The sequence below is a fragment of the Lytechinus variegatus genome, chromosome 2 (assembly GCF_018143015.1).
Source record: "Lytechinus variegatus isolate NC3 chromosome 2, Lvar_3.0, whole genome shotgun sequence".
NCBI classification, from domain to species: Eukaryota; Metazoa; Echinodermata; class Echinoidea; order Temnopleuroida; family Toxopneustidae; genus Lytechinus; species Lytechinus variegatus.
This window is the reverse complement of record NC_054741.1, coordinates 46,362,126-46,426,510: the sequence shown is the minus strand read 5'-3', so window position 1 is coordinate 46,426,510 and position 64,385 is coordinate 46,362,126. Positions and strand designations below refer to the sequence as shown.

Below are 64,385 nucleotides of genomic sequence, written 5' to 3'. Positions count from 1 at the left end.
GGTGATCGCATGCAATATCGCCATAAAAACTTTGCTGGAGTTTTCCCAAACTTTCATTAATATGCTTCTTTCACCCAAACTGATTTATGTTCGGGTGAATTTCTTCTTTGATATCGATAGTAGTTTCTCTCGATGGCAATAACAGCATATGGAATATTGCGAAAATGCTGTGCAATATCAAAAAATAGAAGTAGAATGCTCTGGTATTTTTCTGCTTCTAATACTGGTCTATTATCAACCTTTCCTGCCCCCACATTTGTTTTAATATCCCCCGCTCCCTCTCTCTTTCCCCCTTTCTCTCTCCCTCCATTCTTTCTCTCTTGAAAAAAAAAATCAAAGGATATGCCCACTCCCGTAAACTTCATTTCATTTTATCAGAAACAATTGAATTGAAGAATGATGACAACCAAAATATCTAAATTATGTTATCTCTTTGTAAAATGTAAATGATATTAAAGAAGCTTTGACTACATTTCAATATTGAAATATTGTTTGACTTGTTCCAAGCTTTTCTTGCATTTTAATCACAATTAATTTTTTTCTTTCTTTTTGATGATTTCATTAACTGTTTTTAGTAAAATATTTTTAAATCATGACCAATCCAATCCCAAATCAATACCTCTACAGAAGAGAATTATCAACAAATATATTAATTTGAAAACAATATTCCTTTAGAATAACTACTTTTATTCAAGTTCTGTTATTGGATCATACACTTATAATACAGGTATAGAAAATCCAGTATATTACAGTTATCTACACAAAAAGTATCTTTCTGTGAATACATTAAGTGCTTTGTCATTAACATCAATATTATGTAACAACTTTTGAAAGGGATGTATTAACAAAATACAATGTCAAAACGGGTGTAGAAATCGGTTATGCCTATTTCAATGTGTTTTGTATTCCAAAATTTAATGAACGATAGATTGTAAAATACAATGAACACTTAGGAATGAGTAATATCAGAATGAGTCGATTAAGACAGTTCAAACTTCAGTTTACAAAATTCATTAACATGTAAGAATGTTCAATGTACAGTTTTGGAGGACTATTGTGCATAGTTGATAAATCTGTTTCCAGTGCAAATAAATTTAGGTGAAAAGTGTTTTTTTTTCACAAAGAGATTAGATACTTTGAAGTCGAAGTTCTGAAAAATGATAAACATGCAAAGCTGGCAACTTGAAAATTACCTGGTCTTTTTGTGCATTACTGTACATTTTAAAAAAGCTCTATATTATGGAAAATACAAAATGAACATCCGTATTGGAATGATCAAATTTATCCCAAGTTTTCACCATATTTATGGAATAATATAAATTGTGAAAACTGGCTTCACTATACGAATTTACACATCTTGAATTTTATTGTGTGGTTAAAAATGATACAGAATCAATTCCTGCTCTTCAGATAGATATAGGAAGTAGTTGTTTCATAAAGCCAAAATGAAGTTTTTTACAGGTTTAAGAAAATGTCGCATAACCAAAGTGATTCATTGTCCACATATTGAACACACATTATGTCTGGTGTATTTTTTTTAACCAAACATGAACCATTTCGTGCTCTCTCAAAAAGTGTGCATTTTGTTTCAATTAAAGATTATAAAGCAAAAAAAGTTAATATATTTATTAAAAAAACAACCACCTTCATGTGTGTAAAGCAAGATTGTTAGCAGAATCCTGCCTTCAGAAACAAATCTGCTCATTTCTAATTTATACTCCAGCTTTAAATCAATATCACAGTCTTCCTCATAAAAAAATTTAATTCTAAACTTTTCATTTCAACATTTGGACCTTGGAAATTGATAACTTGTAACCAGCCATGAAGTAAATGACCTAAAAGGTATACATATATTCCTGAAAAGTATTCCTAACAAAACATTTGTGTTGGTAAATATACCCATACACTTATCAACAAAGCAGCATTTGTGTATTGAAATAACCACACACCATCAAATTTTGGAGGTGACATGGGGTTCAAAATACCGGTAGGTCAATGATTCGAGATGTTTAGTAAATAATTGATCCTCACTACCAAGTTCCTCTGAGCAGATGTAAACTCAGTGGTTCTCTGTTTGGATACAGTGGAACCTGTAAAAAATACCACCTAATGCAGACAATAAAAGCAGTTTTAATGAACAGGTAGTCTTTGTGAATGTAATCAAGGGAAACAAATAAAATCCTATGTGGTTTGACTGTATTTACAAACCTTTGCTCCTTCCCTTAGCAGTATGGTCAAACCACAAGCCAACCATAATATCAAAATCATTTTGCAATTATTACAACACACAGCAAATTCATGTCATCGCGACAGCAACACACAACAAACATGAAATTTTACGCACCAAATCTGTGTGATACATCAAAGACATTTTTTGCCAGTACAAATGGTTGTTTTGTCCATTACTTTGCAGCTTTTAGATAGAAATCTGGATTAATACACTTCGCCACATGTTCATTTGAACACATACATTGCTTTTTGAACCTAGAAAACATCAATGATGGAAGATTTCAATGAATAATACAATCTCGGAATACAAACCAACAGACACATCAGTCTTTGATACACATACTCATATACACATGTATAATGTTCCTTATATGTAGTAAAAACTTTTTGTAAATGATAATTCATTCAAAATTCATTTTCATAAACAAACAGTTGAAGCAGCTTATTTTGTAACAGCATTTATCATCAATGGTATAACATCATTATGAAACCTACACACAAGACTGTGTTAAGTACCCATTCACTGCTTTGTAATGAACATACATGATTTCAAAGTTTGGTGTTGACCTTGGTGTTGGGCCCCTTTTCACATCAGCTTAGCATCAAACTTCAAATGAAATTGGTCCTGGGATGAATTTTATTAGGTGTTAGCTATCAATAATATGATTAGGATCATATTTTTGTGATCTCATCTTATATTAGGTGTAGGAGCTAGGAAAGTAATCTAAATTGTGCCTCCAACACCAACACCAGAACCAAACTTGAAATCACTCACTGTACTACATATTAACCATTGCAGAAGTACTTGTCCAGTTATAGGTTTGATGATGATGGACTACCTGTCACAAGTCAATCATTTTTCATAAAAAGCACCTTTTGAAAGCATCATCAGATCTGGGCTCTGTAACACAAAGCTTAGCATTGAATAGCAAATATGGAAGAACCGCTCTGATTGGTCCCCTGGTCAGTATTTTAAACCTATTGCGCATGTAACATTGATATTGACTGGTCAGTTCATATAGCGATTGATCGCTAATCTTTGTGTTACGGAGCCCTGATCAGCAGCATCTTAAAAACACTATTATTTACATATTTACATCATCGCTGTCTACAGCAAACATAATTTATACTAAACTCTCTGATGAGAATAGAGATAGCAAGTAAACCCTATTTATGGAATTTTCATTGGGTCCTCTATGTTTGGTCGGGACACAAAACTAGTAATTATTGTTCCCATTTTCTAAATAAAAAACCCACAAAAGCCAAATGAACAAAAACGGCCCATAACTATTAAACCATGTTGTAAAACAGTAATGTTCTCTGTTGAGGTTTCGGCATGATATTCATCCCTAAGAACTATACATATGATTTCACTTCAAGGAAACACTTGACAAGGGAAACAAGTCTTGTGACAAGATAACAGTGATGATAAAAATTCCTGTAATGCATTAAAAATTAAGAATATGGAGAAAGTATCATTTTGGCAAGAGGTGAATTTAGGATTTAAAAATATCAATATGAGAATGCGGATGAATTGGAAAATTTCTTTTATGAAGAGACCCTTTACATAACTATTTTACATAACAGCCAGCCATCTGACTTGAACTATAATGAATGATTTTACTTGTATTACCATGAAAGAGCAATCGCTTGTAAATCAATTTGGGTCAAAAGATCAGTCACAGCGTACTGCAATCGATTGCAAATTTATGATTGATTGCTGGTTTGCTTCTTGAATCAGTAAGAGTCAATTGAATAGCCATCAATTGTAAAGATTTGTGATTGATATTTGCAATCGATTGAAAATGGCACCAATCATTTGTCTGATGTAAACTTCCAGTCTCAGAACTATTCACACAATCTAACAAAAACTTTGAAACAAAACTATACGATTTTACAAAATTATTGCACTAAATCAATATTAATGTACAACTTCTACTAAGGCCCTTACATGAAGTTATTAACATATAGAATCAGGAAATATTAGTACTGGTTGTAATAAACTATCACTTTGTATTTTTTTTGTACTGAGAGAAAGGCTAAAAAAAAAAATCATCATCTAAAAAGGAGCACATCAGACCTGTTCTGAAAATTCACCTGACATGTGTATTTCACAATTTTATAACGATGCAGTCTTGTAATATAATTGGAATTGTACTGGGAGGATAGATATCTTGTGGAAAACAAACACCATAACAAACTTTTTTTAAAAGGACAAGTTCTTAATTGTTTTCAGATTCACTTAGAATGCACAAACAATCATACACAAATTATCAATGTAAATATTCTTTTCGCGACAGAAAATGATACAGTTTACATTGATAGTAGGCTGAGGTGAGGGAGGGCAAGTGGGAAATACATAATTTAGGCATATAAATTATAGAAAAGAAAATTTACTTTTAAAATTTTATCTCAATAAGTGATAGAGAAACATGGTGTATGGAATAAGGAATGTTATAGGAGCAAGGTTAATGACTAATCTCACATAAGGCACATAAATAGACACAAATAGATAGAGAGGAAAATAAATATGGAACTTGAATCATTAAACTGTTCAAAGGTAAAATAAATATGTTACTGTAAGCAATTAGGAACCTCAACAAGAGAGCATGTTCTCATGGGATTAAGCAGAAATTTAAAGTTTACTGGATTTACATTATGCAATTGGGTATAGAATACTCTAACTTGCAATGATATATACAATTTTTAAAATCACGGGCTTGCAATGGAATGAAAAAAAAGCCAGTATGTCAGTTTGAAGAGACCTTAACTAAACTGGAAGAGGTAATCTTGGAGTTTATTGCTTAGTTGTCATTGTGATTTATCTGGTCTTGAAGAATATAGGCCTGTTTTCTCAACTCTGGTCTTACTTAGTTCATGGTTCGGTACCGGTAAACAACAACAATTTAGTTGTTGAATTTGAGTTCAAAATGTAGAAAAAATATTACTTTTGCATTCAAAGAGAGGTCAGATTTAGAGTGGGAATCTGAGGTAGTTTGAATGGAGTTGTTTGATTCATTCCTGTAACCTTAACCACAAATTTTCTGGTCCATTGATTTAAACAAAAAAATTCGAAAGAGATATTATAAAAGTGAATACTTTCAGACTGAGCGTTATATACACTTTCACTAAGTAAAAAATTTGCACATGTAAAAATGGTTAACTTAATCAATCCACTGTATGTTTTGGTCACAAATTTTAAAAGACAAAGACAATAGGATGGGTACTCAAAAATATATTCAAGTTATAAAATTGAAGTGAAATACTTGAGGAGAAGCTTCGTGGGTCCATATTTTACTAAAAATTTACAACTAAAATTCATATGGCTAAATACAAGAAAATGATTCGTCATATATTTCACCATACAGTCTTTAAAGTGAAAAAGTTGTATTAAATTCATTTTTTTTCACTCATCATTGTAACCACAAGGCCTTGTATTAGCCGACAGTTGACCGACTATTCACAAATATTACACATATTTGACATCCTTTAAAAGTGAGGGTGACACATATTTGACATCCTTTATTTGACATCCTTTAAAAGTGAGGGTGATCTCTACTGACAATGTACCATTACATTAGCGAAGGCAGAGTAAAATCGATATTATTTTAACTTGATTAGAATATCCAAAGTATGGATGTATACTTCTATAAACAGAATTCATATGCCCTTGTACATGCAGTGCACAATTACTTTTGATGAAGAGTTAAGAAAAATAAAAAGTGCTTTAGTTTAGACAATGTAGCGATACATTATCAAGTCGAAAAAGCGTGTGTGAGGGTCATTTCATCAAAACAGTACAAACCAATTGTGTACACATATTCTGTAATGAATGATGGGGGTAGTGCCAGGGTATCTTGATTAAAAAAGGGTCATTCTTGCACCTAGAATGAACTTTAAAATGGCAGTTCTGAATCAGTGTCTTGATACAAAATCATTGGAGAAATGGAATATCTGGGCACATCCTCAGATTCATAAATCAGTATTATTCATTCAATCTAGTACTGGAGAGTAGCTATCAGTACTGCAGTCGCATTCAAACCTATAAATCTGAAGACTTTGGCTAGTGTTTGACCACTTCTACTAAAGACTGGAAGCAAAAAGGATTATTATTTGCATACAAGTTCACAGCAGAGGTGTGACCAATGCTACGATGATTGGGAGTCATTCTTGATTTTGATGGAGCTAGAGCAGTCTACACGCACCCTAAGAAACATGACATCATCCTTTACATAGTCCCTCGTCCTCAGGAAGTTGTGTGAGACGAAGGTCGGGTAGCCGTACCCTAGGACATGGACATCCTTGCTGGGTCTCTGGAAGTTCTTCCACGTTGGATCAGGCGTGAAGGATTCCTTGATGTGCATTCGTTTGTTTGGATCCTCGTTCTGGTCCAGCAGCGTAAAGGAGATCGGGAAGGTGAACGGCCACCGGAGCAACGAGTCAAAGTCCCCGTGGGTCACACGGATGTATACTGAAACATGCTCCCCCTCGCCAGAGCCGTTGCCATTTGGGAAGATGGACACTTGGAGTTTGTAGCCGTAGCGGCCAGTGAAGAATGGAGGACTGACCAACTCGACCTCATCCTCGCTCTTGGCTCTGGAGAACTTATCGGCGTAGTCGGTGATGCGCCACAGGAGTTGGCCATCCGTGTTGAGGGACATGGTATCTAGTTGTGCTTGGAGGTGTTCTATGGTCTTTTGCTGGCTGCTGACTACGCTACATACCAAGTTTAGGTGAGACTTCATGCTTTCATCCAGGTGCCTTTCTAAACTCATCCTGGGACCCTGGAATGAAGAAACAAATTCATAACATCTGTGACTACGACCAGAAAACTTTTCTCTATTACCTCATTGTGTGAAAGCCCTGGTATATGAATAAGATCATCTCTCAAACCTGTGGTTGTTATTTTCTTCTCCAAACAGACCTAATCTGACCTGTAATTTCCCCATATTAAGAAAACTTTGTGGAAAAGCTCCTCTAGACACTGTGATATTGCCCTGTCTGAATATGGTATCAGTATCATTATCGAAGCTTCCACCTGAGCCCTGTACCATAAAATAGACATGAAGTTATGTTTATGTTTAGACATGAAGTTATGTTTCAATTGCACCTCTCTCTCTTTGGAAGTTTCACATAAATAGAAAAATGAAACTTCTAAAAACATAGCTGCAACTATTGAGCAGTTGTTAATTCTGAGAGTATTGTATTTGTACTGTCTATTCTAAGATTTTTACATATTTCTGCTAATTTCAAGATGATCATGTTGTAAAATGTGAGAAATTATGCAGTTTTAAAATTCATTCTACTTTACTGCCTGGAACTGCTACTTCAGTGCTTATTTCTTCTTCTACATCCTAGCTCACCCTGTGTTTGCAGCCATGTTGTTTGAATGGACAGCAGGTTAGAGCCGATGGACAGGATTCTAAGAGATGTTTCTCCATCTCCTCTCTTGGTATCTTACTAGGCTCGCATCGGTTAGGACAGGTTACAGGGTAACGAGGACATTGGTGGAGGTGGTTCTAAATAGATGGAAATTAAGTAAGAAATGGAAGTTATTGATTTGCTTTGAGCCACTTTGGGCAAAAGTTGCATCATTATCATCACCATAAAAAACATCATCATCATCACCACCATCACCATCATCACCATCGCCATTATCATCATCACCATTATGATCATAATTATCATCATCACCATCATCATCACCATCATCATCATCACCATTATGATCATAATCATCAACATCACCATCATCGTCCTCATCATCATCATCCTCATCACCACCACCATTACCATCATCTTTATCATCATCATCATCAACATCACCAACTATGACCATTATCACTACCATCACCATCATCACCATAAACACAATTGTTATAGTAATCATTCTCATCCCAACTGCATTCTCCAATTATCAACTATGACCATTACACTACCACTGACATCATCATCCCTATTCTTGACACTATCAGCTCTAACCATCACTACCACCACCACCACCACTAACCTTACAAACTCACTACACTCTTCATCACCCATTCTCCATTTACCTGCAGTGTTTCATAGACGAATTCCTTGTGGCAGTATTTGCATGGAATAGATCGTTTTGCGCATTCGTTTAGCATGTGATGATTAATGAAGCGCCTCTGCAGCTGAGCCCCGCACTTGTTTTCACAGAACACCACCTCTAGCTGACATTTGCCTAGATGAGCCTGCATGCAACAAGATCACAGGGAGATTAAAGTACAAGAGTGAGACTGATGAATATCTATAAACTGATTTATTTTTTATCATGATTTTCAAAAAAATATATACATCTAGAATAGATTAATAAGAATAAAATCTTGTGGCATTGGGTTGCCTGAGGAAACACCCACATTTAACAGGCAGAAAAACACTTTTTCTCTTGGTTTGAACCATAAAATGGTCCCAGGTTTGCATTACGTTACATTGATGGTATATTTTTCTAGCTACATGTATGTACAACTATACCAGAGAAGAGTCTCTATGTGTTCACTGGGAACATGTGGTTTACCAAATATGTCATCCATGGGAAAAATAAAATATCAAAGAAAATAATTGCACAAAAGTGAAAGTCTTTTTCTCAATGTAATCATCAAATTTACAATGGCCCTTCATAATGGAAGGTTTCTGAGTAGAATTTTCAATACATTTGTATAATTTTAAAAAACAATTTTCTCTAATACCTCTACAGTCTAGATTCTGAATTATTTCATTTTCATTCTCTCCATCATAAAGTGATCTCCCCACCTGGTGCAGCCCATAGACAGCATTATCACCAAATCACTGCCCCCTCCCTCACTGAATGGATGCTGAAGTTTGATTCATATGATAATGTGATTGTAACAGGCTCCTAATACCATACGATTCTCAGGCTACTCCCATCAAGAGCTGAAGGCTATATCAACCATAGCTTAACTAAAAATGCTGCATTCCCAAATTACAAATCAAACTTCCATATCAAAAGTATTAAAGTCTTACATCTATCTTGCTTCCAGTGAACTCTGATCCACAGTATTCACATGTCTCCGTCCTGCGAGGGCAATCGTACTGTAAATGATCCTTGATATGATTCCGGGCTACCATAGCGCTACACTCCTTACAGGCGACCATGTTGTATTGACAAGACTCAAGATGGGCCTGAAAAACAAAGGGAGAGAGAGACAGAAAAGATAGGATATATTATTATTTTATGTCCATATCTTACAAAAATGTTTTGACAAATTATATAATTTTACATTGGTAAATTATTTGTGAAGAAATGAAATGGAGAGTCAAATCGGATTCAATGCCCTATCTCTGCAATGTTATTATTTTTAAGGCCCTTCTAACACTTATGTGGTTCAGTTATTGTACAATAGAAAGATACAAATGAAGACTGCATCCTATTAAAGCTCCTTTTATTCCAGGATCGAGAGTGATTTTAATTATAACCCCCTTAAAAAAAACAAGGGGATCCGACTTATTTCCATTAGACATCATAATTATTACTTTCTAACATTGCAATCTAATGAAGATATTGACATATTGACTTCATCAAACTCCATTAAACTTCTCATACAAATTTCACGTGAGCAGTATAACATAAAAGCTAGATTCATTGATCAGATATTGTATTCTTCTATATATGGAAGTAGAAAAAAGCAATATCAATTTTCAAAATTGATATAGTTTTTTGTTTAAAGAATCTAGATTGCGGGTGTCAAAGCATAACAAGCTCGTGGGTGTTTAGTACCCTCATAACTCTAGTGTCTCCTTCTACTCCTCAGTTGTCTTTGCCCTAACAGAGATTTCATTTGAGATATAAACCTTCAAACTCTTGCCCTTCTCTCCTCTCTTACATTGTTTTTCATTTTCTTTCTTCCTTCCTTACTTCATTCCTTTTCATCATTTTTTTCTCCTCTCCCTCCATTTCTCCCTCATTCATAATTTGTCCTCTAACTTCTTCATGCTATTCTATTTCCTGTAATTTCTTGCCTTTCTTTCCATTGTTCATTCGCTTACTCACTTCTCTCCCCTTGCTCTCTCTCTCACTCTCACACTCTCTCAATCTCACTCTCATTTGCCATTTTCATACTATCCATTACTTGTCACCCAAATGTCAACATGAGTCCCACCCTCTGCACCTTGTGGGGTTTTAGCGCCATATCAGCTGTAGTTCTATTGTGTCAGTGTTTGACAGCCATTGTAGACTAGGTGTGAAATCAAATCCTACTTTATTGATTGAACCCTTTAAAGAGGTGCAGAGTCATTTCCAATGCTAAAATGGAAAAAGGGTTATTTGGCATTTGCTTGAAAAAACCAAATAGCAGAGAATTGATTGGCATTTTTGCTCTTGAATGTAGATCACTATTGCGTGTGACACTGTTCTTTAAGATAGGGTGCAGGTGATGCTTTTAAAACCTGAAAGGCATGTCCACTCCACCATCAAGTTAAATAAAAATAAATAGAAAATTGTAGAGTCATTCTAACTGAACTGAACTGGAGAGCCAAAAATGTCCAAAATGTGTAATCAAGAATATGTAGATCTATGCAAATTGCTCTCAAGAAAATAATACAAGAATCATTAGATTGATCGATCAGCATGCAAGGGGAGTATGAAGTGAACATGACAAAATTATGAGAGAAATGGTTTTCCAGTGTGACAGTTTTAAATCAGGTAAATTTCTTATTATCACACAGGAGCAGGAAAATGTTTCATAAATCTGTTCATAAGTAACAAGCTACTTTACATACGACTGGTGATCCCTTTTTTTGGTAAATGATATACACCAAATTTTCATTAGTCTTGATTAAGCGCTTGTGAAAGGATCACCAGACGTTCATAAAATCGCTTGTAACTTAAAAACAGCTTTATGAAACATCTCCCTGATGAAATCATAAGCAGGTGGTCATTTCTAAGAGCAAGGCCACATGACAAATACTGTATACAGGCCTATGCATATTTTATCTCATCAATGAACTTTTAGAGGATTAAACCATCCTTGATTAGTGATAGATGTTGATGACCAGCTTTCCCCCCCCCCCATTACCAATCACTCATCGCCAGGAGTAGATCAGATGCTTGTGTTTATTGATTGGATACCAACATGCCGATTACAAAGTAAGGGCTGCTAATTATCTCTGTCCGTCATAAATGCTTTGGTATTCTCCTTAGCAACCAACGAACTTGGAGAAAATTTCTGGAAAGGAGTGGAGTTTTGGTAAAGTTAATTCATTCTGGGCAAAAAACAAAACAAGTTGAAATTAGATAATCTAAATGTTCAGTTAAAGTTGAATCTGACTTTTCTTTTTCTATAATCTCACCCGTTATAGAAATTTCTTAGTTATCTGTTTATTTTCATCTCTTCAAATATACATCTTTTCTTGCTCCTACTTGCGTTCTCTACATTCAATTCCTCAAGGGTTGCATTGCAAGCTAAATATAGGAATAAAATAAATCTTCAATATTTGTTTTCATTCATTAAAAATTTGCAATGGTTGCTTGTTTGTGCATCACAACGAAATGCATTAAATAATTATGTTAATGTTATATCACATCTGATTACAAAAGTGCAATCTATAGTTCTTTTGCAACATCTGCAAGAGTGGGGGTTTCATTCCGATTCCAGTGATCTGGGTTCGATTCCCACTTGGTGTGCTAGTGCCCTTTGGTAAGGCATTAATCCTAATTACCAGGTCCCTCGGAGAGGACCTTAAGCCATCGGTCCTTTGGTTGCTTGCTTACAAGCATTCATGCTTTCTTAGCAATCAGGTAAAAAAAATCATCACCATTTACCATTTACCAAGTGCCTGTTTTTCTTCACCTTCTATTTCTTCTTCTCTCTCATTTTCTTCTCTCTTCTTTTTGTTTCTGTCTTTCCTTCTTGCTTCCTCACTCCTCTCCTGCCTCTCTCCCCATTTTTTCCCTTCGCACAAAAATCCACGTCTCCTTTACAACAAAGAACACTGTATTTCTCTTGATGCATCATTTCAGCATCCTCTTCTAAATCTCTACCCCATCCTACATCACTTTCTTCCCTGTCTAAACCCTTCACAGAGAAGGCAAACAAGACGATGATGTCAGAGACTCCCATTGCTTCAGGAGAAGTGTGACAGGTATATTTGCATAGATGAAGGTTGGAGCCCCCTGAGTGTTTCATGTTCAAGCAGTCAATAGAATTCAAAGTCTGGTAAACATTTCTACACACCCTACTCCATTTAAGAAAATGTCAAGATGCAAACAAAAAAATATTTCAGGTATTCAAACTGTATTGCTCCCTGTGAATATCTTTTAAGGTTTTTTTTATTTAATTTTCAGTGTGATGTTTATAGTAGAAGTTTAGAGAGAATGATTTCATGATAGAACGAAAGAAACAGAAATGATAGAGAAAAAGGGGGAGGGGTGTGGGAGGGGAAAGCAGCTCTTGCCTCACAGGCTTTACAGGGACTTGTAAAGTCAAAGGGGAAATTGCATGGTAGATTACAGTATAAAATGCAATCGAAGGTAGTATTGGAAAGTCTTGACAAATATGAATAAAACTATGACTGTGCATGATAAAAGTCTTCCAATTATATTGGAAACCATACTAGATCATGGTCAACAGGAATATTGACCTTGAGTGTCATTCACTTAGTATTGAGCCCTTCTCTAATCCCACCATTAAACCTATACCCTTTTCATAAACCTATCCTCCAATTAGCCGCCTAAGAGTAATGCGGATAATTCAATAAAAATTGCGTTCATAAACTCCGAAAATAAGCCGCATTATTTTTACGAGCGCCCGTCCTGAAAAAGGGGGATAATCGCCATGACAACTGGACACGCCCCCTCCGATGCGGTTGTGTTGGAAAAGGGTGACCTTGTGACCGCACCATGGCAATTATCCGCATAATTTGGAAATGCGTTCATAAACTCAAAATCTTGTCCCGATGCTGCTATTATGCGGATAATAGCAGCATCAGAGTAATGCGGATAACTCTTGTCCTCCTCCAATTTTACGACCAAATTATGCTGCTATTAGCCGCCTAATTCATTTTAATTGGGTTTATGAAAGGGGTACTACTCAAAGACGGATGATACCAAAACATCCCACAGGTCAATGGCATTCATACAACTTCTTCCACAAAGTTCAAATTATAAATCTGCTTAAAATACCACAACAAACTCACTCATCACACAATGAGGAACAACAAATTTATATCAGAATGAAAACAAAAATATAACCTCAAAAGGCAGCTGCATTCTATGCACTAATGAATATTATCTGTTGTTAATTTCAGCTCTATTAAAAAGAAAAGCCAGATTTTAGCATTTCCATATGCTTCAATGTTAACCCCTGCCTTTGATTCAATTGCAATAACGAGCTGAAAACCACATAAACTGATTCTTTATTTTAGTATACATGGACATACATGGTCATATCTCCACCTGGAGCAGCGTGTGTCACTGCTATGCCAGTCTTTTCAAAGGATTTTTGGTCAAATGAACAAATGATGTTTGGTTGGATGAGCTTGTCCAGTTTGTACAGGAATGTAATTAGATTGATGAGAACACTTGACTGCACGCTTTATGATGTGTGGGACTGGAAGCTTTGTTAATAACACTTTAATAATATGCAGAGCTGTACTAAAATTTTTCAGTTAAAACTGCATCCTTTACAGTCAAGGATTGCCTTTCCATTGCTTTCTTTAAGTGGGCATATTTCTTACATGAAGAGTAGGCATCATTTCTCAAATGAAGTTCTCTATTATTTGTAACATTCAACACTCTTTATCAATGTTGAAATTATTTTATAGCAAATACTTATTTTCATTATGTTAACATTCATATTAATGTATAATTGGTAAAATGGAAAGATGCAGCAAAGAGAAAGTGAGTCTTTAATCAAAATTTGAAGGAAAAAAATCTTACCAGAGAGGAAATTTATAGATTTTATTGAAAAACAACTGGAATTGTCTTTTTCAAAATAGAATCCATTAATTTTTACTACGATATTTCGATAGAATCCATGAGATTCCCATCTGATATTGGAGATCGTGATTTGGATTTGATAAAAAAATGATAGATAAATAAAAATAAACTTGCATTTATAATCTAATCACTGCCATAATAAACAAATCCATCTCAACCAAATGTTAACTGCAGGGGGAAATCTGTAATTTACCCTTTCCCATGCATGCCAAATTATACTTTCTGTTGAACCAGAGTAGCATTTATGGGGGCTCTTATGCACAAGTTTTTTTACGTTTTAGGGGTGAATAATCTTCCCCTGCACTATACTTACAGTATGTTTTACCCTTGTTCACACAATTGTAAATACTGGCTCGTCAATCATGAAATTATGCTGAGATCTTAGAATCCATTTCCCATCATTCCTAAGTTTGAACTTGGAGTTGAACGATATTTCACCACAAAAGTATTTTGGTGATTTTCTTGCCTTTGAAGCCTGGATGGCGCAGACAGCAAAAAATCGATGAATACTAATTCTATTTTCTTTTCTCATAAAATTTCTGGTTCATCCTGCCGCATTTTACAGAGTATAACCACAACTGATAATGTCATTCATGGACAATCATTCAGGCAGAAATGGCCAGAGGTGAAGGGGATGGGATGAAAAGAAAGAACTTTTGATGATGAGCACCGATAAAGGGGATTACAAACTCTATTCAACTATTCAAATTGTTATCATTCTTGAGCAGCTGTCAGCATGCAGACACTATGAATTAAAAAACGGTGTGGAAATAGAACTTCTCCTGCCCAATTGTGTACAATGACAATGGCATTGAAGTTAGTTTAAATGGACAGTTTTGTGATTAAAAACGAACAAATACTAATAGTATTACAAAACTCAGATTTTACAACTACTTCTCTTTACAATGTATAGAACTGCATTCATTTATATCACTTATTCCATTTTGTAATATCTTCTTTCTTCTTTCCCCCCATCCCTTGTGAATATCATTGATCAATGTCATAGACACTTTTAAAGGCTTTAATCACTTGTACTAAATGTAAATAACACACAATATATTTTTTTAAATCTAATTAATGATTAATATCAGAAAGAATGGTAAACATATACTGTGAAACAATATTGTCTCCTTCACCTAAACATGATCCTACTAGTAGATCCAGGCAGGATTTAAATGCTTCCCTGTGATCTTCATTTCTTTCACTTTACAATATCTTCTTCATGATCCTTAGTACAATAAACAATGCTGATGAAATCTAAGATATCTGTGTTTCTTGCATGGCCTAATATATTGCGCTTTCATGATTAGACTTTGGCGATAGACGTCTGACTCAAATTCATAAAGAAAGCAAATCTCATAATCACTGCAGGGAGCTAAGAAAAAAGCAGAGATTGAAGAATTCAATTTGGAACCTTCTGATTTCGTATAAGTAACATCTGATGAACCAAATGGGCACTTGCTCATGTACTGCGTTAGCGGCAACATATCGAGGGGGGTTCAAATCCCCCTTGTACACATTTTTAAAATCTTCATCTTGCTGTCAAATTATTTGTATGGGAAAATGCTCCTCTGCGTGTCACTAACCTCCTGTGATACTTTGTGTCAAAAGTGTCAGGAAATTCACAGGATTTACTGAGCTAATGCTTCATATTCTTCATTCCTCAATACATACAAAAAGGCTGATTTTACAAATGGCTGCACATACAAATCGATATACAATAGCAATTTACAATCAATAAACTTTCATGAATGAGCTGTCAGTTTGCTTAAGTTTTGTCATTTGATTCTGATTGCTCATTTTAGCTTAGTAAATCCCTCTATTTCAAATCAATTGTGAAATACCATGAAGAGTTAAGTGCCTACCAGCAAAGAGAAATTCATGTGCTTATATTCTTTTCTTTTTTATTAAGAAAGCTAATTGCTTTATAGATTTAATACTCTAGCACTTATTGATGAAGACGTTTGTGAATTGAATCAGTCTGACTGCAACTCATCTATGAATTGAAAGCTAAATTCTTTTATTGAAACTGTTTCAGCAAGTAATCAATTGATATATCTTTCATTAGTTGGATAAGAACTCAATTGTGTACCTAATCTTCAAACATTTAAAGAATCATTTGTTACAATGTTGATGCAAGGGCACGCTATAGACCTCTTAAACACAACAATACAACCTATTAAGATTTGCCATGTACTCTGAAACCAGGGGTGGTATTCTGTAACTCTGTCATAACTTTTGTCATAAATTTTGTCATTTCTCTCCCAGATGTGACACCACTATGATTGTCACAAATCGGTATTCTGAACATTGTCTTTTCCCTGTCATATCTCTCAAAGTTCCCACCCATCTTTTCGGAAGCGAGCCAATCAAAATCATCGTTAGTTCCCAGTTGGAGCCCTTTTAGCCAATAGGAAAGCCCCGTGGCAGGTAGGGCGTATCCCCCAAACAGTTGCTGGCATCGCGCAACTCCCCGTATATGATGCGCTTAATTAAAAAGAGAGACAGGGAGCTGTGAAGAATTTTAGAGGAGAAGTATAAAAGTAAGGAAAACAGAGAAAAAAAGGGGAATAAATATGTAGGGCCTAACTAATTGTAGCATGAAAAAATAATTTTGAAAATTGTCATGGAAGATGAGTGAAACTAATACCACAATCTAATCTAAATAATATAATTGTTTGCTTGACATTCAGTCGGCAGGGTATTGGGATATTTGGTACTAAAAGATATGACAAAATTTATGACTGCTACCCCCTGTCATAACTTTTGTCATATCTTTTGCTTGTATAAAAGGATTACGCGCATTTAAAGCCGCGTATTTTTGCTGCGCGCTAAAGAGAAGAGACAAAATTTATGACAATTTTTGTGACAAAAGTTATGACATCCACCAGAATACCGATTTTGTCATATCTCTGAGATAAGATAAAATATGGAGAAAAGACAATGTTCAGAATACCGCCCCAGGCTTTTTGCTAGCTCAAGTAGTAGAGGCTTACACCAGAGAAACTTTCTGTTCTTATACTGCATTAGATTTATAAGAGTTTAAAACCATCAGGAACTGACAATGTTTAAAATGAAATATTAAGTGTCTTCCATAATTCAATGCATCCAACAACAAAAGAATGTTATATACTTCATTAAATCAGTGAATATCTACACAAGTTTTTTGTAGAAATAATTTCAGGTTTTTAATGACCTTTACAATATAAGCCTTATGTCTTTAATTTTGGGAAGCATTTTTCATTCAAGTACACTTTAATGGCTCATAAAAATGGCAACATTCATCAGATAAATATTAATCATCTAAAGATGAGTGCAGTGAACTGGAACTTCAACAGAGTAATGCCCTTTTGGCCAAAGAAGTTATTTCAGGGTAATGATACTCCAAATGGAAGGGTAAAACCTACACTAAAATATTATTGTTTACAGATGTACAAATAAATAGCTTTCATATGTACCCCTTTTTAAGTACTAGAGAGAAATGGGGATTGTGTACCTCAACTAACACCATGTTGGTTATAAAAACCAATTTAATTAATGAGGTGACAATTTGTGTCCATGTCTACAGACTTTTCAATCAACCACATAATTACCACATCTGCATTGCAAAACTGTGGTGTCAAAAATATACGCCAGTGTTCTGAGAATCACAGCATGGCTTTTACACCAGTTTCAAATTTATGGTGTTAGTTTATTACCCATTGGTACACATTCTCTTGGTCACATTAACACTATTTGGTGTGAAGTTCAAACTCAAACATGATATATGTTGTATGTTTGTATTCTGGGGTGTCATCCTCTAACCAACCAACTCTTTACACCATTTTCTTTTATTGAATGTGGTTTTTCATTCTAAAAAGAGGGCGGGGGGGGGGAGAATATCCCTTATCTCCTGAATTCTTATTTTACTAAGAAATAAAACCTTTGCAACATGGGAAAGAATTGGAGCCCAGATAGAGAAGGGGGGGGGGGGGAAGAATTGCAGGTAACTGGGGTAGTGAGCCTTTTTTCTGTGCCACTAATTGGTGAATAGGTACCAATGCGGTGATTGTTTTCATGGTGAAGTTCATGACCCCTTGTGGGCATCCCTTGTTGGCCATGAACCATGAAATGATAAAAACAGAGGTGGGGCATTTTCAGAAATGCTTGGATTTACTAGAAATGCTCTTGACCGAACTATGGCAGAATGGCGATGTCACTCTGGGTCTTTGAATTCAAGTCTTGCTTAGGATCCCTTGCCAGCCATGACCCATGAAATGATTTGTCTGATCTTTAATGTCTGGGCACGGACTGTAAAGTTGTTGCACAAAAAATTACAATTGTTACAACAATAATTAACTTTAATTCAGATTTCTTTTAAAAAAGAGAATCACAATTTGTTTCAATTACGAATGCATACATCAACACTGTGCTAATAGTTTATTTGGATTAATGGTTTCTATTTAAATTGATAATCCTCCATGGCTCAGTTTTGATTCAAAGTTCACAAAACAGTTTCTCACCTGAGAACAGAGGTTCACCTGTTCCAATGTACTTTGAGAAGAATATCCCAACAAACAGTGTAAAAAAGATTTATAATATACAGAAACAGTGACATTCATTGTCTACCAATAGTTTACAAGTATTACTGATTTTTCTTTAAGTTGTCAGTGTTTGGAAGACATCTATAAAGACAATCTAAAGCTAAACTGCAGTGTAATGTGTTATACTCTTCAAAACAAATCAGTCAAATTGACCAGTAGTCAGCTGGGTTCAACTGATATGACAATCACTGATAGTCACATTTCTGACATATATTCTAGTCAGAAATAACTCTGTTCTAGTAAAATACAACTAGAAAATAGTCAAATATGACTACAATAACCATTGCACCCAGCTGACCCAAGCCATTTTTGACTGATTTGTTTTCAGAGTGTAAGAAGTCAACCACAGAATGTTTTTTTTTTAAATAGATGTATACTGTCCTTCTTTTAACTACATGATTTATTAAATTCTATTATGTATATATGCCACTCTGTATAAGTTTGTTTCAAGCAGAATATTGGAGGACATTAAGTCCATTCACAGTATTCCAAATATACATTTATTAAGACTTCCCAGATTGAAATCAGCCCCAAACATTTCAATTACCATCTTATCTTTACAGAGAGACTTGAAACAAAAAATTCTACTCCACACAACCCTCATTTCAACTTTCAAGTTATTCCAAAGTATGTATATTCTTCACATTACCAATATTTAATTCCCATAACTCCATAAAACGAGTTTATATATAGAAAGGAAATGTATAGTGGAATGTTTGATTTGATTTGGATTGACAGATTGTGTTCCAATCATTTGTCCCCTCAGGTCAACTTATTTCAGATACTGTCATGTCTGATTTAGAAAATGGCCGATCATGTATTACTTCAATGGCTTCCCACCAAGAAAAGGGAGACAACTCATGCAATGAAGAGAGGATATAGGCATACACAAAATAAAATTCATATAAAAATGAAATTGTATCATTTCAGAGATGAATAAAATCCATAATTAATGGAAAATTAACACAAAATGTGTAAATTGGAATCTGGGGAAGTCACCACAGTGAATTAGGAGATTACTGTATATCATGTATATCAGAGAATAACCAGCAAATAATGCTCTCATTTTAATAAAATACCACAAATTATTTGCCAAATCAATAGTGGAATACCCAATGATCCCATCAGGTACCTAACCCATTAAAAATGATATCTATATATCTACCTTCAAACAAAATTCTCATTGGTTTTTTCTACTTAGTTATGTGTGAAATGTACACATCTTAAATTCACGTCCCCTGGCCCAGGGTATGGATCACATTGCATTCCTTCAAACTTTTTATCAAACAATGATCAATATTTGGCAGCCATAGGCAAAATGTTCAAAATTCAATGGTACCCAATGTACAAAGTGCCTTTGTGTATCAATATGTGCATTAACTTTGTACAAATGTGCCTAGAGCTTTTATACAAAAGGAAATATGAAACCTTGTTTCCATAATCATACATTAAATGATTTAAGAACTGAGCCTTCTTTATAAAAATATCAGACTACCACTGATAAAAGAATATAAATAGAATTAACCATAATTCAGGTTTCAATTTCTGGTTTACAATGAACTCCATTTGATATCAAACTGATAAAAACAGGATCCGCTTTATAATTATGTGGTTTCTATTTACCTTTATCCTCTAAAACTACACAAAGAAGAGTGACCATTAACAGACCTAAATTCACAAACCTTCTTCATCCACAGCATTTATTCCCTCTTTTATTTGAAAGAAACTAATTTTGTTCTTTTAAAAAGATTTAATCTGCCAATGTGAATAATCTCTTTATGTCCCTTTGATTCAATGATACTTTTGTCCAGAAAGGTACAAGTCTGTCAAAGCAAAATGGAATTTATCTCTTGTAAAAGCATTTGAGTTTACAACCTTCTTGCTCTAAATAGGATATGAAAACATGGACAAAAAGGGTACCACAGGTATGTGTGGTATCTGTCTTTCTCTTTTTCATCATGACATTTATATATTGATCAGAGAAGGTCATAAAGGGATCATGGATTCCTCATTGTCAGCAAAATATTCAAACAATTTTTGTTGGGAATGGATTTATGTCCCTTTTACAAAGTATTCATTGTTATCACAACTACTGTCTGTAATCAATATCAATTTGGAATGCAAACATCTTATGCCTTTTTATTTGATCAATGCACCATTCAAGTATTATGACAGAAGACTGATATGTTGTTATCTGCAACTATACCGTGGAAGAATTTATTGTAATGTTTGCAACAAGCATGCAATAAACAAACTCCTGTGGGAAAATATTTCAAGCTAGAACTGCGGTTTTGATGAAATTCTTTTGGATGACAAATATTGACAAACTTGTCATAGACATCTTTTGAAAGAGCCATGCATGAAGAATGGGTGAAAGTCTGAATAATTAGTGAAAATGTAAAGAGTGCAGTGGCTCATAAAAACAACAATGAATGTAAATTACTGAATGTCATAAATCCATACAAAAGAATAAACCAGTGATCCTGGAGTTTAATGGAATAAAAGTAATCACATTCCTTGTGAGTCTCACATTTTCACAAATTTTCCTGTTTGCCAAAATATAAAAACTATGGAGTTCCCACACTCCATATGATAAAATCTTTATTTTTGTATCAGATTTTACATGCATTTAAAAAAAGCTTTATTCAGCAGAAAATCACTTGATAATCTTTTAACATCATTTTCTGATCAAGCAAGTATAATGACAAAAGGCACGAAAAATTGTTACATACACCAATCTATGAATCATTTCCTATTCAAATATCTGAAAGAGGCATTGTTCTGAACATCAGAGATTTCACCTTTTCTGTAATTTTACAAGTATGTTTGAAATCAAATATCTATAAATTCTCTATACAACAGTCCATGCAAGTTCTCATAGCAATTTATTGAAAAGTCCGAAAATTAATAAGAACAGTTAGTATAAATTTATGAGGGGATTTTCAACCCATATAAATTATGTTTTTCCCCTCTTTAAATTCAATCAAGGTTTTGCTGTGTGTTGCAATAGTAAGTGATAAAATACCTAAAATAGGTCTTTGTTTAGCTGATAAACAAGAGTAAGATATTTTTCAGTTTCAAAAACACTTTGTAAGATGTATTCACAATGAAAATATGAGATCATAGCAAAAACATGATGATAAAAATCATGTGAATCATTTAGCAGAGATGAAAGAAAATGCACTGAAGCAGAGAACACGTGGAATTCCCACATATTTGCACAAATTGGTGTTTCCCATAATAACATAAATGAGGTAGAAAATCCCCACTCCAAAGTAGGCATGTTATCAATTCAGGCAATAATCAGACGATTATAGGGTAGGGAAATTAATGGACCTAGCAGCTTTTAAGGAAGAAGAAATGCAGTATTCTGTAGGGTAAAATGTCCGCTTTTCATTAGATTGTGGATAAAAATAGACTAAGGACCATTTCACAACGAATAATGACAAAATGCTGTCGCACCTCCCATTCAGTTTCAAAAAACATGTTTTGGGTTAAAATGCCCTATTCATGATTTTAGTCATTGACACAATCTGCTTACAAAATTTAATCTGGGAATCTGATGCATGGAACTTGGTTATCTTTGGTGCATCTATGAAGCTTTTTTAATCATTTCTGAAACATTTTCCCATTACATGGACTTGGTCCTGGCCTCCTGGGAAATTGTTTCATAAAACATGACAAAAGATACATGACTTTGTGAATTACCTTTGTAGATTATCTTAAGTTAGAAATATAGTAGAAATATCAGTTGAAATAAAAACGGTCTAAAGAAATATGATTTTTAGTAAAAGTACATTTTCTCATCATCTAAAGGAAATATTGCATAGAGTTTGTGATAGTCTCATGATAAACTTTGAGCTTGCATTTTCATGTTGCAGACTTTCTCATTGTAAGGTCTAAGATGACAAGACCCTGTATCTAAGATTTTCGGTGAAGTCCCTCTTTTTAATTTGAAAAAAAAGGAGAAAACTTCATAAGCATTTATGAAAATGCCCTGTTCCAACCCTGGTTCACTATCTAAAAAGAAAAAAATCACTGCTTCATGTGATGAGTGATATGGAACCATCTAATAATTTGTTCATCAGGGTGACTCCCTCAATTATATCAATCTTTCTCTCCCTCTCTCCCTCTCTCTATCTCATTTCCACTTTCATATCACACTTTGTTAATTTCATTATTTTTCAATATCAAGCAGGTGATTTTAACACCTACTTACATTTCCTGAAATCATAAACACTGATAAACAGGAAGGAACCTAACAATAGCAAACATTTCTCTGGCATTCCAACCAACATCATAACAAGTTAAGAGAACAATTAATTCTAAAATGTAAAGTGTTTTGACATGATGGCACAATGTATATCATAATTAGTTAAAGATTTATGAATACTTGATGTTATAAACAGTGTCAGACCAAGGCTACAGTTGGATGAACAAAGTCGGTGTTTGCAAATAACATAATTATTGATATGATGGAATGCATGAAATTTACAGGTAGAGAGGAAGCCTTTATTGCTGACAATCAAACCATTATTTCGATAAATCTGTACTGGTAGATATGTGTATTTTTGATTATGTTTGTGGAAAAGTGAATTTTAATACTACTCTAGTATTCACATTATTTAGACCCGAAGTAAATTAATTTGTAAAAAAAGTTTCAACAAGAAAATAGATTTAAGAGAAGAAGCGTGAACTGACAATATTTTCCATTCAATCTCCTAAAGCCTATCAGGCTTTAGTGAAGGTTCAATAATTTGGCTTGTAATTCTGTTCGCCTTGAGTCTTTGTGAAAAGAAAAATTAATTAACTTAGTTGTTTGAGAGGTCTAGTTACACAGTATATGTTTCTCTAGATAAACTGTAACCCATGTAATAGTACAATGACCCTAAAGCAAAACATCACTTCACCCACTGTCCTGGATTCACACCCCGGTGGTGGGAAGTGCTAAATTTCTTACCCTAGATACCACACTATCCCACCCCTTCTAATTGTATATCATCACTGCCGAAATCTCCTCAATCATTGAAAAGTATACGTTTGGTGTTTGGGAAATCTAGGTGACGTGAAATAGGGTGTGTGGGACTAATGAAGTAAGTCGGCAGTCAAGGAGAAAGATCTGGATATTGCATCTATGACAAATCTAATAATACAGCGGGTAGGTGATGAAAGGACGACTTGATAACCAATGAAAGCTGAAGAACTGGACAGTGCATTATTATAGTTTCATCTACTTTCTTTCCCCCTATAACTCTCATTGAAATAAAGGGAATTACAAGAAATAGAAATAAAAGATACACTAATAGACTATAATTTGTAATGATGAGTAGATCCAGGATTGCATGACTATACCTGATAGGCAAAACAGGAAAAAAAGGTCTTGTTTGGACTGTAAATTACTGCTAAAGTGGAAAAAGGTGTAATGAGATCAATACTTGACGGATGGATATTGGGGTTACATGTTATTTTCTCACACATGCTCAATCTGCATGTCTCAAAAAACAGCCGCAAAACAAGCATTGAACACTATTTCCTTACATGAATTAGGCTAAAATAAGAATAAAAACCAGATGGTATGATTAAGGTTGGGTGACCATTATGACGGTTAAGCTCGTTAAAGACGCAGGGAGCGGGACACTTTTGGCACGGTTGGGTTCCGAACACGGTGCCACTGGTTTTTGGTTAATCGATGAGTGCACCATCTGGGCATGAACATACATGGTATTTATGTGGGTGAAAATTGGTGCATTTTGTTTAGTTTGGAGCTAAAAGGGATTTAAATCCAAACATATCTATAGCTCTGTATCTCAAGTCACTTCTGGCTTCAATTCCAACTGTAAGGATATTAACCGAGGTATGGATACATCACATTATTGGACAAGTTACAAGCTAAATTCCTTTTAATCCAATTTGAATGAAATAATAGCAGCATTTGTAAGGATATTCATTGTTTGAGTAAACTGAATTTTCAGATGTTCAAGTAAAATCATACTTAACATGTATATGATGGAATACTTTTATCCTCTATTTCAATGAATGTGAAATTGTGAATCATTATAATACTTCCTGTATTGAACTTGGAGAGATAAACCTACTACATGTCATTCTAGGATGTTAACAATCAAGGGCAAACATAATGTGGGCCAATTTTAAATGAAAAATTTATACATTTTCAAATAATCAACTCTTCCATAGTGAATACAGATATACATGAATAATTTCAGCTATCACACTTTCTACACTGCCACCATTATTGAAATTGCTCCAGGATAAGCTAAATATTGGATAACACCTTCACCTTACACTTCCCTTTTCCACCCCTCCATCCATCCCCTTCTATAGTCCCTCCCCAAGACTCCAAATATGTATCGCCTTTTCCCTTTACCTGGAAGCCAAATGTTACTTAAAAAAAATAATCCAGCTGTCACACACGTGGAAATATGCGAGTGTGAACATCCTCAACAATGCAATCAACTCAAAGGAGTATTTCAACATTTTCCATTTGCTTCATGAACCGTAGGGCAGAACCATGGTGTGAACTTGATTAAGTACATGAGCATGTTCAGACCTACTTATTTTCAATGAAATGCAATACCACGTGATGAATTCATAACAGTCTTAGAAACTTGCCTTCCTAACGCCTTCGAAAGAGGTGGCCGAAGTTCCATTCATATGTGCACCTCATCAGCCTCCATACTCTCCAGCCTCCAAAGTGCATCGGCCTAAGGAATATAGCTCACTATTCAGCAAGCCAGGTACGCGGTCTTCGAATCTCATTGACACAAATTAATGAAGTATAAAGGGCTTAGTTTTATTGAAAATGAGTGTTACCAAAGGGATCGCTTCACATTTCTTTCAGTGATTGGCCTGTTTAAGAATGGGGGCCACATCCTGTGGTGCTAATGAGGTGCAAATATGTTACATTTTGTTTAACATCAAGAGGTTTTGCAAAACGTTTTAATTTGCTTGTTCAAGCTCTAAACATTAAAGAAAAGAGAGCCCCCTCCCCCCCCCCCCCAAAAAAAAAGATGGTTAAAGAATTTGCAGTCACTGATGAGTGTTAGTGTAATACCAAATATTAACATCTAGCCAAAAACTTTATCTAGGTGTTGCATATTTTACATCACTTTTTTGCCTGGAAAGCATACCTGTAAGGTCATGAGTTGGTCCGTCCACCTGCAGCCGTCTTTGTAGAAGTGACATCGAACCATCAGCATCTGAATATCACCTGACATCTTATCATCTGGGTAGATCTATAAAGAGAGTGGAGGTAATGGAATAATGAGTGGTTCCATGTGTTTTAAGGAGTGTTTTAGACATCAATTGTCACATACATTTATCTGAGTAAATATCTGACTATTCATTCAAAGCTTTGCACAAAGAGTGGGAATAGCAAAACAAAAATGTATGAGGGAGAAAAATAACACATAGTCACTTTCTGCATAAAAGAGATGCACATGCATATACACTTAAAGAACTGGAATGATACAAATAAAGGAGTCTTACTTTCTTCACACAAGATTTGAAGAGAGCCATGTGTCTTATCTTCACTGATAATATCCCGACCTTAAGATGATGCCTGGCTTAGGTCAATAAACACTAGGAGAATGTTCCTCCAGAATGTGGAACTATCCAGGTATAAAGCAGCTGAAAATCTTTGGTTATCTTCAGTAGATAGTGTATCAATGTCTATTGGAGAAGGACATATGCTTTCTCTTCCCTGATAGCGTCCTGACCTTATGATAATGTCTGACTGAGGTCAATAAACACCAGGAGATGTCCCTTAAATAGTGGGACTGTCCAGGTATGAAGCAGCTGAAGATCTTTTGTTATCTTCAGTAGATAGTGAATCAATAATGACTACATGAAGAGGGCCACATGCTTCGTCTTCTGACAATGTTCTGACCTGAAGATGATGTCTGGCTAAGGTCAATAAACACCAGGAGAGGGTCCCCCAGAATGTGGGACTATCCAGGTATGACGCAGCTGAAGATCTTTGGTTATCTTCAGTAGATAGTGAATCAATGTCTATTGGAGAAGGCCACACTTACTCTTCCCTGACAATGTTCTGATCTTAAGATGATGTCTGACTACGGTCAATAAACACAACAAGAGGGTCCCCTATAATGTGGGGCTATCCAGGTATGAAGCAGCTGAAGATCTTCAGTTATCTTCGGTAGATAGTGAATCAATAAATGACTATATGAAGAGGGCCATATGCTTTATCTTCCCTGACAATGTTCTGACCTTAAGATGATGTCTGTCTAAGGTCAATAAACACCAGGAGAGGGTCCCCCCGAAATTTGGGACTATCCAGGTACGAAGCAGCTGAAGATCTTTGGTTATCTGCAGTAGATAGTGAATCAACGTCTATATGAAGAGGGTCAAAGGCTTTCTCTTGCCCTGTCCTTAAGATAATGTCTTGCTAAGGTCAATAAACTCCAATATGTGGGACCATCAAGGTATGAAGCAGTTGAAGGCATCTGATTATCTTCGGTAGATAATAAACTACTAAGACCTTTCACAGAGATTAGAAAGACTATGATCTACTTATGATCCTGACCAGCTGTTTGAAGTGGCTTAAGATTATTGATTTTCTTCAGAAGACATTGAATCAAGCAGCGTGTATGATATACATGTACATGTAAACTACTGTTTGCTAGGGAAACAACTTCCATAGAGACATTGAAACAAGCCGTTGCCCTCAATTATGTAGCACATCTTGTCTAAGAGAAAAATAACAAACTCCCTTGTTTAAAATAGCATCATGAAGTGAAGAAGGCCAAGTGTCAGAGTTTAACCTGTGAAATGCAAACTGATTTCCCTATATTATACATTTTCATTGCCAGAGTTCTCTAGGGTATAGGTTTCAATAAACTGATTAAACCATTAACTGGCTATTGGTAGAAAATTTTCAAATATCTACATAATCAGCATTGATAATTACAGTATGTAAAATATCTTGGTGTGCTCTTTTGTCTTTCACATTGGAGTGCTGTATCATAGGATGCCGTACCTTGAAGGTAGCAAGTATTTCATGAGAAACCCATTATCAGACAAATTTTTTTCTGAGCCAATCAGATTGAAGTATCAATGAAAATCACTGAATATTTGTTTCATGAAATGCTCCCCATGGGTAAAGGAGTGCCAACGTGTCCTAATAAATCATCCCAGATACTTAATCCACTGGAGAGATGGATATCACCCAATACTAGAGCACAAAACATGGAGTAACATGACTAACGTTTATCATAAAAAAATGAGAACACTCAGCACTTTTTATCAGAATCTTAAGATTACAACATCAAGGGGAACCTTTGGTACACATTGTAAATGCTAACCCTCTTTTCGACATCTTGGCATGGTGGGAAAGACCTGTCAGACAAGATAGCATTACTTTACCAGAGACAATTTTAAAAGGAAAAAAGTAACCCATTTTTACATCTCCACATCCTATAAACAGCTGTGTCTTCCTTTATCTATAAGATACCCCACACTCTAAAAAAATCTAGTTGATGATATCTATTGTCCCCGATGGGGTTCAACCATCAAGCAAGTCTTCCCAATTGTTTATCAGGTGTATGATAGCATGTATAAGAGTGATTGCCTGCAATTGCAAATGACTAAAAAGACCAAGGGACCAATTCATAAAACTTGTTACAATCACAAATTTGCAATAACAGTTAAAGGTACGGAAATCTTTCAATTTGATTGGCTGATAGTAAACTTGTGATAGAAAGTGTGCATTTGTTATTGTAACAAATCTTGATGAAATGGTACCCTAGACGGGTGCAGCAAATGCTCAAAGATAAAGTTTAGTTTTGGTCAGGAGATTGTTTCAAGATTGTCGCCAAAAGACGCAACAAAGGTTGATTATGATGCACTCATCAATCAATGTATGTTGTAAATTATATTTAATTATCACTAAATGATAAGAAAAAAGCTCAAATTTCCTTGCTAAAATCTGCTGTGACACATAAATGTTGGTCCTGAATATTTCAAATAGTTTCCTTTATATCATAAGGACGAGGTCATTTGAGGAACACTCCTGTGCATTGGAAATTTATACCAAAACATTTTAATCTTCATAACCTGACAAGAATTTTCAAGATTGTAATAACTGTTTCATCTTTTGAAAATCAACAATTTCTCTTTGCCCATGATAGTCCATATAAAGTAGGTGTCTCCCAAAGTAGCATGATAAAGTTGTCAGCTGCACAAGTGCATGTACCATGCATGCAGGATGACCACATTGGTAATTGCTCAAACTATGGAAATGGCGTCCCCTGTAAACTGCATGTCTACCTTGTAGAGACAAGAAGAGCAGGATCCTTCTTCAAGCTCTTCCAGATAAGATGAGAAGACGATCAAATGATGCAAGATATGGTATACACTTGTATACAGAAATGAGGTCACCTAACTGGATGCATGACAGGCAGCACATCGGTGAGAGAGGGAGATCCTTTACAGTTCTTCAAGATAAGAAGAGGGCAAGAGTTTTACTGCAAACATCAAATGGTGAAAGATGCTACTTCACTGTCATAGATGTGAGCCCCTCTAGCTTGCTGGAAAATGTCTAGCACAATGGTGAAAAAAAGAGGCATCCATCCACCAGCAAAGGAAATACCGAGAATATTTTATCGGTCAACTTGATGTAATGATGATTTATCTTGTAAACAAAAATAGAGGAGAAAGGCTAGATGTGAAGCAATGACAAAAATCCACTTTTGTCTATCTCTTAATGAAAGATTTCCATCTTCTGGGGATAAAATTTAAACATATCCCATCAGGAAATGAGAAAATCTACCAACTAGATGCGGAATGGGAATCGCTAAATAGCAAGAGGAGGCATCCTTCTTCGACCAGACAGAGGGCCCTGACTGATGCACCCATGTAGTCTCGTGCCTAACCTGGTAGGCTTGTCTTGGGGGTTCTACCAGACTGTGAAGGAGTCAGAGTGTATATCAGTGTCCCATCCCGTCCAAGTTCAGGCTTAATAACATCCTCAGTCATGCAAGGCAGACCCTCCTCCTGTATCATCCTGACACACATCTGGAAAAATTGTCTCTCCTTGTCAATGTCTTCTAAAAAGATGTGCCAAGAAAATAGTGTCTCTTTGCATGCAGCTAGAAGGGTGTTGTAATGGTATTTGACCTGACAGCCTTCTGACTCCAGAATATTCAGATATCACAAGAAATTATAATGCTTTGTACAAAATGGCTTTTAGTGCTTTGTTATCACAATAACTCTTTACTGCTTTGTTATTGCAATAACTTAGGACTTTCTTCATGGATGTCAATTTGTTGAGAAGTAAAGGGTTTAATGCTGAGAAACAAAGAAACCATTAAGGTCTTCTGTCTAAGAAAAGGAAATTATTGGGTGTCCTGCATTAATGATTTATGTTTAATTTGGCTTATTTATTATTTTTGAAGTGCTATTTTGACATGCATGTGCTTTTATATTTTCAATCTTGAATGATTTCTTTATTCATATTTGAATGCAGTAATGATTTCAAATCCTAACTCAAAAGGATAAATATTACTGATTTCAAAATGCCCTAAGCTTAAAGAAAGATGATATACCCTTTAAAACTAACCCAAATGATAAAAACTTAGCAAATGAAAGAGAATATAAGAACAGCATTTACATGAAGTGAGAAGTGGATTATACAACAGACAAATGTAATCAACATTTAGGATAAATATCATGAATTGGAGTGTAAGTTCAAAGGACCCCCCCCCACAAAAAAAAAAAATACATATCTGTCAGATAATAAAAAATAAAAAGAATATTAAACAATGAAATTCTGCAAACCTAGCAAAACTATACCATGATCTTTACAAGACTTAGTAAAGAGGGCAGAAAATTCAAGCTCACAGAATTTCAGTTGACACAACAGACTCAGTCCAGCCTACATTATATGCATTTATGAAAAATAAATCATAGCATCTTGAGGAGTCATTTTTGCCAGCTCTGGATCCACCCTTACGATAACAAACAATAAACTATCCCCCTCTTCTCTCATCACTGCTGGTAATCAAATTCATAAAGATAGATTTCTTTCCCAACGTATAGCATCTGGATTGAAAAAGCAGAAATCACTTTTTCGATTGGTTGCAATTTTTTGCTTATATTTCATCTTTATGACATTGTACTTTGCCTTTGTTTATACTGTACACTGGATTTTTCAGTCTTTGGACTGTTTTGCCAGTTTTCTTGATTGAATAAATAGCATACTACACTCAGACATGATTCTTATTCATTTATTAAACATAAAACTTTTTTTTTTTTTTGGGGGGGGGGCTTAACGATCAGAAGACCTAGAACAAGAATATTTTCCATTGTGAAAATGTTCATTAAGATTCAAGGCCTTGCATTTTCTCTTCTTCTAAAGGGGGATGGGGGGGGGGGTGGCACAGACAGGATGTGAAGGCAACTGGTTCAAATTGCCTCCATACTGTTACAGCAATAAAACGTGCTGGATATGAATTATGATAATTCCTTGCCCAAATTAATTACAAGTGACGATAGAGTATTGACCAAAAGGTGTTTATTCAATTTTAGTGTGGTAACCTTGTCCTTACTAGGGATTAAGTCATGTAAAGTCAGCATCCAGTTCACCGCAAATTTAAGAGAAAACGCACCGATGAATGGATGAGAAAGTTGTTGGTAGTTAATTCTGTTAATTTTAATCTCAGTGTGAAAATTCAGGGAAATGTATTTGGCATATTGGTATATACTGTATGTAAGATTAAAAAACATGTTTATTTTTATTTCTAAGTGTATATTCAGAGAGTTGCTTCTTTTAATATATTCCAGATAATCAGTGTAAATGTGAATAATGAAAAGAGAACAAATTAGGTAAAAAATGCCCTTCTTGTTCCTGCTCTCTTACAAATGATATATCTCCTCCCTCATCACTTCGAAAGACAAGATTTACACTGTTCATATTGCAAATTGCTAAGAGATAGAATATCTTTTCTCTAGTCGTGACTCACTCCCGTAGGCTGCCCAAAATTGGACATATTACAGAATAAGAACATACCTTGGCATAGTCGAGTGGTAACCGATCTTCAGGACACTCAAAGACTCCAGCACTACAAGGAAAATGAGAAGAAATTATTTGTCATTAGTCTCAAGTTATCAATATGAAGTATGTATTCAGCCACACAAATCCATTTGAAGACATACCACAATACATCATTGACACTCATCTATCAGACCCCTTATCTGCAGACATACTTATAATAGATTCATTATCCCCCTGATGAAAGATGAAAATATCAAGAAAATAATACACAAAATGCTTATTACATGGCATGTAGCATGGATGTTATAACGAAAGTGGTTTGAAGAAAATTCCTTACATATTTTTGTTCATGAATTCAAAGATTCAAATATAGTATATTTATAAGAAAAAATATTCTGTGTGACATTGTCAGGAAAGAGTGCGGTTGCAACATGAGAAAAGCTTATTAGGATGGGCATTTACTTGGAGGTTTATTGTCTTGACTGCTTGAGGCGGGCAGTGGTGAAGAGATAAAGGTGAAATGGAGGACAGACAAGACAGCTCATCAATCACTTTTAAAATGGAACAAGACAGTATACTAGATTATCGGTATCATATTGAAATCCATAAGGAGCTAATTCCAATTCTAATGAAAATGGAATAATCGATATGAGACTAGTTTAAATCAACTTGTAGTATGGGTGGACTTGGAATTTAGGCATTTTGGCCACTTATAATCAATTTTCTATGAATTATCTTAGTATTGTGTAGTTAGCCCCCTGCATTTCAGTCAATTGTATTAATTTCTACCCCTATTCCCCACCCCCAACCTTTCTCTCTCCCTCTCTCTGTTCATTTCCTCACTCTCTCTGTTCTCCTGATTCCAACTCTCTTGATCCCGAATCCTCTTCACCATCTCCTCTTTCCCTACTTCCCCTTTCTATTTCCAACTCAAAACATTGTATTTTCTTTTGCAATTTTTCTTTTAATCAATACCATAACTTTCAATATGATCATTCAACCATTTAACACTGACTCTTCTAATCTACATTTAGCCATAATACATAGATCATGATTTCAAATAGCAAACATTAATATTTATATGAGGGCAATGATCAGCTGTTTTCCGAGAACATTTTGAATCCATTTCCCCATTTTTTATTATATCTTTTTGCAATCTAGCAAAACAAACATTCAACATAACAAACACGTTATTTCTATGAAGGAATAATTGTTAACTGATCAGCTGTTTTCAGAGAACATTTTGAACCCTATCCAATATTCCTTTTTTCCCCTGATCTCGCCAAACGAGCGCAACATTGCCCTCTCCAATTACAAGCCGCAAGGTGGGGAGGAGTAGGCGAATCTTTTTCAGGAAGGTTATATTTCAAGCACTTCTTAAACTGCACCGAGATGGAGAAATGAAAGTACAAGTATATATTCCGGTACCAGAGCTGGAATTTCCAATCTTTGAAAGATTTTGTGACCTGGGATTGGTTTCCCTCTCTGTCAAGAGGAATTAATTGTCTGGGAGGATGATGAGATGGGATGGAGGATGGTGGATGAGATGGAGATTGGTAGGAGGATGAGGATGATGATTAGAAGGGGCATCTAAAATGAAGATGCTTACTCCATGTATCATACCCTCATTAGAACATATTACAACTTGGTGACAAAATTGAAGATTGCACTTCTGATACAAAAGGCCAATATATTTGTGATATTCTGCTTTAACATCGAGTAAACATCAGCCTATATTCAAACTTTGGTAAGAAACGCCAGTTGATGAATTAGGCCTACAGTGCATGTTCTATTAAGTTAGAAATGTGTACAAAGTATTCTATTGTTTGCAGTCAAACTTGTTTTGAATCTTCAAACCCTACAGATATTGGCTATTGGCTATGGGTTGTGCCAACTTTCACAAAATAGACTCAAAAGAATTATATCTCACTCTCTGTGAAAGATATTGTGACAAAAAGAAAAGAAAAATAGCAATGAAGTCCAGATTTACACATTTTTCACACACATGCCTTGAATTTATGTTGTCTTTAAAATTTATGGCGAAGAGTGAGTTTAGTGAATTTCATGCAATATAAAACAGAAATGTTTTTGTTTTAAATTTGGCACTATTCTCACTCAAATTAAAGATACATGCAACTCTTAAAAACAGGTTTAAAAGGAGCTCACCTACTAAAAATCTATGTTTAATAGTAAAGCGTCTTGTAAATTTCAAGTGATTTGTTAGATGCACAAACATAAATATAAATGTTTCTTTACTAAGCTTGTAGCACCACAAATATGGGAAAAAAGATTATAAACAGCTGCAGCTGAACCCTATACACCTTTAATGGAGCTTAACATGTCTAATGTTTCAAACTATGCTGGCAGCACAGGTAGAGACCCATTTAATGTTGGGCATGAAAACAGTGTAAAAGTGTCAAATTATTCACCCCTGGGGATGGCAACACTGTGTATGTTGCAATCAATACTCGTCAGGCGTCGCTCACTATTAAATAAATTAAATTACAATAGGCATTGCACTATGTGCAAAGGAGGGGAGGTGTGCATTATTAGATTCTATCAATAATTTTCAGCACAACATGCTGTCAGAGTGTTATGAACATGAAAATGCTTCATAGTCATGCAATTTTGTATAGATGCAATGATAGCCATTCATCACTGCACTGCAGTAGGTGAAGCAACATAATTTCTAATATCAAGTATGGGGAATTTATCCTCTTAATAATATGCAATGAATTGTGTTTCGGAAAGCAAGATAATTATTGATTGCCCATGTCGGTTCATAACAATGTGTAATATACATGATAAACATGACAAATGGGACAATAAAGAGATATAATCCACCAACAAAAGGGTTTAGAAAGTTTGTCTTTGTTTTTATAACTTTTGACCCTCTGAGGAATGTCCTGTGAATCATGTGGTTCATTATCGGATCATATCACAAACCATAAAATCAATATCATGGAATAATCAAAGGCAATAATAATTAATGTACAATAGTGCCTTCTCGCTTTCAAACACTACTACCAACTGACCAATCAGCTTTAGTGAATCACATTTATGTATTGAAGCCTTTTTTATTTCTACTGTAAGTCAGGGATATTTCTACAGATTAATCAAGATTTTTAATTAAAAGAGAGTTCTTCATTCCATTCTCATATTGATTTCCTTCCTGGCTTGATTAAAATAGTCTGATTCAGCATTGAAAGCACATTTTTAATAACCATTTTTTCTTCTAGCATTATGTTGATTAATACTAGTATACCAGCAAGATGAAAATCAATGATCAATTATTTTCTTCTCATACCAATCCTGACCAAACACAGAGGTTGAAATACATTTGGTAGTCTAATAGGAAAAAATTGTCAATGATTTGCCAATTAAGCTAAATTTTATTAATAAAATGATGAAATCCTGATTTTCACAAACCAAAAGCAAGATACAAGGAAGCTTTCAAAATATGAACTGATTCATGACCTACATACATATTATAGCTATATTTAAACAGTAAACAAACAGTCATAATTTCATAATCCATTGAGTTTGTGTACATTTCTCAGGCTATAAAACTGGAAACACAAAGATATATACAACTTAACAATCGAACCTTACAGAATTTTTCCTTCTCATTTTGATTTCTAACAGTAAATCAGAAATACATGTACATGTATATAGGCCTACACCAGTTATTTTCCTACACATGTATATTCCATGTATTTGTTGAATCATTGGTTATGCTTCATATCTCTTGCTTCCTTGTTTCAAGTATGTCATCCACAACCACCCTACATTTTTCTTCCATGTCCAACATTCAGCTCCTCTCCTTTGGTCCCATACAATCCCCAAGCCCCATCTCCTCCCTCGTCCATCCCCTTTTAATCTGTTGCCTCAAAAGAATATGTATCCATATAGATCCTTATCAATCACATTAAAAGTGAGCTTACCTCATGACCGCTATGTAGAACAAGAAACACACACCACTATTTACTTAAAACTTGTATAGACGGTATTAAGAGCTAGGAAAGAAAACAAGTATCTTTGCAGAGTGCTGTCTGACAAATGTTTCAACTTTTGTTTTCATGTTTGAATCCACCATCCTTGTTTCTTTCTTCCAAACTAACTAACAAGTGGTAAAAAATAATTCCAAACAAAGGCATACCAGGCACACTTGTTCAATAATAATGTAAAGTCACTACTAATGATTTCATAATTAAGATGTCTGGCATGCAAATACCATATTGCTTTGACACCATTGCAACACAACGATATCAAATAGATGCCGATTTCATGAGCTTGACTAGTCAACCTAACATCAAATATTGACAGAAAATATGTCTGTATTTCCAACATGCTTTTGGAATACTTGTTTGTGATTTTATTGAAACTCACAGATGCATAGTAGAAAATTCAATCTTTCATTAGTAAGATAATTTTGATATACATGTGTCATATTTTCAATAGGGAAATTGAAGAAAATGACATGAGTGGAAACAGAAATTGTCATTTGCATTTCTATCAATAAAAATGACTTGCATGACATATCATATTCATGTGGGGCCTAGTAGATAAAAACACTAGGTAAAAATAGAAAAACTCTGATCACCGCTCACTGCATTTTAGAAAACTATGGAGCATCAAGCATGATTGAAAAAATCCCAATTATTATAATTGCCAACAAGGGGATGACTTTGTTTAATATAGAAAAGAGACAATATTTCCAACATAAAATTGCTATTAAAAGAAATAGAATTCTTGTTTAACAAGAATCATAAAAATTCAGATACTTCTCCACAAATCTCAGAATAGAGGCCTGACAATGTAATTGAGTTAGTAATAACCTGATTAAGATGTCTGGCAATCTATAGCTCCATAAAAAGTATCATGTACACATGATGATATCTAGACTAATTAGATTATCTTGACTACATAGGCGGATCCAGGGGGGGGGCCCGAGGGGCCCGGGCCCCCCCTATTGGCGGAGCAAAAAAAAGAAAAAAAAGGAAAAAGAAAAGGAAGGGAAAAGAGAGGAGAAAAGAAGAAAGGCAAACATAAGAGGAGGAACATGATTGAATAAAATAACATGAGGGGAAGACTTTGAAAATGATTTTTTGAAAAATCTATTTGTTAGGATATAAAATTTTCGCTCGCGCTTCGCGCTCTTATTGTCTTTTAGGGGATTTGCATATCTTGCTCAATATGGAGCTTGAAATATCAAACTTTGAAGTCAATATACAAAATATATTTCAGCTGGGAAATTGAACTTTCATTATTTTGTTTGATTTAGAAATTGATTTTTAAAAAGTGCTCTGTAAAAATGTCTGTGTTATGGTCTGAATATTATCATTTTCTGCTTGCGCTGCGCGCTCGCCAAATTTGATTTGTAAGGTACCGATTATTTTCCTGTATTCCATAAAGTTCTCAAAAAGTTCCCTATTCAGGTCAGATTGTCAAAACGTATCAGCTAGCGCTGCATGCTAGCATTTTGATTAGTGAGTTATGTATATCCCAATATTAATTCTAAATCAAACTACTTTGATGACAGTTTATCAAAAATTTCGGTTCGCGATTTCCGCTTGCATTGATAGATATCGTGCATTTTATGCATAATTACAAAAGTGCTTTAAATGTCCAGTTTTCAGGCCATAATATTAACAGATTTCGCGCTCTCATGCTTAGGAATTAGAGAAATAGGAAGATAGTCATCATTTTCTTATGATGACATAATGCCCAATTATAGAATGTCCCGGTCCTATGTAAAAACTCAAAGTGATAATAATAAAATACATCAGCTCTTTTTTAACTGTCATCCATCACGATTCACAATTTTCCCACAAATTGTTTGCAATACAGAGCTTAAATTGACACTTTGTAAGATCGGAATATCAGATGTTTTTAGCTCGCGCTTTGCGCTCGCTTTATTGATTTTCATGATAAGAAAGGTACTTAGAATACCCAAATTCTAGGTCGAAATCTAAAGCACACGTTAATTCAGATACGCAGATTGTTCTCTATTTAAATCATTATCCAGTTTCAGATCACAATATCAAAAAGTGTCATGCTCGCGGATAAATAACTTATGATTTTCATGATTTACAAACATGAATAGAGTGTCCAGAATTTTTCCGCTCGCGCTTCGTGCTCGCATCAATAAGGTTTAGTTTATATACTTAGAGTCCTTCCAAGATTACAAAAAGTGCTTAGCATTTCCATTATTCAGGTAAAAAATGTCAAAATTTTTCAGCTCGCGCTTCGCGCTCGCAATATTTGAATGTTGAAATATGTAACGTCTTCATGGCTAATTGCAAGCAGTCCATAACAGGTACAATTTCGAGCAGTTCAAAACGTATACAAAAATTTTCTGCTCGCGCTCTGCGCTCGCATTATTAATGTAAGGAAGATCCCCACTTATCCTTTTCATGATTTAGAAAACTAATTGAATACTGTCTTGTTCAGTAGGTCTAAATCTCGAAATTTTTTGCTCACGCTTCGTACTCGCATGTTTAATTAATTATATACCTATTCTGTTAAACAAAAAGTGCTGAGAATTTCCATTCCTTAGGTAAAAAATTTCGGCTCGCGCTTCGCGCTCGCATTATTTCATTTTTAAAAATGTGTAACGTCTTCATGGCTAATTGCAAGCTAGTATTTAACAGTACCTTTTCCATCACTTCATTTCTGCTCACTCTTTACGTTCGTAGTAATTATTAACTTGCATACACATCTTTTTTTTCAGGAAGACAAACATTTCCCAGAATGTTCAAAATTTTAGGAAAAAGTTTTCCAAAAAATTTAGCTCGCGCTCGCATTATATAAATAAGGGTTATGGTATTATACATTTATGTTTCATAAGAATAAAGCTAAAAAGTGACCATTAGGACTACCCCTTCAAAGAAACAAAAAATCCCGGCAAAAATCATATTCGAGCGGCCGATCGGGGAAATATGGCTGAAAAAAATTCCGGGCCCCCCTATTGGCGAAGGCTGGATCCGCCCCTGGACTAGTCAACCTAATCAAGTGTTTACAGAAAACATTTTTTTTCTTTATCAGTAAGTAGACTTTGGAGCACATAAACTCACGGTTGATAAACATGTCACTCAAGGGAGGATTGCTAAACAAGAAACTATCATGACACTCTTCATAATCCCTTAGTGCAATGACACTAAATAGAATAAGCTACTTTGCAGACTGGGGAATTTTCCAAAGTGGCAAGTTGTATCATTTTATGTATTTCTTTTTTAGGCTACATGATTCAGTGCAATAATCAAATGAATTCATTAAAAATACTCAGATCATTTTATACTTCCATACGGAAAATAATTTGAGGTTAGAGAAATCCCCCTATCCAATCAATTAAAAAAAATGAGAATGAGCCTTGTAAGTTTGTAAAGAGTCAGGTTAACTGGGTTCAAAATAAAATCTAATTTGAAGCAATTACAAGAGTAAAGGAAATGGGTGACAAGCTGAAAATAATGTGATGAATGTTTTCTGTGGCTATTTCACCATTAGAAATTCAAAAACTTTCAAGGCAATGATTGAGATCATACAAATTTGATACAAATAATGTTCCAGTTGTGGGCAAGCTGGCCAGAGTGCCGATAACCAAGGATGTGTCAAATTTATTGTCTAAATGAATGAAAAAATTATTCAAACTTGTTGGTGCTGGGAATGCAAATGATATCAAATTGGGGATTCAATGAACCTGCCCAGGGGTTTCTGGACACCCCCTTGGGAGAAAGTGGAGTACCCCATGTACTGTTTTGGAATCAATGCATGACCAGTCTACTGTAATGTAAAGGGCAGTGCACTTCCATTGTCTACCCTTCCAAAAACTTCTGCTGCCAGGTTTATCACTAGTACACCATCTATTCCTGTCAGTTATTGTTATTCAGTTTAGTAAAGACTAGAATATAGCACATTCAAAATGATCTCTTATATTAATTCAAATCTTCAATGTTTTTTTTCCAGCAAGAGTAAATCAAAATACTGTTCAACCTGTAATATTACAATCAACCTGAGAATTAAACTGAAATGAAAGAGTATGGTGGTGGTGGTGGTTATTGTGGTGATGATGATAATGATGATAGTTGTGGTGGTGGTGGTGGTAATGATGATAATCATGATTATTATTATAAAACATCTAATAATGCTAACAGATTTAAAGATGCTGCTCCTTTTGCTGCTGCTGCTGAGGGTAATGGTGATGATAATGATGATCATGATGAAGACGATGATGATGATGAGGAGGAGGATGATAATGATGATGATGATGATGGTGATGATGATGATGAGGATGATGTTGATGATGATGATGATGATGATGTTGATGATGATGATGATGATGATGATGATGATGAAAGATTAACTGTCTGCCTTTGATAAGTGCTTCAAACATTTGCTTGGCAATAAGATTTAATTTCCAATGTGAATCTCCCCTTTCAAATATGAACCACCCTTGTTTGGGTTGGTCTGTCTGGTGTTACAGGTGATTCACCTGATATGGGGGTAATACTGGCCTAACCCAGGGGTGCTAAAATGCACCCCTCCACTTTTGAGGTCACTCCGAGGACAGGTGATCCCAAACATCACCAGGAAGCCTCAGAGAAAAGAAACATTCATCATGTAATCTCCTTTGTTACAATGTGGAGCAGAAGGAAACCAGAAAAGGGGATCACTCCAAAACAATATCCTGACAAAATGGTTGGTGATATGTAGGACAAAGCAAATGTCTTCTCTAGAAGTTCTTCAAAAACAAATTAATCATCTCCTTGTTCATCCAGCAAAAGTAATGAAAATTTATGTGATACTGTATCTGTTTTCATGTCTGTAAAGTTTGTTCATAACGGAAAACCACTGTCAATTCAAATCATCCTTGACTAGAACCAAATGTTTCCTAGATGTTGATAATTAAGATGTAATAACCCCCCTCAAAAAAAATTACACATGGAAAAATCACCATGAAGAATTCAGATATATTTAGAATGCTACAACTATTTACAGGTTTATTTTCATAAGTTCCACAATAGATGATACAGACAAAACCCATAGATAATTTATGACTATCACGTCTATGGCATTTATACATCATGAAGTTATAAACCTGCATGTTCTGTTGCAAAACAATGCAATGGTAGCATGCCGTCACGCACAATCATGTCACGATGGAAAATGACGGCTTCTTATGAATCGAAATTGACTTCATTAACTCAACTAGTTTCAGTTATTACAAAATAGCGTCACTCCAATCGTACTCAGCCCCTGCAGCTAAGCAATTTATAGATCTTGCAGTGAAATATTGTGGCGCTGTCAAAAACTTATACTTCCATCTCCCAAATGTAGACAGCAGGAAGCAAGTATTTTTCAAATGAAAATATTGAAAGAAAAAAAATTGGAACTTCAATATTGATGCTCTTCTCGGTTGAAATAGAAATAAAAGGAAATATATTCCATGATCAACACCTTCACATGTTTTGGTTTACAAAGTAGAGGTAAATATACATCTTCTCACTTGGGGGGAAAAGAATATACATGTAGGTTTCTCAATCTACCCATGTTCAAACTTCCCTTAGGATATACAATCAAGTTCATTACAGAGTACAATATTTTGAATTAGTATGATTGATTGCTAATTCTATCTACACTTTTGTTAGATCATTTTGGCAATGTCCATTACTACAATCTTTTAAAAATCTACTTTATAATCTATACAAATCTGAACACTGCATATGGGACAATGGAGAGTATTGAAATAAAGGGGAGAGAGAAATACATAATAAATCAATTTTTGATCCTTCTGATTGCAATTTAATAACAAGTAAAAGAATATTGACATTACTTTTATTGCTTAATGGATGCATTGTTTTAAAACAATAAAGATAACTCCTCAAAGATCAAAGCGATCAAGGAACTGTCAAGAACGCGGTTAACATCTATGTGGGGGACTATTATGAAAATGTTTCCTCACAAATAATGTAATAACTATCATGATCTCAAGATCCTAAGGGGTATCCAGATTGTCACCTGACATAATAAATTTCTCTCCCATCTCAACTTGTTTTGACACACGCTCTAAGTGGGGGGATGAGGTGTGTTTTCATACTGATTGTCATCTTGAGTTTCAAACTTAAACTTGAAGAGAGGAACGCTCTGGGAATTAGTCTTATATCTTAGGCTACCAACTTACAAAAAAGGTTAAATCCATTCAATTCATTGTTAGCAATGCACATTTGAAACAGCTATTACATGCATTTTCTTAAGGTATAATATCATATTTTGTGTACTCTCTCTATTCATCTTCATTTTCCTTTTAATCAATATCTTCTCCCTCTTCTCCTTTATGTATGCCTTCTCTATATTTGTTTCTTCTCCTCATCAGCTATCTCTACCTGTTCTTCCATCTCTCACCCCCTTCTCTCTCTTGTTATCCCTCTTCCCTCTCCCTCCTCCCCTCACTATCCTTTTCTCTACTGATCTTTCTCTTTGTCTTTGCCCAATTCCTTTAAAAAATGTTCATGATATCCATGATGATCTGCAGGTGCCTGGACAATTTAATTCTTTCTTATTCTGAAATTGAGTTTCACTGATAAATAAACAGTACTCGGCTTTACCACTTGTGAACTGCGCTCTCCAACAAAATTGCCCAAGTTGCTTTCCCTGACTTTTGAAACAACATTCAACATGCTTTTGATATTATTTCCAAAATCAGAAAATCCTCCTAAATCCATGTCACCCTCTCAAACCAGGCCAAGATGTGAGTGACACCAAGGTTTTCCTAAAGTTGTCTCTCTTCAGAATCTTTAATGTTTCTTTGAGAAAGCAAAATAGGTTAAATTGAAAAGGAAATATCTAATGAAGTGAAACCTGTCTGAGCTCACATGACCATGAAGAAAATGCCTTTTTACTTATTTTTCTTTTCAAATTAAATATACATGCCTTTAAAGTAGCCTATATGTTGAATAACTTTCATATAGATAAGTAATCTTGGCCAAACAACCTTTTTTAATGATTCCTAGAAAGTGAAGAAAATGCATTTTAAGTGTGAAGAAGCCAAACTTTTATGCCATGTAGGCCTCTATCTGTAAAGCACTTATAACTGTTTTTCTATTGCTATTATGCACTTTGAAAGTGGAATATAATCACTAATGTAAAATATTAAACCTACAAAATTCATTTTCACTTGATGTTGTGCATTAAAGTGGCTGTCATAGAAGACTACTATCACCCCCCTGTGTTGATTGATTGACAGCCACGGGCCTTACCAATTCACACCTTTGCCCCCAAAATATTTACCCCTGGACCCTTAAAATCCCCTCTCCCATTTGGTAACATATCATCTCTAATAGCCCCCAAGAGGGCACACTGCAGATCCCCTCTCTCCACCTTTACCCCCCCCCCCTTACCTATAAGCTCAGCCGAACTCTCAAGTGCAAATTCCCTACTTTTCATAAATACTCTTGATATTTTCGAAATATTTTTGAGAAAATCAATACTCATATACAAATTGCTTCTGCAAAAGCAACTAATCTCTAAATAAAAAACAAGTCTACGAACCACTGAAGTTTATTTTTTTTTATTTCAATATCAGTTTTAAAATAAAGAACAGTAATTTTTTCAACCCTTCTATTTACCAAATGTGTATGGTAAAAAATAGTATTGTAGTGTATCAAAAAAGGAGTTTTTTGTTCCCATTCTAAAAACTGAAATATGTGAACATTTCCCATGCAATTTTTCCCTAACTGGCCTAATACTTAGCATGTCAAAATCTATAAGTGCATGGAACAGATTATGTCTTTAAATGGAGTTCACTGTTTGGTTTAGATTGAATGATTTTCAGTACACTATTCATGATCAAATGGCAGCTGGAGCACAAATGTTAGTTTAAATGAATAAAGGTAAATATTTGTTTCTTTCAATGTAAAGAATGCATGGATCATTCACTGTACGCCAACACAGTGAGTGAATCATGCTCTTTTTTATTGTAAAACACACCGTTTTTTTTTTATTATAGAGCCTTATTATTCATAAAAGCAATAGAGTGGAAAAATAGCTTTCACTTTTTCAATGTAAGACAAACAAGTACACATTGAAAACCACATAGCATTTGTTGCCTCCCAAATGGTGGAAAAGATGATATACTATTGAACTATTCCAAAGAGCGATAGTTCAGTCACATCGATTGTCAATATATTATTGGCAATATGGCAAAAATAGATTGCCCTGCAGGGCTATATATTTCACACTATGGGAAACAGGTGTAATATCTTAACTAGATACAATACATAAGGTTTACGATCCAAAATGCAAACAAAAATGATACAACATACTTATGATAAATTTGAATTTTGTAATTCTTGCATGATTGTCATAGCTCCATAGGTTCTCATGCCAAGGCTTTATCATTTGAACATGCATTGTATGTGTGAAAAAAAGTTCAATTCATTTACTGCGAGTGCATGTTCATGTACATGATATGTTTATCTAACCTTTCCAACATATACACAAGCCCATCTCATAAGGGTCTCTATAAATGACATGTGCTGCTATAATATCACCCATGGTACAGCTTGAAATAACTTACAAAAGGGCACATAAATTATAGGCAAAAATGACAGAGCTTCCCAATTTGATAACTGGTCATGCTGGTAGAAGGATAAAAAGATCATATGAACTTCTGTCTACAATACAAAAAAATAGAAAATTAGCCACTTTCTTACTCATACTACAGTTAACACCAGCAACACCTAGTCTGATCACAGCCTTTCATAATTTACATTATTTGTGATTTTTTGGTTTGGAGTTGGTGATGTTGGTGTAACTGGATAGCATTACTTCAGACTTCCTTAAGGCCTGATCCGACTGCTGATGGACATAAAAAAGTATTCATAAATGAGACAGCGGGCAAGCAACATTTTGGGGTGGCTCCATACATTTTCATACGCTCTTGACAATGGACAAAATGGGCAAACAATGAAATCACAGTGGACGGATGCTCGATGGATATAGAGCATATGAAACACATATGCAAAGAGCACACAACGGATACATAACATTTTCCAATGGATGGCAAGATTCTTTTCCGTTTGATAAATCCTCTCTGCATCCGTAAAGTGCAGTAGGACCAAGCCTTTAGTTCATGGATGCTATTTCCTAAGGAGAAATGGTTGAAAGCCTTTTAATATATTTAATCACTTTAATCCTCTCTCATACTTCAGTAATAAATAGAATACTTGATTCATTTAAAACAATAGGCCTTCAAACATGGACCCTTAGAAATCCTATTATATCTGGTGACCTTAATATATTTTCATAATGTCATATCATTAAATAACTACATGCATGTCCAGTGGAATTTGAACTTGGATGGACAGCAAAGTTCTAGAACAAAGTTGAACTTCAGTGTGGTTGACAGAACAAACTCTTGACTCTTCAGTCCCAAGGGGGAAATATTATCCTAAACTTTGAGGAAGGGAATATAGTAAATGAATCCCCAAAATCCATCAACGCAAATAGCTGCACTCAGTCAATAAAAGGCTAGGTATTACTGTGGACAAATCCTAAGTTATTGGTGGTAATCTTACATAGATTCCGTTTTTCACCAGAATGTATTATCAATTCTGGTGTCTTAGGCCATTCCAACTTCCTGCATCCCCCTTGGACTCTTGGTGGCTGTATTCAAGCGATTATAACCTGCCGTTTTTCAGACATTAGATTTAAAACACTGTTGCATTCAAAGGATTTTTTGCTAATTGTAAAAATAAAAGTCTTTCAAAATGCACAATGCACAGTGTTTTGGTATTCATTTTGCAGAAGCAAGGATGCTAAAAATCCCTTGAATGCAACAGCGATGTCAATGTCATATTATATACTCTCTTAAATTTGACTAAGATATGGCGCCAGATGAAACTATACTCTGTCTTAAGTCAAGGTGATTCATTTCTAAGTTACTTTGACTCAAAATTGATTAATATTTTAGATGATTCCGCTTTATTCTGAGTCAAATTCATTCTAAATCTGAGTCAATTTAACAAGGAATAGAGTCTATTCTCAGCTGGCAGGTTTTTAAAGTTAAGTTCGACTGCAGGAAAATGAGTGAAGCATTGTCATAATCATGATATTACCTGCTTTTCATTTTCCAAGTGCACCTTTACTTGGTCAACCTACTCAGTAGCGTGCACAAATGCATTTTTTTTCTATGAGGAAGAACTAGCATTGATATGTTTTACCAAAGTACATATACCTATGTTTCTATTGGCATCTTGATTGATGTTTCTAGCACTTAGGCCCTAAAGTACAAGAAATCATTGAGCTCACCCTCAGACATACAATTCCAAGTCCAAGGTCAAGACCATGGCTAAGGGTCAAGACCAGGCACTTTTCAGAGGTTGAAAGGGTATGAAGTCAAGGATGACTTCAAACCCCTTGCAATGACTGACAAAATTGTCATTCATTGATAATTTCAGTGAAAATCTTTCATTTTGATTGACTGAAGAAAGCTATAACTAGGGTAACTGTCAGTGCATGGCAATTTAGTATTGGTAAATGGGTTCTCTGTTAATTTACATCAAATACAAATGTTATATTTCATTTCAATTTTTATTCTTTAATATCTTTTGCATTTATTTTCTTAAATTGGCAACCAAGGTACAAGCCCATCTTACCCCTTCCCTTTTATACACCCCTGAATCAATCGACAAAGATCAAAATAGTGGGGCCGTGGGGCATATCCCTCTTCATTCTCTGGCTCTTTATACTTTCCAATGACCACTATTGTCTTTAACAAGCCCTCTGACCTTACGCCATTCATTAGGCAATGATCATCGATGGCTACAGAACGTCTATGCCGATGAATCAACTTCAATTGACAACCCTTTACAGATCCGCATCAGAAATGTCAACCTCATCCATTCGCAAGTTTGCTGTATTTCTTAAAACGTTTTTCTTCTATTTCTTTCCGTTTTCCACCTGCGGGTTCAAACGGAGTTGACACAGTGCAATAGTCGGCCTGTCCGCACTTGCTCAGACTTGCTGCCAAAACTTGGGAGGTTTGGGTTTAAAGTCAATAAAATAGTGTCAGAGTTCAAATCTTTTATTTCAACCACCCTTGCCACTGAGACCATACATCATCATATCTTAAATTCTAAAAGAATTTTCACAAGAACAAACTCATGAAGAAGTATTTCATCTTTGAGGCACACTACTTCAATTATTGATGATTTACATTGCTTTTATGTTTGAGACAAATCAAATCAAATTTCTTCTGTGCTATTCTATGCTATTGATAATGGAAATTTACAAGGTATCCCAACATGTATAATTGAAATTGGTGACCCATGTATTTTAAGAGTTTGATTGGAGTGTTACAAATCAATTCATCATTTCACTAATGGTTTGAATTCATACCAGAAGGGGCCTCTTCTCAAAATTAAAAGCATTCCCAAAGGAAGCCTGTTAGCTTCAATAAAAAATAGTCAAAATAAAATACCACTATTCCCTGGGGTACAAGTCCTGACCTGTTATGACTGCACAATACAGTGTAACAGACCCTCTGTTAAGCCTATAAGGACCCCTTAACTAATCCCCTGGGGGAATCTAAACCCCTATTATCCTTATAATGGGATAATCATTGTTTATTCTTTCAGGCAAAGTCCAGTGTTGACTATGGCATGGCTGTATCTTGTGGCTATTATGTTGAAGTGAAATTTTGTAAATGGCAAAAAAAAATACAGTCTACATCATTTCTCTGCTCTGTTTAATAATAAGAAGGAAATTTAGGTATGAGGTGTGTCAATCAAGACACTATCCCAAGTCCTCAATCAAAAATACTATTTCCTCATTCTGATCTGTCTGGTATAGTATTCTAAATTTGAACTATTCTCAGGATTATCAGGATCATGTCTGGTGTGGAAGACAACTGAACCAAAAGTTTATGATTGGATTAAATGACAAGCTTATTTTACACCTTAGCCACAAATCAACTGGAAAATTTTCCACTGGGGTCACAATCATTTCACCCCCCCCCCCCCCCTCCTCAAAACCCACTCTCTCGTTTTGTTGTGTTCCCCCTCTTCATACCTCCATCCCTGGTCCCCCTACTACATCCTTCATTTTTCTGTCTCCCTCCCTTCCTTTCTCTCTGAAAATCTCTTCAACCAAGAGATCTGTGCTCAAACCATCTCACTTTCTTCATCATATATCCATTCACTTTCCCATAGTCTCTGTCAACCAATTGATTTGGATCACCTTTTTCTTGTTGTTTCTTGCACTGTTTCTCTGTCTATCATTCTTGTCCTCAGTAAACATAAAAGAAAACAATTTCTAGGCATACAACCTCGCTGATAATTACCCCCTTTTTCTTTGTGAACAAGTTCCACTCATTTCTTACACCTCAAAGTCTGAACAATTGAGTCTGATAGATTTAAGTATTGATTGAACACAAAGGTGAGTAGAATTATCACCCACGCTGTAATCAATACCTACATGTAATACTACTAAATACTTACAGTCTCCTTTAAGATTGCAATAAGATATTACTATAACGGTAATATAACTTCCACTTCAACACAAAGTAAATTTATCCAGCAATAATTAAATGGATACTATACGAAAAGTTTACGCAAGTGTTATTGAGATATGATAAGCTAGAAATACCAAAAGATTTATTATTCTTTGATCAGATCAAGGAGGGAAAATAAGTTGTTTACAGTTTCTGGTTGAAGTGTCACTGGTGTATGTATTGATTAATGGGAATAGACATGCTAGATTCAATGGTTTAAATCATCCCCATTATAATCAATACCACAAATACATTCTGATCTTCCCATTTCAAAACAAGTTATCATCTTGCCTAGGGGTTCTCGGTGTTACTTGCACTTTATATTGTCTTGGGAGAACTGCATACAAGGTAAATAGATCTTCTGAGTAAAGATATCATTAAAAATAATTTCCTATTTCATGGCATATGAATATAATATCTAAAACATACACTAATTAATCTCCTGCCATGGCTTTCTTTAATTTGCTAACAAAGAACAACAGTGTAGCTCGTTCTGATAATGAAGCAGTAATAAATATGAGAATGTATTCTTCCATGTAATTGATGCTTATACATTAAAGGGTATGTAAACTTTGTTTTAAAAAAAATGAGTTGTGGCATATCCCGAATATTGGAATATTTTTTCACTTTCACAACCAAGTTGTGAATCAATATCACTTTTCACATACTTGTAATTAATACCAGAATCAAATTCACACAGAAATATAATATTTGTTTATTATAGAAATGGATACAGTTTGATGTCAAATCATTGTCTTCATTCTTACTCTTGAACGCTCAATTTGTATGACACTCAGGTATAGGCCTACAGGTATGTATGCATATATGTTAATCTTGTGTTACCCTAGTATTACTACATCTTGTATTTCTTCTCCTAAAACAGTGCTAAACAAGGCAACTTAGAATTAACCAACGATATCATTGCAGTAGACAGGTGAATTTTAGCAGATACTTCTCCCCTAAACTGATAAAGGGCAACCATATAGATGGAAACAAAGTACATTGACCTATTGCTGAGACATCGCCGTGCCATTTTGATTAATTAATCCTCTATCTTCCTCTCTCCAGTCTCCATCATATCCTACGTTCATTCATTTACATTCATATTATTATCAACTCATCCCAAATAGGTGGGGTAGACAAACAGAAAATCTCTTCTTTATTCTTATTCTACAAGGTTAAATTTGATTTTGCCAATCATGAGAATTCCTGGTCTTGATTTCCTTCTTTTTTTATTTTTTTTTGGGGGGTTATCCACTTCACAATAGAATGAATCATATTTAATCAGATTATCTTCTTGACAATATAAATCAACAATATTAGAGTCCATTAATTTTTTTACTATTTAATCACTACACCCTCCCCCCCCCCCCCCCCCCCCGGAACATGTACTTAAAGCAGTGCCCTTACATTATTTAAACTAATGAGCCTGAGAATAAGAAACTTACACTAAAATTAATTGAGGTCACTACAAAATGTAGTTTGAAATGCAGAAGAAAAAATATACATGTGCAATGTGTTTTGCAAAGGTCATTTAGTCCACCCTATACACACTTTATACCAGACTGTCCAGAATAGACTACTACTTTGTTTACAAAGCAGCAGTGTTGTAGGGTAGAAAAATAGACTATGTACACAAGAAGAAGCATCGATTATTTGTGTAATTTGAATAACAGAAGACAATGTTTATCATTAACAGATGTCCAAACCAACAGGACAACAATGACCAACCCTTTATCAATAAAATGGACAATAGATTGTGTCTTTATATTGTTGTTGTGGATGACGGAACCTTTGAGTGTCTCTGAGCCAGCGGCAAGTTCATTCAATTCGGCCCACATCAATATCAATACATAATAGATTATAACGGTGGTATCTGAAGAAAACAATTTTCAAAGGCAGCGCTGATGGTCTCATAAGCAGGGATGTGTAATTTGATAGATTGATATTTAATGACAAAGTGATTGATTTGCACTCTCTGGCAATGGTTACAAACTAGAATCCCAACTTTTCTGACCAAAACAAGGAACTAAATACTAATCTAGATATATCGAAAAAAAAGTGCATGCAAAATGTTTCCTGAACTAATTGCTCTTGCATGATGATTCTATAAAAGAAAATTAGTCAATTACTGATTTTGCAGTGTCAATTTAGAGATTTTTAAAAGAAGTATAATTTTAAAGCTAAACTAATAGAGAAAGAAAGAAGATATACATCAGACCTGCTTTAACCAGAATAAAATATACAAAAATTTCCAAGCTAACCCTTCCACTTAACCATTTATCACTTTGTTACAAAATTGCTGTATCTTTTCAAGCTATTCATTATTATCCTGCTTGAAATGTGATTGGAAACATGCTTGGTTATGTACATTCTACTGCTTTATTCTTTACTTGTTTAACTCATTATTTTTTTAATACAACTCTGAAGACCATCCATCAACAGTATTGTTATGCATGAGTCACAATGGAGGAATGCTAAAACAATACAATAAGTGGTGAGAAGTCATACACAAAGCATTTCATGATTGAAGTATAGCAGACAGGGTTTATTATCTGTTCATTCCAAAGCAATGACATCCGTCATTCCTAGTCTTGCTCAAAACAACAGGCCACTCCATGTTGTTTTCAAAGTTTTCAGAAATAATCCCAGAAAACAAATTGTGCTGACAAGTTCATTAGGCAGTAACCAGGAGCATGCAGTCATCACCATCTTCAAGAGCAGAATGAGAATGGTCGGTTAGAGTGGGATCGAGCATAAAGCAGAGATGGCCCTTGACTCCAACCCTTTTTAACCCTCTTGAAAATTAAAATCATAATACCTATAACATAACTCCCCCATCCTCCCCCCCAAAAAAAAAAATGCTTTTATACTCCAAGTCCACCACTTCCAAAGTAATGGGCTCAAGAACAAACACCCAGCAATATTTAGAATTTTTTTAAACGGGGGGGGGGGGGATGGCAACATACATGTACTTTCTGCTTCGAGTCCCTTCCAATTTCTTGAAATATCTTCCATGCAATTTATTTTGGAGCAATAAGATTGACAAAAAGTCACAAAAAACCTAAGAAATCCTAGAAAAGTAACTACTTTTAGTGACTGGTGGACATTTTGGTAGCCATGCTGAATTTTCACTTTATGAGGGGGTGATACCTTCATGGTTCTAGAAGGAAGACAGGTTGATATTGATTCGTTGGAATGAGTGGGTGGGGTCTTGGCGCCTCCTTGGGAATCCAATTGATTTCTCACAAACTGGATTGAATAGGAATGTTAATTCAGCTCACAAACAAATTCATGGTTTTCATTTCATCTTAGTCGATCATCAAGCTATTCTTAGCATGATTTAGAACAAATTCACTTGGAGAATTCAAAATATAGAGCTAATTATTGGTTTGAATTGTTTGATCAATCGTTGGATTATTCTTAGTCTTTTGAAAGATCCCATCGAAAACTGAATAAAACACGACTTATTATTGGGTTGTATTGATTATATGTTAAGGAGAGGTGAATGAAGAGGTTACAGGTTAATTTTAACATCTATAACAAGTAAACAACCCCCATAATAATTTATTACCTTAAAGCCTTTTGTGACCTTAAAAAATCCATATTGGTCAATCTATCTGTCTGATTACATATGAAAGTGGGTTTAATGAGTTATAAATGAAAATTTAATGCAAACTTCAATCTTGATAAGAAGGTTAAAAGATGCTTAATGGACTTCATTACATGCTGTATATCCCATTCATTTGGTCCGGAGTTCTTTTCATGATGACATACACTTCTCCTTGAAATGCTCGAACTATTGACCCAATGATCTTACATAGACATGAATGAATGAAAGGAATTCCACGGCCACTTTATTTGCTTACACCTAGGTGATTGACCGATGAAGAAGATCTATACCCTAACATTTCTTACATTATTAATGAACTGACCATCCTCTTCGTACAGGTCTCATGGCCTGAGTTCTGACTGGACAATAGGTAAGGAGTAAAGGGCCACTTGAGGGTCAGTTTAGTTGACCACAGGTATTCACACTTTCGTTTTTATCCTTTGTATTCTTTTCGGTAAGAATGCAAGGAAATATTTGGTGGTCTATCCAACTTAAATCATTTTAAATATCATTGTCTGGTGCTTACCAGACCTAAGGAGCTGTAAACTGAATATTACCTCACTAAATTTGTCATCCTTCCCCGCAAGATGCGATTAAAAAAAATAAGCCCGTCATCCTTGCTTTGCTGTTGTTGGGGAGGATAGCTGGAATAATATTGCTATTTAATTTACAGCGATGGTTATCTAAGTTTGGAAGAAAAAATATCTAAAATCATATGACAATACTTGATTAGAAGAGGGTTACTATAGGTAGCAAAAATTCATGAAGCAAATATAGTTGGTAATTAATGTAGGGGCAGTGAAACCACATTGTTAGATCTAAATTTGATTTGATCGTGCATTTTCTCTTCACTGTTTTCATTGTACTCCTATATTTTAAAAGAAAAAAAAAATGGGGGGGATAACAGTTTCGATATGTTTGCAGTGAGCATTTGTTTAAATTGATGAAAGATGATTGTACAGTCGTGTTTATTTGCCTATAGATGCACATGTGTGAGGGATAAAACAATGATTGTGGTAATCTGTGACACCTCTTCAAAATCTGGAATCAATTATCTCATTTCCTTCTGTTCATAATGAGATAAAACAGTTCCACAATTTCTCTTAGATTTTATTTTCTCTCATACAGTCTCCCCTTTATTTTGGTTGTGAAAATAGAAGCCAAAATGATAACATAATGACAAAGTTGTTTCTAGATAAACATTCATAACAAGGAAAAGATTGACACTTACTCCTTCCTCAGCAATGCAATGTTTTTCAAGCAACATCCATAGCAACGCAACCGCACTTGTCATTTGCATTTGACGAGCTACATGTACGTCACTCAAAAGCCAACTTTCAATTTAAACCATCTTCTCTGCGTGCTTATCATTCCTCAAAGGCCAATTTGGCAGAGCCGGTAAACAACCCTTTTGAATTCTGGAGCAATCCCTTTGTCCAAAAGTGACCAAACGCTTTGAGAAGTCACAATGATAGCATATTTACATGGAACAATTCTCAAACAAACTCAGAGGATTCACTTCTCCGTTCTGCAACCCATTTTAATCCAAACCATACCTACAAACATGACGCAATTGTGGATCCCCAATCATTTCATCAAATAAGTTTGGGATAACACCAAGTTAAGAGATCTAAATGCTTCCACTAGTCCCTGTGGTATAATGGTTATCATTGTTCCATGGCATAAAAGGTGAATAAAAACCACATCTATTTACAGGATATAGGGCAAACAAAAGAAAAGAAAAGAAATTTTGATAGGAATGGTTGAAAAAAAAGGAATGATACCCACCTTTGATTACTTTTTGAATCACTTTTGTGTTCCCTTGATGTCTAGCTCATTCATTGGTTTTATTTTCTAGTAATTTACCATGCCAGACAAGGACACTATCAATTGAAAGTTTGCAAACTTTTGGATGGCTTAAACTGTTTTCCCTTGATCAACATGTATGTATGTGTTTTAATGAACTCATCTAGGAGTTCATTTAGTGCAGGACTACAGGTGGAACCGCCTTGAGCAAACATCAACCGAGACAGAAGACAAAACACTAAGGGGGGGGGGGGGGCTACTCAGAACTTATAATCATCTGCAAGTCAATTATACGTCCTAATATGAAATCAAAACAATAAATCTACATGCTGACTGACCCCAAAATTAATTTTCAAGATGGATATGATCTAAGAAATCTTGGTAAATAAAGACAAGAAGCCCCTCTTTTTTTGGGGGGGGCAGACTTTCTGCCACATTGATTTGTAATCCACACCCAAAAGTATACATCATCTACCTCAGACGAAAGCCTGCCTGAAGTTCAATACCTATTCACACAATGGGTGCGAACAGAGGTGATTCATTGACCGCAATCATGGAATCATAATCATATACAAAGATTGTTGATGCACTATCAATTGATTAATGAACAAAACTATTCAAGGAAAACCGGTAGAAGGCACAATCAGACTCTGCATTTAAACCTTTGAAAAGACAATCAGAAAGGGGATAGGAAGTTTGGAATACATACCGTACATACAAAAATTGTACATCCATTGTCATTTGAATTTGGTTGATAAATAATGAACAAAGAAAGTTCAAAGAAAACCGGTAGTAGGATACCACAACTTTAGAAAACAGTTGTTGAAAAGCAGACCAAAAGGTGAAGAATCTACAAACAATGACAAAGAAATTATTTCAAATCCTCTTTCTGTCATGCTAGCCAGGGTTTTTTATTAAATACTTTTACAAGTTATTCATATTAAATGCGGTAAAACATATTGCAGACTTCCAGCATACAATTTCATATTTTCATTTCAAATTCTCCTTCTGCAATGCTATTCAGCAATTTCCTTTTAAAGTGTAAAGATAGTATGGGGTTAAGAAAGACAGTGTGAATCGAAAAAAAGATAGTATGGGGTTAAGGATAGTCCGGGGTTCAGGATATTATGGGGTTAAGGAAATGTAGTGTGAAAAGCATATAGGTGTATTATATAATGTTGTAATCTTTTCCTATTTTCTTGAAGTCAAATTGTAATTCCTTCAGCATCCCCCTCCCACTAATGTATACACTCTAAATTCCAAGGATTTAAAATAAGTCCAGATCAGCTGTGAATAGTGACCACCCGAATATTATATTAAGATTTAAACTTTGATTTAAATATTTTGAGATTTAAAAGTTAATTCTTAAGAGTCAAAATAAATTCAAAATTTGGTTGGTCACTATTCACAGCCGATCTGGATTTATTTTAAATCCTTGGAATTTAGAGTGTATCCCCACAAAGTTCCTTCAGTTTTATGGATATTTTCCCTGTATGTCATGAAGTATTAGGAAAAAAATATTAATCATGCACTTTAACATTTCATCAACAGAGACTTAAATATATACATCAATAATTAATATGAAATTACTTTAATTTTTGTCTTACATTAAAAAACAATAACTTTGATGATGAATCATTCACACAATATAGAAATAACATGGGTCTTTTTTAAATAGAGAAATTGTCTGAAATACATTCCTTTATATACAGTGAACATGCATGTACTTTGAATGCAAACCAACGCTGGTACACCGACTAATTTCAATTTAAAAAAGATAATGAGAAAATAGCATACTAAATAATACAACAAAAAATATCATATCTTTTGAAACAGAAGAATGAAGGTGATTTAACAATTAACAAAGATCCATTTGATGTGTACCTTGTGTGTCTCAGTAGGGAAATTAAAAAGTCATATTTCATAGTTTTATAAGATCTATTTCTAAACTATGAACTGTAAATGCACTCTTGACACTTTAACACTGATCAATAGAAAGAATCTAGACAAGACTCAATTGTCATCTTAAACAATACATGATTTGGTATAAGTGATCACTTTAAGAATATTGTCTGATACATACGTAACACCAAAAGGATGAATGTGTTCATCCAAATGACATTTATCAAACATGATAAATGTTATAAGAAACCTCAAAAAAGCAAGAGAAATGTGATACCTCATTACTGACTTCCACTATCTGTATAGTAAAATGTAGTCAAAGAGTCTCCTCCCTTTGAAATGGGAAGAACAGCTCCATAAAAGCTTTTTAGAATATCACAAAAGTTGCAGGTAGCCGCTGACAAAAGCAACACCAACTCAAATGATCTATTAGAGAATCCCAAATGACAGATACTTGTAAGAATGAGATGAACTCACAAAACCCACTCATCTGTGCCTTCCCAAGCACTTCTCGCGACAAAGCACCGGAATCGTACCGATTGTTGGAAAATTTTATGACTGATTTGGCAAATGGACCAGCTTTCAATATATTTAGGGGTAATACCCATTTTGAAGTGAAACCCCAAAGAGGGGCAGAATCAGGATAAAAGATGCAGCATTTTATAAATATGTAGTATGGGATTTCAGAACATTTTTTTTCCTTTCTTCTCTTTTCATTCCAGAGAATAAAAGGAACCTTTATTTTCTATCATGAACAAAAATAAAATTGAATCAATTATTTTACATAACTCTGATACATACATTCTTTTGCCCCAGTGTTTCAGGGACAACTGCTTCAATGGAAAATCTGCTTGAATCTTAACCTGAAACCTTAGAACCCTATCCTATCATTTACCTAATTCAGAACAAAATCCCTAAACCTACATGTACACTGACTGCCAAATATCAGGTGTTAAATATGCATTATAGTGCTGAATTGCTATGGTGTTAAATGAACATCGACCATTGTCACTTAAATATCTTTTCAAGGGGGATAATAATTAGTTCCCGATTCTTGTGGATTTTAAACTTTGACAAAGAACAAAATGTCCTGCTAAAGATAAGGCGCATTTCCGGGGGGGGGGGGAGGAGCGGTGGGGTGAACGCCCCCCACCCCCCAAAAAAAAAAGGAGGGGAAAAGGAGAAAAGGGAAGAAAGATATATAGCTTTATTGGGTTTTTTCTTGTACTGTCAAAAGAAAAAAGCACATAAACAAGATGTTCTTCTCTCTCTTCATAAAAATTTTGCTGAAATAAACACAGGTGATGTCAAATCAAAGTGTCATGTTGAGTCAACACATGTAGTGTTAATTTCTACAGTATCAAATTAACACTAAAGATTGCTTGGTCATTCTTAATCCAATCTTTAATTCTGAAGTCAAATGATAAAATATTACATTCAATAAAGCCGTTTCTTTTAGCTTGCCAAACATTGTAGTGTTCCGGCCAAACTCAACACTCAGCATAGAGGAGGGCATTTTGTGATGGGGTTCACTAAATTCCAAGGACAACTATACATGGACCTTAAAGGGGAAGTTCATCCTGAAAAAACTTTGTTGTAAAAATCGCCGAAAAAATAATAAAAAATATTGGTGAAGGTTTGAGAACAATCTGTTAAAGAGTAAGAAAGTTATTAGAGTTCAAAATTTGGGATTTGTGACGTCATAAACGAGCAGCTGCCCCATGTGTTATGTAATGTAAATGTATGAATTTCAAATTTTGTATGGTTCCTGATGACTTAATTTTGTTTTTTATTCATGATTGGATGTGAAATGATTTGTCTATTGATATACAAAAGGTACAGAGAAAACCATTTTCAATTTTCTGAAAAAATGACATTTCATTGACTTTTTACCATTCACTATGTAGGAATACTGCTCGCATATGACGTCACAAATCAAATAATTGAAATTCTAATAACTTTTTAATTATTTGATGAATTTTTCTCAAACCTTCGGCAATATTTTTTATTATTTTTCTGCTATTTTTACAATGAACTTTTTGTCAGGGTGAACTTCCCCTTTAAATGGCCCCAGCAGATTTAAAGCCCCAGACGAAACACTTTTCTTTGACACAAATAATATCTACTCTTAAACCCTCCTTAAAAAATGAAAAGATCACAATCTGGTATAATCTTTCTTGGTAAAGAAATGTAATAGAATGCAAGCATGAGCTTTATCCACTTTTCTGATTCAATTAAATAGACAAATTCTATTACCTGTGGATCAGGGGGATACAATAACTATACAAATGACACCAAAACCCACATTTATTACCCCATTCTAATAGGAAACCAAACAAGTATTGATAAACTGCATAAATAATCTGCACATTATTTACTAAAGCCATTCCAATCTTCTTCATTTATCCCCTCTAATGCTCCCAATTTTACAACCAAAGAAAAGGTAAAATAAAAAAAGAAATAGAAGTACAGCGTACCTTTGAAATTTTAATAAATCCATTTGTTGTCCACCTAACATGTTAATGCTCACATAAAGGGACAACACAATTGTAGTATTGTATTGGCAAAATCTTCAATATGCAAGCCTTGAAACTGTCTAGTCACTTTGTTGTGTTTTCAAGAGAGAAAATTCATCTCTAACAAGAGTTTCATAAAAAATTCCTAATGAGATTTCAAGCAATCTTAATAAGGTTGGCATAAAATCAGATTTAACCAATATAAATTAGAGTTGGGATTATGCAATGTCATTGGCCGTACAGCGAGGGCAGACAGGTTCAGATATAGAACCCCTTTTTTTAGGGGGGGGGGGTGGATGTGGATGGAGATCTATGGGGGGGAGTTCTCCAGCTCTAAAATTCTACCTCCATGTATTCAAAGGTACATGTATTTCCCATGTCTCCCATCCCTCATATAAATAGTAGTCTGCAGGCACAGAACCTTGCTCTTTGCTATTCGCATAGTGCATAATGTAGAGTCTGAAGTTCTGAGACTAAATTCACTGTGTACTGTGGCAGACTCTACTTAACACAGACAGAGCCTTTGGCTTCTAGTCTTTACTATATACCTGTAATTGGTTAAAGTGTCAAATACGAGTCTATGCTTGCTGACCACACAAATAGTGAATAAAAGTATAAATTTAGAAGAGGGATTTGTAGATCAGAGTTGGCAACTTTTATATTCACCTTTTAGGCAAAATTTACTGGAGGAAGGAGATCTTTCTCGATATCACACAATCCAGTGAAAGAAATCTATAGTATGTATCAGAAAGATGATGAAAATATAGTTTTCCATTTGAAAATCAGTAAATTTTCAGGGAATTAAGCGGCACCTCTTTGACATCAGGAACACTTGGCAGCCCTCTGTGAAGGGGGGGTAAGTTTTTTTTTTAAAGATATTATCATGGAAGTTCAGAAAACTAATATTATGACTGTAGAACCCTTTGGTAGCTAGCCGAGCTAAATATATATGTAATACTTGTCTCATGTATGCCCTTGTGACCTCCCATCTTTCTCACAAATTCTGGATCCATTACAAACCAACATTTATCAAAATAACAATCATTTACTCGGTACAAAATGAAGTAATAAGTAGCATAATAGCTTCGGAGAAGCCTTAACAATCAATTCAATTTATTATTGCTGTCTATGAAAACTTCAGTAAAGTAAAATAAGAATTGCAGGGCATTCGCATATCCAGCAGAGGTTAGCACTACAAAATCCCAATTTTCTTCTTATAACAGATAAGCAAGGTCAAGCAGAAAAAAAGATCAAAAAGCAAGGAAGTAATCAGTCTGACTTATAGAAATGGTTTAAAATCTTATTTGCCATCTTCTTAGAATGACAGGTTGACCGATAGAGAAAAGGTTGTGGTCTTTGCGTGAATATGAAGCATGGATTGATGCACGAATTCCTTGGTCCATGAAATCAGCTTTGTAAGTTGCAAAACAAATTAACCAATCATTGATATGAATTACTTAACTCATCCTTTAATAGGGAACTCAATAAAAGGCCCTGAATAAACCCTTTGAAATTTTAGTAGACTCAATCATCTACATGTAAATTCATTGCAATTGTAGTCTATTAATCTAAAGAACTGTATCAATAAGCAGGTCACTATATTGAAAGTGGGAGTATCTGAAATCGTAAAAAGCATTTTTTGACAGCCTTTCACTGCAGGAGTATAATAATTTGAACTTGGTATAAATTGGACACTACTATGTATATTGCATTCCATTAAAAGTGTGGATGTAGTTTACCAAGATACAGAACCATTGCTAATAATACCCCTTTCATACTGCCCTCTTCATTTTTCACCGGTGAACTTCACAGGCGAAGAAAAAAATGTACCCTTTCGCACTGACATTTCTTCCCCGGCGAAAGTCAACGGGCGATTGCAGAACAAAACGAAAGAAAATTGTAAACATTACTTCGTACCTTTTACAAAAAGGTATAAAAAAAATTGATTACAACATATTTTGGAAGTATTATGAGAAAAACAAACGATATCACCTTGTTTTTATATTTTAGCGCATTTTATACATGTAAAAAGTGCCTTTAAATAAATATTGTTAGTAAAAAAATATGTTCGAGGGTATCTACTTGGCCATAGTATTTAGCTGAGCTGGCAACTTATCGTGCGTGGAATCTCGGTACAGGGAACTTTGGGAGAGAAAAATATTGACCTCTGACGTCATTAAACGAGGAGAAGTTCACCGGTTTGCTTTCATACTGGCCTTTTCACCGGCGAAGTTCGCCAGTGAAAAGTTTCACGGTGAACTTCTCCACCTCAAGAGGTGGAGAAGTTCACCGGCGAACTTCACCGGTGAAGTTCTCCTGTGTACCTTTCATACTGGACACTTTCCCCTTCGCTGGCGAACTTCGCCAGTGAAGTTCGCCGGTGAAAAGCGCAATATGAAAGGGTATAAGAGAATATCACCCACTTAAGATTTAGAGAGGGTGATTTGTTCTTTCAAATACGCTAATCATTGTGTATTAAACAAATACTATTATTTATTTATCTATTCATTCATTTACTTAGGGAAAGCAAACTTATTATCTGTTGCAGGCCGCTGCGCCCCGAATGGAATCCTGCCGTCCCGGACGATTTATTTGTTTATTTATTCATTTATTTGGTTTAAAACAAAGAAACACAAAGTTCCAAGGACCAAAATTCACACAAAATTGCCCCATAAATTATTTCATTTGATGAATCATGCATGTGAATCAAAAGTGAATGGACCCTCTGTTGTATCCGTAATCCCTATTGTACTCCTCACTTTTTATTGATCTATATGTTTTATGCATTAATTTTCTTAAAATTCTATTCAATTTCAAGAGATCAGCTATCATAATTTCCGTATCCGTATAGTCACCACTATATAATAAACCTCATGCTTTCTCTGCACTGGCTGATAATTGTACCCGACTATTTTCTTTGATTATTCTTGAAATTGAGAGGCTTTTGTGGTTTGGATGACCCACTTCGATTCGGAACAGATCCTGGGGCTAAAAAAATTTGATAAAATAATTAATGAGGCTCTTAATCGGTCAAGTGAGGAACGGTGAACTTCAAAATGAACAAATTGTCAAGACGGATTTCCTATTATGCATGTTGCAACAGAGACAAATATAGGGCATATTTATACTACCGCTTTGTGATGTTGTCTCATGCATTTATGACACAAAATGTGTTGATAATGGATATTTTCCCCATTCAGATGTAGGTCAATGGATGGATTTAGAATATGAAACAATCAATGTATTTCCCTGTGCTCCTAACATAAAAATATATAAAATAATTCCACTCATCAGCAATACAAATTTAATACAGTGTTCAAAAGGTGAGAATAATGCTTCCTCCTTAGTATAGTTAAAAGAAATTTTCAACGACAGATGTAAAAAGATGGCTACACTGTATACATGTATGTGAGACCTTAAAGGTATTGTTTAACTTTGTGAGCAGCTGATTTAAAAAATTCTCAAACCAAGATGAAACATGTGTACCAGTGCATGTATTAGGACTAATAAACCCTGAAAACAACCATTATTGAGAATGAGAAGCTAAAACTACAAGGCAAACTCAGATTTTGTATAGGCGTCTTACAGACACCTATATAGTACACATAAGTGTATGGGATGAAGTAAGATGGTGTTTCCGGTCACTTTATATTTCAATTTTTGAAGCACTAAATAATTATTTTCATTTTTGTAACATATCCTAGACACAGGTGACAAGTGTGACCAAGCTCAGATTTTTTAAAAGTCAAACCAATGTTAACCAATCACTTTAACATATCACTTTTAAGTAAAACAATTTCAATTTGAAGGTGTCCCACTGTGAGGAAAGATATAAGCCTGAAAACTCAAGCTCCTCTCTCAAACAAAGGAGAGAGCGAAATTTTTTTTGTGGATTAAACTGTTTTGAAATCTTAGACACACTGTAAATTATCTGTCATGAGAACTTAACATCTGGGCTGAAGAAGCTTCAAAACTTGAAAGAATTCACACAAAAATACCATGTCCAATACTAAACAGTAGCCACAATGTAGCTTTATTGATTTGTGTGTCCTGGGGGAGGGCTACTAAGTCGTTAAGTATGTCAACAGTTCATTAAATATTAATGAAGGTGGAAGTTAATTTCCTTTCAAAGTCCAGGTAAAATAGATGACCCCATAAAATGACCACATGGAGTGGACAATCACCTCTGTCCAATTCTGACTTATATTTTATTTTTTTGTCAATTTCAAATTAGAGGTGGACTATTTAAGCCTTGTTTCATATTCAAAATTGTATGATCAATTTGAGGTCTATGTCATGATCAAAAACACTTTTCTACTAATGAGGAAATATTTTAATAAAACACTGCTGGTAATGGATAACTCGGAACAAAATCAAGTCAGAAAAACATATATATCGCATTACAAAAAAAAAATTCTGACATTGTTGTTCTTGTCATACTGAACTCCATTGCAGGGTAGCGAGGTAGGGGCGAACCCCTCACTTCAATATATACATTAATGTAGGTCGTAATGTTCTCACAGATTTCATATGAAAGTTCCCACACTAATTTATATCATACCTTAATATATAACACAATGCACTTTAAATCTATTCTTGATCAACACATAAGCACAATTAAGAAAGCATCTCATAAAAACTTTGAAAGTCAAAATTTTTTTCTCACAACCCTTTTCCCATGCAGGTCCTGCCCTGAAACATTTTAACTGTACCTATAGGATTGCAAGGTGAATTGAATTGTACAAAAAGGATATCATTCACTGCAAATGTATTGAGCATTTTTTATACCCTTCTGCCAAGCTATAAAGGATGAAAAACGGGACTAAATAGCCTTTATAATTACAAAGTCATTTGTCAAAATGGCGCTCCAGGTGCTATTTACATAATGTTAGGACCTCATCCATCCCCCCTTCCCCATAAAAAAAAAAAAAAAATGAATGGGTGGTTACTCATCAAAGCAAAATGTAAAATGTAAAAATTCAAAATAATGAAAAACTTTTAGTAAATTTCTGGATCCAAGAACTATAAAGTAATAGATGATAATACAGAGCTCATCATAGAAGGTCAATGGCACAATAGTCACAAAGTTTCTGTTATCGTGTTTTGTTCGTAATCACAGACTGTCAAGCTTCAAAGCTATACTATCTACAGCATTATGGGTAAATGAGGGGGAAGCGTGGGAACTTAATAACAACTTGATCATGTTGATGGTGACTAATATGGGGTGTGTTCAGTTGTATTGGACAACAATGATTGTATGTATACCATGACAAGTGAAGAAATACAAACTTTAGGGCAGTTGAAATTCTGTAAAACTTAGGTTATTAAAAAGAAAGCCTTTATTGTGAATGTTCATGTATAAGGATCACAGAATGAAAATTTTCAAATTTTTTCAGCATTATGTATATGCTGACTATGTGTGGATAGGAGAGTTAAAAAATCATGGCGTGCATGGACAAACTGGAGTCAGAAACCCTAATTGAAATTGAAGGTTGGAGTTTTATACCCAAAATGCAATATCTGTTCCACAGTAACATCTGAAGACTTCAAAATCTAAACAAAATCAGGGGGAAAATATCTAGGGCAGTATCAAATTTCTACTATGAACTGAAGTTAAAATGCATATCTGAACACAAATTAGTTAAACTCCGGTGACAATATCAACTGAGAAAAAAAAGATCAATCAAAAGCAGGCTGAAACGAATCAGATTTTTTGCTTGACTTGTCTCAGCTGAGATGTATGAATTGAGAATGATCAATGGCCCTGTTCAGACAGGAGGAATTTGATATATATATATGTAGTACTATTTTATGAAAATCCTCACAGGAAAAAAAAGTTCAGATCCATCTCTTTGGTATACTGGATGAATATTCAAATTTCCATTCTTTGAGATATATATCCAATCTAATCAAGATTGTTGAGTGAAAATTAATCAACCTAGTTTAAGGTCAATGTATTAATAATACTGGTTTCAATAAAAAGTAACCTCATACATGTATATCTATAGTGAACCAATATCACAGTAACTATTAATAAGTCACCATAGTTAAGACTGGAAATGAAGCATGGTTCTACATTGAAAAAAAATATGTTAAGATAGATCTACAAGTATGCAAAATTAATACAAAACATGAAAAACAAAACAAATTGAGACTGTTTGTTGTACATTAAAAGCACAA

General features: G+C 34.8%; 1 protein-coding gene across 1 annotated transcript; it reads right to left on the bottom strand.

Moving 5' to 3' along the window:
* Positions 1 to 5,760: 5,760 nt before the first annotated feature.
* LOC121408163 (TNF receptor-associated factor 4-like) lies at positions 5,761 to 56,191 on the bottom strand. Its single transcript, XM_041599511.1, has 7 exons — positions 55,967 to 56,191; positions 31,835 to 31,886; positions 25,938 to 26,042; positions 9,235 to 9,393; positions 8,283 to 8,444; positions 7,593 to 7,748; positions 5,761 to 7,013 (listed from the first exon to the last, which is right to left on the bottom strand). Exons 1-7 carry the CDS (start codon positions 55,969 to 55,971, stop codon positions 6,378 to 6,380), a joined length of 1,275 nt encoding a protein of 424 aa, XP_041455445.1. The 5' UTR covers positions 55,972 to 56,191; the 3' UTR covers positions 5,761 to 6,377.
* Positions 56,192 to 64,385: the final 8,194 nt, after the last annotated feature.

What these genes read in the sequence shown, in the direction of transcription:
- LOC121408163 (XM_041599511.1), bottom strand. An exon ending in TCGTCTATGAAACACTGCAG is followed by an intron (nt 7,749 to 8,282) that starts GTAAATGGAGAA and finishes CCATCTATTTAG; the next exon opens with AACCACCTCCACCAATGTCC. An exon ending in AACATGGCTGCAAACACAGG is followed by an intron (nt 7,014 to 7,592) that starts GTGAGCTAGGAT and finishes TCTTCATTCCAG; the next exon opens with GGTCCCAGGATGAGTTTAGA.